This window comes from Paroedura picta, chromosome 5 (assembly GCF_049243985.1).
Source record: "Paroedura picta isolate Pp20150507F chromosome 5, Ppicta_v3.0, whole genome shotgun sequence".
Taxonomy (NCBI): domain Eukaryota; kingdom Metazoa; phylum Chordata; class Lepidosauria; order Squamata; family Gekkonidae; genus Paroedura; species Paroedura picta.
In genome coordinates this window covers 18787971-18859913 of record NC_135373.1, presented here as the reverse complement: position 1 = coordinate 18859913, position 71943 = coordinate 18787971, and the positions used below count along the sequence as shown (strand labels likewise).

The 71943-nt window shown below is 44.6% G+C and overlaps 2 protein-coding genes across 3 annotated transcripts; both read left to right on the top strand.

Moving 5' to 3' along the window:
• Positions 1–1497: 1497 nt before the first annotated feature.
• Positions 1498–18290, top strand: LOC143838843 (phospholipase A2 inhibitor and Ly6/PLAUR domain-containing protein-like). The gene is made up of 5 exons (XM_077340752.1): positions 1498–1574; positions 5361–5480; positions 7767–7916; positions 14442–14585; positions 18082–18290. Exons 1-5 carry the CDS (start codon positions 1526–1528, stop codon positions 18288–18290), a joined length of 672 nt encoding a protein of 223 aa, XP_077196867.1. The 5' UTR covers positions 1498–1525.
• Positions 18291–45416: 27126 nt separating this feature from the next.
• On the top strand, positions 45417–60491 carry LOC143838968 (uncharacterized). Of its 2 annotated transcripts, XM_077340855.1 has the most exons (6): positions 45417–45476; positions 51444–51563; positions 53880–54029; positions 56387–56517; positions 56592–56738; positions 59934–60491. In XM_077340855.1, the coding sequence occupies exons 1-6, from the start codon at positions 45428–45430 to the stop codon at positions 59958–59960; spliced, it is 624 nt and encodes a 207-aa protein (XP_077196970.1). In that variant the 5' UTR covers positions 45417–45427; the 3' UTR covers positions 59961–60491. The 2 variants fall into 2 exon arrangements, 1 of the variants encoding a protein (XP_077196970.1); XR_013231501.1 differs by lacking the exons at positions 45417–45476; positions 56387–56517 and having other exon boundaries at positions 51448–51563.
• Positions 60492–71943: the final 11452 nt, after the last annotated feature.

Genomic DNA, 71943 nt, shown 5'->3' with positions numbered 1-71943 from the left:
GCCTGGGAGCCTGACCTTGCAGACCAGAGAATGCGAAGATGGAAAGTTACAAAAGACAAGCATGAATCAAAACAGACAGGCAGAATGGCTACAGGCAAGCAATAAATTATGGCAGAACCTCCATGGCCAGGTGACAATCACACCCTAGGAGAGCAGGCACTTGGGGAAGGGGTCGCCTCCTCCCGGGAAGGGGGGGCCCAGGGAATCTGCAGGGGCACTAGGGCCAGTGAGGGCTAGGGTCGGCAGTCCCCGGGGCCCACAGGACTCTACAAACAGCCACGGGACAGCACAATGTTGAGTCGCAAAGGGAGGGGGCCCAGGGGGAATGGGCTGAGAGGCAGCGATCATCCATCGTGATGGCACCCATCTATCCCGTTACCAGTTTGCTGCAGTTCTCCAGTAATGCCTTATTAGGGCAGGTTACCCAGCAGAATGGTATGGCACGCATTCATTCAGGATCAGGATGGATACCCAAGCATTTTTGGATGGTGCATCCCTCCCAAGGGATACAGCAAATTGGGAGATGCCGTTCAAGGGCGTATAAACTGTACGTTCATCCCGGTACGCGTGCCTAACATTTTCCTCATTCCAGGTCCAGTCGTTTCACCACAGAGGGTCCTCATCATTGGGCACAGAGTGGTCTACTGAGCAGGACATTACACAGCCACATCCGGTTGGGGAACACACCTTGGCCTGGAAGAACGCCTGCAGATTCAGCGGTCGGGCCACAGAGGGACACGCTGGTCTTCCCTCCTGGAGGCCATTGCAATAGAAGTGCATGCAGGAGGTCTTCCGTCCAGATATTTCCATCTTCTTCAAAGCCATATACGTGTGGCAGATAGAGCCTGGCCCAGACATCAACAGGGTTGTCCTGTCACTGCTGGTCTCAGGGGATGGAATATAAAAACATCCTGGGCTGAGGTTTCCTTTTGAGAAACCCTGTGGAAAAACAGGATCATAGGCTGCAAACCATAGGATAAAGGCCAGAGCCAAGATGCTTTTGGCTCCTACCTCCCGACTTATGACTGCACAAATGTGTCAAGGCAACCCTTAAGGTACCTGCAAGGAAGATAGTAGCAGATGCAGTGACAGATGTGGCTCAGTTAGGTCAGATGTTCCTCATTCCCTTCCATCCTTCTATAAATTTGTGCCCTCCTGGACCTGAAAGATGCTTTGCAATTTTTTCAAAGATGTATCATCGAATTCTGAAAAAGTGCACACACCTGGCTCCAGAATGAAAAACAGATATCAGAGAACCCTGTTGCTAGGAAGAAGCAATTATGTGAGGTACTAATGGATTTATTTAAATGTTTAAAGGCTGGTTGTCTCACATATCCTATTACACTGTGACATCCTGGAAAATGCACAGCCTCAGTTCTCATAATCTTCAGCACCTCACCCATCCAGTTGTTCCCATCCGTTCCCTTCAGGCTCCTGCCCTTGGCTTATAAATACCAATGCAAAACTGCTTTACTTGATTCATCTCTGATACAAGACCTCTCTGGTTCTGCCTTTCTCAGGCACTATGAAGACACTCCTAAGCACTTGCCTGCTTTGGGCCCTCTTCTCTACAGGTGAGTAGAAACTCAAAGTCCAGAGAACTGAATAATTATATCTGAGATGCAAATATGCAGTGGCTTACAGCTTGGAGGCTATGAACCTCATGAGTTTTTCAAAAAAACGGAGGATTATATCAAATTAGGGGCAAAGCCCATTGCATCAAGGAATACAATGGGTGCTAGGTCCCCCCTCCCTCACCCTGGGCAGGCTGGCTGAGGACCCCCTCCCCCTCCCAAAGGACTTTTCGGTGGGCCTTTTCATGGTGGGGGAGAGCACTGGTAGGGAATTCGCTGCCCACTGCCACCACCAAAAGGCCTGCTAAGGACAGCAAATCAGGGATGGGACAGCTGAGACAGCCTCCCTGAATGGTGAGTAGATGATGAGTCCCAGATCCTCCCAGCATCCTCTTACCCTTTTATTAAGAGGACCAGATAAAAGGAAGAATCTCTACAAGGCACGAATCTTGGATGGGGGATAGGAGTTCTGGCAGGCTGCAGTGTGAAGCTTGAGAAATGAGGCCACAGAGAGTATCAAAAGTGGGTAGATAAAACCAGAAGCCCTTGCTCATTTGAAAGAAAGAAACGAGGATGAAAAAACTCCTGGCTCTTTATTTACCAAGAAAAATAAAGCTATGGACTTTCAAGTACATATCAGTATTAGTGCCTTCATGACCCAAGTTAATAGGTGGGTACACATTGCATGCATTATGAAAAGTAGAAAAGCCCCTTCTCACTTAAAATACTGCTCTGGCCGGGGGTTAGACACAGGCAAGTCTTTCTTCTTTGCAACTCTCTACAGATTTGAGGCCACTGCACAGTGTTATTCTGCAGACGAAACTGGTTCTTTTGTCTCCTGTTTCATCTGCACAACAACCCTGTCCAGTAGGCCTCAAGTCTTTCAATTCAACAACCTGTGTGGGAAGCCTTAAATGTTTCTTCTCTACCACAACCCTGTCCAAAGTAGCCCTTTCTGCCTGGGGAGCTGATCTTTATGCTCTGCAGGTGAGCTGTAATTCCAGGAGCTCTCCAGGCCCCACCTGGAGGTTGGCTACCCCTGGGTTGGAAATATTCCTGGAGGTTTGGAGGTGGGACTTCAAAATCATACAATGCCTCAGAGTCCAGCCTTCAAATGAGCCATTTTTGCCTGCAATTGGGAGGGAGTGGTGCAGGAGTGTCCCTCCTGGGCTATGGGTTATGGCCAGCCCTTACCAGCAACTGTTCGTATTCTGGGGCGCAGACAGGCAGACCAGCATCAGTCTGGAAAATGCAGGAAGATCTAAATAAATATTTACAGCCTGAAACTGTAAATAGTGAACAAGTAAATAGCTGGAGAGACATGGGAACTGAAATGACTTTTTCCAACCTTGGCCTGGCAAATAAAAAACCAGTATAAAAAAACCTTACTAAGGTCAAGACTGCTGTGCACAGAGAGTCTTCCTCTTAGGGTTGCCAGCTTCCCTGTGAGGCTCTCTACCCCACCTCCCTCATTGGGAGTCTGCTATGGGGAAAGGAAAGGAAGACAATTAGAAAATGCTTAGAGACACCTGAGGCCTGCTGGGTCACTGTGGCCCATTCCCAGTTCTCTTAGACCTCTCACAGCCCCACATAACTCACAGGTTGACTATTGTAGGGAGACAAATGGAAAAAGTGTTTGTAAACCGCTTTGAGACTCCTTTGGGTAGTAAACAACAGGGTACAAAAATCCATTCTTCTTCTAAGGAGCAACCATGAAAGAAGCATGTGAGCACATAACATTTTATCAACAGTGAAAAAAATGGAAAAGAAGGAACAAGGTGGACAACTGTGTACTGTGACTACCCCATATGTATTAGGGCAGAGGGGCATTTCAGTGTCTGTGGCCTAATTCACACAAGAAGGGAAATGACGCAGAACTGGGGGGAATTGGTTGCCATGTAATCTTCCCCCAAGAAGAATCTCCAGTCTGATTTTCCCTTCACATATTTGAAGATATGGCTCTGGAAAGCTCATCTGTAACCACTATGCCACAATTCCCAAAGGCCAGTCCTCTCCCATACTCAATGAACATTCCACACCACAGATTCTTGACACCCATATCTCCACACCCATGTCCTCATTTGCCACCATGCCACTACAACCTCCCACACATCACACACATTCAACCCTATGCCCTTACAGACTGGACAACTCCTCCCCCTCCTCTTCCCACTGCCAAGCTCTAGCACCCGTTGTATTCTTGGATACAATCGGCTTTGTCCCTAGTAGATTCATTAAAACTAAGGAGAACACAAAAACTATTTATGGGTGAAATGAGATGTAAATCTGGGAGAGCCCCGTACTTCACCCTTGGTAAAATCATATGCAATGGATGGGATGGGTGGTTTAATTTATTTAACCAAAAGACATGTAAAGATCAGAGGACCTGAATATTTCTCTAACACTTTTATGGCTAACCTCCTCACTATCATTCAAGGGTGGGTCTTTCTGTGAGTTCATTGTGCCTTTTTAACTGGTCACACATATACATATACAAATCTCAAAGAACCTTTTCCAGTTGACCTCAAGACTTCAGCTCAATACCTGACTGCAATACCTGATATGCCTAAAGCCAATCCCATTACTCAATAACAGGAGAGATCACAATAGGAATGGATTTGATGGGCATATCCAGGAGGTTTTCTCCATGTTGGTTAGTTTCACTAGCAGAACAAACTGAAAAACAAGATATCATGAGTCACAAGGGCACAAAATGAATATATTCACACACTTGTTTATGGTGGAAATAGAGGGGTATTATTATATCGTGGGACATACGACATCCCTCAATATAACAAAAAATAAAGGTCTTTAAGATATATTCAATCATACCATGCAGTAAGATGTATATTTCAGCAAAAAGTAAAAATTCCTTGAGATATATTCTACACGCAGCCAATTAATACCTCTTTCAAGTTCCCTTCAGGGAGTCTCTGGTCATCATCCTCATTCATGCAAATATATATACAAAGCCTATATCTTGAAAATGTATTCGGGTCTTTCATCTCTGCAGCGTCAAGTAAGAAAAGGATGTAATTTGTGAAGAATGAGCTGTTTGTTATATTTAGGGATGTCTTTTGTCCCATGGTAAATACATGATACCGTACCTAAAAATACTTACCTCTCTTTGCACCATAAAAAATTGCATGAATCTATCCACTATATGTCCTTGTTACGCAGTATGCTTTGCTTTTCAGTTTGCTGTACCTTGTATATACCATGTGCAATCCTGTTCCACATCCTGTTTTCACATTTCGAAGCCCAAATCTTTTAAGAAGTCCTGTTTATTGTCCAGTCTTTGGAAGCCAAAGAAGAAGCTCTCTATAATGCATGCTGAGCAGGATTCCGGTACAACAAAGCCTGTTTCATAACTTTCTTCGGTATCATTCATTAAATGTCAGGACATCAGCTGTCAACGGCACCTGGCTCAGAGTAGCTTGTGTCTCACCTTTCAAATGAGCAACTGCAGGAGGTATTTTGCTTGTATCTACTGATCCTCCATGTCGTAACCAAAAGGGGTGGTGAATGTCTGGTTTATTACAAATAAATTTGATGTTGTCCAAAGGATATATGAAATTAAATTTCTTTCAAAATGAAATTCCTATGCAACTTTTGCCATAGGATTTGGATTCTCTCTTGCTTTCCCAAGCTCCTTGCAATCTTCAATTAACTTCAAGATCAGGTGCATCCTAATGCTGTTGTTCTAAAAGGAAGAAACGGTGTGCTTAGTCAAAGGTCATATGAATGATGAATCTGGAATGGATTCTCTCTCTTCTCTGTTTGCAGGGGCATCCCTGCAATGTTACTCATGTTTCAGCACGACAGGGCCATGTGATGATTCTTCAATTCAACAATGTATACGTGGTGAAGATACTTGCATTACCCAAACTGCAATAACTACATTGCGTGAGTAAAAAAAGGATATCTGCATAAGAAGTAGCTTATCTTTCCAGTATTCTCTCTAACATTAGCAGAGGACTAATCAGGCCCCGCTCATAATTTGGTGTCTCTGTGCAGGGCTGCTCACGAACTAATTTCAGCACAGATACCTCGGATACACTGACAGGGGGCCCCTCAGAGCTCAGAATAAGCCCTATTAAAGAGAGCAGCAAGTGTGACTGATGCATGAGAACATAATTTGAGACCAGGGGCAACTTTATGACCAACAAAATTTAATCCTGGATATAAACATTCATGCTCAATAATCCTGTGTTCAATAATATGGATAATAAAAATTAATAGACATGTCATTTCATTAAGGAATGAGCTGTTTCCTAATTTGCTACTGTTAATCCAATCCAATCGTTGCTGGGTTGTTTTTTTTTACTCAATTACTAATACATCTGGATTCTAATTAGCCCTTCCAGGAAATGAACCCTCATGCACATACACATCCTTACCACAGTTCCTCTATATATTTTTGAAATGGCAGCACTGTCCGGGTCTCGGGGCTGCAAAGCTGGGCACATCCGGATTGGCCTGGCCCCTGGAGTGCCCACCTCCAGGAGCCGCCCGCACCACCCGGAAACCATTCAGGCCCTCCAGTTAGGAGGCCACGTACCCGGGTATGCATTATTAAGCAGCATAGGGGCATTCAGTTCCATTAAGGGGGGGGGATATACTGCTCACCCCTCTAAAGCTAGTTGGTCTTATTTGATGTATATTTTTGCTTGGCAAGGCCCGTTGTATGGGCCTCAACAATAGGCCTGGTGGAACAACTCCATCTTACAGATCCTTCAGAAATGTTTGATGTCTCACAGGGCCCCAATACCAATAGCTCCTGTGCAAGTTATGGCTGATAGTTATTTGCAATGTCTCAATGTATGCAAACCGGAAATGCGGTAAATGCTGAATAGCTAATCACTTCTTTGATTCAGGGAAAGGATGCTTATAGCCCAGGATTAGTCTACTCCCTTGGCAATTTATTAATAGACTAGGAGCAAAGGCCGTTGCATTCAGGAATCCAACAGGCACTACATTAGCGGGGTGGAGTGGAAGAACTCTGCAGATGGCTTCCTCCTTCCCCAAGGACCTGGAAAGGCTGCAGGCAGCTGTCATGAAACTCATTGGCAGGGGCAGCCTCCAAGCCTCAGAGGAAAGTTAAAGGAGGAGGAGGGGGTGGTCAGGGGTGGGGGATGGAAGGCGATTGGCTAGCCACTGGACAGACAGGCAAGCTGGTTGGAGGAGGAGCCACTCAGGGGCGGGACAGCCACCCTGATTGGGTGTTAAGTGCAGAGTGGCATTTATTATTATTATTATTATATGGATTTCTTACTCACCTCTTCTTGAAGGCTTAAGGCGAGTTACAACACATAATGTAAGTGTACAGTAAAACCCATAAAAACAAGAATATATACAATTGACAAGCACAATAAAAAAACACAATAAAACAAGATACGGCAAAAAAGAAAAGCTCAAACCTTTCTATACCACCCCTCAGTAACCCATCCGGGTGGGGGGGGGAGACAGAGGGTGCTAGTTGGTCTTTGCTACTGCTGCTGTAAGGGACAGCTGAGACACGCTGCTCCTCTAAAGCAGTGGTCCCCAACCCACGGGCCGTGGCCCAGTGCCGGGCAGCAAAGGCCATGGCGCCAGGCCGCGGCTCCCTCTCCCCGCCCCCCCCCCGCAGTAAAAAACTTCCCAGGCCGCAAGCTTGCGGCCCGGGAAGCTTCTTACTGCGGGAGGGGGGGAGAGGGAATCAGGGCCGCGGCCACGCATGCGCGATTTCGGCTACACATGGCGCATGCGCGGCGCTGCCACACATGCGTGATGCGCGGGTGCGGCCGCGCATGCATGGCATGCGCAGGCGGGCAGTTGCCCTGCCGGTTCCCAGCCTCAAAAAGGTTGGGGACCACTGCTCTAAAGCAATACTAGAAATATTAAGTGGAACAGATAATTCTGAGCAGACGTGCTTAGTATGGTACCCCTGATGAAGTAATTACCTCTAGACCCCAACCCAAGTGCCTGCCAAAGCACTGAATTTAAAATTGCCCCTTTTGTGCTCCTCCTCCTCCTTCACAGCATAAATTATGCTATAAGTATCTGCTGGGCAAAATCTATGTTTTCCGTATTTCTATGTTTCAAAATCATCACCCAACATACAATATTGAGAATGGCACAAACAGTTATATTAAGAGATAATGGGGCCAAACTTTTTTACCTCAGCACCTTGTTTCTGATTCCTTCCCGCAGTGCTTTTACCCACATTCTTTACCAAGTATTGTGTGTCATCGGCAATGTGTAAACCAGGCTCCTACAGCATAACCACACTGCAGAATACATATGGTCAGATAACAGCGACTTGTTGCAAAACGGACCTTTGCAATAAAGGCACTCTTCAGTGTAAGTATCTGCATATTTTCAGAAGCTGTGAAAACTCTGGTTCTCTTCCGTCTCAGTACCATGCATTTCAACGATGAAAATGACAGAATGATGATTGAGGGCACGGCAACATAGGGGGCAAAATCCTCCCTTCAACCCTAGTTAAACTTTCATGCTCTACAATAGTGGTTCCCAAATCACTATTGGTTTTTGGGCTGCAACCACCTTGGCTCCCAGGCTACATCCTTAGTGACCCCAGGCACACAAACATGAATACACACCTGGTTTTAGGGCTACTGTAAATTCAAAGTGCACTATATTGCCTACATGTCTTTTTGAGGGGGGGGGAAGAGGGGGGAGTAAGAGAGAGAGAGGGAGGGAGGGTAAGAAATAGAAAATCCCATGGCCAGGAGCAACCAGGGCAGAGTCTGCACTTACTTTCTTTATTCCATTGTCAATCCTGTTGAATTCAGATCGCTTTGAACTCGATTCGTCCTCTCCCCCCCCCTCCCCATTGAAACAGGAAAGTCTTCTGCAAGTGGTTAAGGTAGTTCAGAAGGTGGGGGGGAGTCAAGCGTCTTTCTTTCTTTTCTTGAGGGGGGGGGAGAGGAGCCAAGCAGGGAGCCTCTTTCTTTTCTTGGAGCGGTGGGGGAGAGGATCGAAAAAGGCAGAGGAGGAAAAATCCAGGACCGACAGAAGTTGAGAGAAATTAGAGGCTTCTCCTTTAAGGCAAGCGTGTCACATGACCAAGTGTAGCCTATCAGAGGTTCTCTACCACGGAGCTTTCTTTTCCAAATGGATATTGAGGATTTTCAGCAGTCTGAGATATCACACAATAAAGGTAGGGTCACTCCGGATCAATCCTTCTTGCTGCAGAAGGAAAATTTAAATCGCCAAAAATCCAAACGGAAATCGCATTCTGTGTAGAGGGCAGGGACTGAATCAATCTGGGGTTGGAATAAAAGCTCTGTGCAGTTTACACCCAAGAGAGGGCTTCTCCGGCCTCTCAAAGATGGAGATTTTGGGGGATGTGTTGCCAACCCTCGATTAAGAAATTTCTGGAGATCTGGAGTGGGGCCTGGGAAGGACTGAGGCTGAGGAGGGGAAGGAGCTCATCAGAAATATGATCCCCTCCAGCCCACCTTCTGAAGCTGCTGTTTTCTTTCAGACGCTAGGCAGGGCTAGCCCTGGTCAGCACTGGGATAGAAGACCACCAAGGAAGTCCAGGGGTGCTACTACCCAGGGACAAGCAAAGGCAAGTCACCTTGGAATGTCTCTCACTAGGAAAACACAGCTGCAGCAAGAAGAGTCAGATTGCTGCCAGTTTGGTGTAGTGGTTAGGAGTGCGGGCTTCTAATCTGGCGAGCTGGGTTCGATTCTGCATTCCCCCACATGCAGCCAGCTGGGTGACCTTGGGCTCGCCACAGTGCTGATAAAACTGTTCTGACTGAGCAGTGATATCAGGGCTCTCTCAGCCTCACCCACCTCACACGGTGTCTGTTGTGGGGAGAGGAAAGGGAAGGCTCCTTCGGGTAGAGAAAAGCGGCATACAAGAACCAACTCTTCTTCTTCTTCCCCAAAATTCTGCCCACCCCCTGCCCCCTGCCCCAAATTTCTCACTGCATACATGGCTCCTTCAACCACCCCCAAGAGGGCATATCGCCTACTTTGAGAGCCCCTACTCTACAAGAACAGCTGGAGATGGTGAGTGACCCATGAACTACACTAGTAATCTAATTACATACGTTCCAACCATTGCCATTATGGCCACCCTGTCAGGAACTGAAAAATCTGAACTCAGAACCTCAGCCTTCTTTTGCCGCATACGTTTCTTAGAGGTCTTCTGTTTTTGTTTTTGTTTTTTTAACTATTGGAATGGGTATAGGAGCCTAACATTTTACAAGAGAAGCATTGTTCTTGTATTCAATATAACTCATGGTTCATTCACCTATGCAACTTGTTTTGTGTAGTGCTCCCCCACAAAATAATGTGCCCTGTGAAATTACTTTAAGGAAGAAAGCAAGGGAATCATCTGGGCTTCTGAGCTACCCTGCCCCAAATGCACTATATCTTGGCAGTGTCTAAATATGCAGGGAGGGTAAAGCACCAGCCTGCCAATGAACTCAGATAAAAGTTACTTGCGGAAAAAGTTACACAGCCGTGATGTCTGCCTCATTTCCATCTTGGATCAGCTCCCACACATCACCTGCTTAAAAAATTAAATATTTTTTTCATAAAAGAAAGAGCTGGGCTTAGAAAGGAAGAGCTAAGAGGCCTACAGTTTAACAGTTGTCTTCAGTCATTCTTCTGTTGTTCAACTGTTCTGGCAGCAAGCAGGGAGGAAGTACACTCAAAAACAGGAAGTCTCAGTGGACACCTTAGAGAATAATTTGAAAAACATCAGGAAGTTCCTATTCGATCTATGCTAAATATGCATATTCTCTGTTGCCCCCTGCAGGACAAACTTTATATTCTGCTCAATTATGCACATAGCAATTTCCAACACTGAGAAGGCTGGGAAGTCAGATGAACCTGCCTTTCATCTGATCTGTGCAATCAGCTGAGCATTTCCCCTCGTAACACCACCCCAACACCAAAAGAAAAGTACTTGGCCAGGGGAATGGCAACAGTTCCCCAGCAGAAGATCAGCTTCCCAATTTAACACTTATCAGCTGGTATTCTGGTTTGGATGGCTACTAGTATTCCCAAGACCCTACAAACAGATACAAAGAGGGACTGACCAGTTAGACAACCAGTCAATTAATTCCTGCCTGGTGAATAACAGCTGAACCAGCAATCATAACAACATCCCTGGAGTTTTCCAGGACAGAGCTCAAATCCTAGTCCTCTGCAGTGTAGTGTTGTGTTCCTGACTACCTGTCGTTTGCTCTCTTTATTCTTACTTTATTTCATGTTTCCTTTTTCCTCATCCTTCACTTATAAAAAGCTCTAGGGATCGAGCAGTGAAATCTGAAATCTTTGTGTGGGCAAAGCCAAAAATAATTTTTTACCCACAGTTTAAACACAAAGCAAGCTTTTCTAAAGACCGCCCCCCCAAAAAAAATTAGGAACAAGATTAATTTTTAAAAGATTCAAGACTCATGATTCCATAAAGGGTGGCTTTCTAAAAGCACGATGCATCTATGATTAGATGCATAGGTGTTTCATTGGAGAAGGATTGGGTTTTTTTAAAAATTAGCAGACGTCGCAGGCCCTTTAAAACATTGAGAAAGGAGATAGATTGCCTGGCTTGATTGACAAGCAAAAGAGAGTCGCATGTAAGGTACACTGCTCTCTTCCGCCATTTCAAGCAGGCATGAGAAGTGCAAGAACCATGAAAAGGTGGCAGATGGAAGCAAGACAGAAAGAAAGTGAGAAATGGCTGGAGGCATGGTAATTTTTACCATTACTCCATTACCCTGGCATAACACTATTTTTTCAATGTGCGGAAGTGCCCTGAGAGTTCACTTCAGCTCTTTATTGTGATCCCAGTATGATGGCACAAGAGGCAAAAACTGAACCAAACCAGATCCCGACAACCCCTCCAAAATCCCCAATGTATATATAAAATGACACAATATATCTTCCCGCCTGTACACGCTAAGCTTCTATTCAAACTCACTGGGAGTTGGTATCAAGCCAGGCATATGACTGATTAAAGTGCAGGATAAGATCCTGCCTCGGACCTCAAGCTCAGTTCTTGGCAGATCTATAGACACAACAACCCCCTCCCCCCCCCCCCCCCAAGATAGTCACTTAACAGATGGTGTCCAAAGTCCTGGAGGGACCAGGGTTGTGCTATAAGTCCATGTGCACCTCCACAGCTTTGGAGCAGAGGCCGGTCCTGTGGTGTCTTGCGCTGCCAGTTGGGCTGCCAAGATGTTGGGTGTTGGCTCAGCAGCCAGCTGCTCTTCAGGGGCTGACACTTCTGACCATAACCAGTGAAGCCATGTTGGCTGGATCCTAAGAGCAGAAAGGCCCAGAGTCATAATGCTGTACCTGGTTCATGTGGCAGCAAAGTGGGCGGCCATCCAACAACTGGACCTGCAGGGAGGTGGATCCAATAGCCTGGTGACCATTGCTGGAATCCAGGCAGGGCTGGGGCCATAGTCTCAGATGTAAACGGGTTGTCCAGTGCAGAGAAAAGAAGGGTGGCTGTGTCCACCTGGCTGGATCCTCTGGAGGCATCATGGTCTGGGTGCAGTTGGTCCAGGAGAGTTGTCAGCCTCTGGTTTATGAGCAGCTCCTCTGAACTCTTCCCAGTGGCAGTCATTGGGTTGATATGCTGGTGGGCAGGGATGTTTGCAACCCACTGTGACATTCAAGAGAGCACTTCCTTGGTGGTGTGTTCCATCCACTCAGCCTGGCCATTTGTAGATGGATGGAAGGGAGCCAAGGTGATGTGCCAAATGAGGGCCACCAGGGAGTCCTTGACCTCAGATGAGGTAAACTGAGCCCTGTTGTCAGAGATGATAGCGGGGGTCATAGGAGGATGCTGGTTGGTGGCACTGTCTCACATGTGTGGCAAATTGGGTGCATCCAACTTCAGTGTCCTCTTCCTCACTGTTCTCATAGTCCTGCTTGTGGACAACCTTGTGGTGTGCTTCTGTATGTTGCGGAAGACTCTGGTTGCACACGGTGCAGGTGCTGCACGCAGCTGTCTCAGCTGTGATGGCTTCTTCCAGCTCAGTCTTGAGGTGAGGCCTTTCTAGCAAACAGGCAGCATTGTGTGTGTTCATCCCAGAGGCCAGACACCAGGCAGTCCTGTAGCAACTCCTCCAAATTTATGAACTGGCAGTCATGGACCGTGGTAGACAACACAAAAATGAAGGCACCTATGGTTTCATCTCCATTAAATATGCTGGTAGAATGTGTGGCGACTGTCGATTTCTCCTAGCTATGAGTTGAGTACTCCCACAGGCAGTGGAGTATCACTATGAGGTCAACAGACTTGACGTTAGTCCAGCTGAGCTGGTCCTGGGAGAGGTCAATGGTGGTAGGTTCACAGACACTTAGGAACACAGTTCGCTTTCCCTCACTATTGGCGATGCCATTGTTGATGAGATAGCAACTCAGGTGCATCTTTATTATTATTATTATTATTATTATTATTATTATTATTATTATTATTATTATTATTATTATTATTATTATTATTATTATTATTATTATTATTATTCGATTTATTCCCCGCCACTCCCTTGCGGCTCGTGGCGGGTTACAACATCTTGAAACCCCATTAAAAGTCCATTAAAGTCCATCTGATATGATGCCCATCTGACTGCACAGCTGGGGTCAAAAGACTTGATATGACCCATGGTGGCCATGACTTCTATTCATGATTGAGCTTGCTCTCCAGTCATCACATCATCCATGTTAGTTGGCACCAAACAGAAGGTGTGATTTCAGTCAGTTTATCCTCCCTCAGAAGACAATCCATAGCAGTGATTTCAGTGATTGCTTACCTGTGCACGTTACTTAGCATCGCAATCCCATTCTCATCGCCAGTGTTAGATCTATGGGTACAGAGACTAGGGTTGATTCTGCACTTTTTTCCCGTTGTCAGTCCTGCTGAATTCAAATAGGTTTGGATGTGAGTCTTTCTGCTTTGTCCCCCCGAATTGAAACAGAAAGCCTTCTGCACTTGAGCATGAGGCTGCTCATCTCTTTCCTTTCCTGAAAGGGCAGGCGGGCGGGTGGGCAAGGGGGGGGAGGTAAGCCAAGCTGAACTAAGATAGCAGCAGCCTCATAGAATGTGGCAAATCTCTGCTGAGAGAAGTGTGGGATTCTGGAGCATAGTCACTTTAAAAAAGATTCCCAAAGGAGGGGGGAAATAAATCTTGGGCGGAAAGTCTTGCAACCAGGAACTAGGAAGTCCTTGAACTGGCACCCAGCCAATCAAGGACAGACTGATTCTCTACCTCAGTGGGGAAGACGTAAATATGGCAAAGCACAGATCCACACTTTAATATTGGGAGCCCTCAGAGCGGCTTGATCGATTATACCAAGTTATATCCACTCCTGGGTATCATGGGGGGAAGGTAGTGTTACCACGGCAGAGGGAAAATTAAAAGCACCTGAAATCAAACTGGAAATCAAATTCAGTGTAGATGGCAGGGATTTATTCAGAGTGGGACTGGATAGAAAGCCCCGTGCAGACTCCACCCAGGGCACTGGGAAGTCATTTCAGCTCTTTATTGTGAACCCAGAATGATGGCACAAGAGGTAAATACTGAACCAAAATTGAAGCAAACAACCCCTGCAAAATCCCCAACTTATATATAACACAATATATCTTCCTGCCAGTGTGTGCTACTAATCAACAGCCATTTAAACTGACTGGATCCGGCAGTCCAGATTAAGCTGTGCATTGGCTGATTGAAGTCTAGGATATGATCCTGCCTCAGACCTCAAGATCCTTAGTGGATCTACAGACACAACACAAGTTACTTTCTCCTATGAAGGGACAAATGCGTAATAATTTCAGTAAATGTTAAATAATGTGTGGTGAAATGCTGAACCAACATTCAGAGTTGCTTTTTTCAGTGCCGAACATGAACTTGATTCCCAATGGGCAGAAGTGTCCAGGCTGCTATTCCCTTGGGTCGAGAAACTGCCAGCCAACGATATCAGTCCCCTGCACCGGCAAGGAGAATCAATGCCTCCGTTTTTCTGGCTCCATTAGTACAAGTGAGTAGCTTTTTATATATGTAGAATATGGATAGCTATTTCTTTGATTTCTGCAAAAATAAACCATGCATGTGCAAACCCCCAGGTCAGATCTTATAATGTATAATAATTGAATGTTTTTCCAAATGTCTGTAGTCGTACTCCTAACACATGGTTTATATCAGGGGTAGTCAACCTGTGGTCCTCCAGATGTCCATGGACTACAATTCCCATGAGCCCCTGCCAGGGGCTCCTGGGAATTGTAGTCCATGGACATCTGGAGGGCCGCAGTTTGACTGCCCCTGGTGTAGGGTCTTGAAGGTCAACCTCAAAACCTTGAACTTGATCCAGAATTCAACCAATAACCAGTGCAGCTGTTGGAGGACAGGTCAAATATGGGTCCTCCATGGTTTCATAGAATCCTGGAATAAAATCATAGAATAACAGTTGGGAGAGATCTCCTGGGCCATCTAGTCCAACCCCCGCACAATGCAGGACACCCACAATCCTAAGGACACTCACAACCCGAGGGTTTCTCAGTGCAGTTGCATTTTGTACCTGTTACAGTTTCTGGGTCAAAGTCATTCACCTTTGGGAATGTCTGGTATTGCTGAATATGAAAGAGCACCCAGACAGCAAAAGCTCTACTAATTGCTGAATCATGCACAATTCTAGCACTGCCAACATGCCCTCCCCTCCACAACTCTCCCCTGGAACTGTTTGGTGTAGTGGTTAGGAGTGCAGACTTCTAATCTGGCGAGCCGGGTTCAATTCTGCGCTCCCCCACATGCAAATAGCTGGGTGGCCTTGGGCTTGCCACGGCACTGATAAAACCGATTGGTGATTTCAGGGTTCTCTCAGCCTCACCCACCTCACAGGGTGCCTGTTGTGGGGAGAGGAAAGGGAAGGCAACTGTTAGCAGCTTTGAGTCTCCTTCAGGTAGAGAAAAGCAGCATATAAGAACCAACTCTTCTTCTTCTTCTTCTTCCTCTTCTTCTTCTCTTAACAAATTCAGTCACAGCAAAAACTTGTTGTTAAATGGTTTTAAATTCTAGATTAACTGTTTAAACGTAAAGGTAAAGGTATCCCCTGTGCAAGCACCAGGTCATGTCTGACCCTTGGGGTGACGCCCTCCAGCGTTTTCATGGCAGACTCAATACGGGGTGGTTTGCCAGTGCCTTCCCCAGTCATTACCGTTTACCCCCCAGCAGCAATCTGTTTACAGTAATATTTTTGTAACAATGTATTTAATGTTGTACACTGCCCCAAGATGGCCAGTTCAAGAGGAGCAGTATATAAATAAAATTAATTAATGTATCCGGGCTACTCGGGGATAAACGGGGTACGTTGATCCTTCAATCCTTCCCAGGCACCTTTGAAAAGAGAGAAAAATGTCAGCAGATTCTAAATAGGCAAAGCACGTAGCGGCATATAAAAGAATAAAATATTTTTATTGTATCCGAGGAAGTCTGTGTGCACACAAAGGCTCATAGTTTGAATAAAACTTGGTCTTAAAGGGGCCGCTGGACTCTAAATTTGTTGTGCTGCTTCAGACCAACACAGCTATAATTGCATTTCCTCCAATGCCCCGCAGGACATTCCCCATATTCTGTTCAATCATGCACACTACCAATTTTGCATATTTCAACAAAAACAAGCTGTTCAAGCACTAACAAACTATGAGTGATCAGGTGACAGCCATTCCACTTTACAGATTACTACTCTACCTCTCCCAGATGCAGGAGAGAGCACGTGACAGATCAGCTGCCAAAACCGCTTGGATCTCAGTGGCCAGATTCCAGGGATGCATGTACATCTGCTCTCATATCATAGAATCATATGATTCTCTTGGCCTATCTACACCCCTAGTATCCGAGAGATGTAGAAACAGGTTCCTGTTCATATGTGGTGGGGCGTTCTCCTGTTGAGCGTCTGGAAGTCTTTTTGGCTTGTTGTTCAAATTGATTGTTCCTAAATATTCTCTTCTACCTAGCATTGCACCATGATTTATTTGGGAGGTGGGAACTGTTAGTTGGGTGAGGAGACAGCTGAAATTGGGAAATCTCAAAACAAGCATATGTGACAATTAGGATGCTTTAGGATGCTTTGGGCTGATCCTGCGCTGAGTAGGGGGTTGGACTAGATGGCCTGTATGGCCCTTTCCAACTCTATGATTCTGTGATTCTATGATTCTCTAATTAGGGTTGTGCCTTCTGGAACACTTTGTCTATTTCGGTGAGTACCGAAGCCCAAGGTAGCCAGTGCCGTGGTGCGGAGGGGAGGGGTGGTGCCAGCGCACCAGCCGGCTAGCATAACATCACTGGCACCACCCCTCCCCTCCATGCCACAGCGCTGGCCGACTTGGGCTTCAATACTTGCCGAAGCTCACTGGAACGCGCAACCTAGTGACAATCTCTCTCCATCACTCTTGGCTTTAAAAAAAAAGTCATCAGGATACAAGGAGCTCAAAATACCCTTTTTCAGTTCAAGAAGATGACACAGACCCCTTAAAACAGTGGTTTCCAACCTTTTTGAGGCTGGGGACCGGCAGGGCAACTGCCCGCCTGCGCATGCTGTGCATGTGCGGGCGCGGCCCTGATTCCCTCTCCCCCCCTCCCGCAGTAAGAAGCTTCCCGGGCCGCAAGCTTGCGCCCTGGGAAGTTTTTTACTGCGGGGGGGTGGGGAGAGGGAGCCGCAGCCCGGTGCCATGGCCTTCGCTGCCCGACACCGGGCCGCAGCCCGTGGGTTGGGGACCACTGAATTAAAAGGCATGCTCAGTGCCAAAAGAATCCATTTGGTCCTGGCCCCTACCTGGTGGAATGAGCTCCCAGGAGAGCAACGGGCCCTGCGGGAGACTCTTTCTTTGTTTTCTTGAAGGGGGGGGAGAGGATCCAAGAAGTCAGAGTAGGGAGGGAAAAAAACCTTTCTTTTCTTGAAGGGGGGGGGGGGGGACGAAGAAGGCACAAAAAAAAATCCAAGGCCGACAGAAGTTGAGAGAACTTAGGGGCTTCTTCTTTAAGGCAGGCTTGTCACATGACCACCTGTAGCCAATCACGGGTCCTCTACCACGGAGGAGGGCCCAGATTCAAAACAATGCCATTTTCTGAATATATTCAGGATTAAAAGCACTCCAAGATAAAGCACAATAAAGGTAGGGTCACTCCAGATCAATCCTTCTTGCTGCAGAAGGAAAATTTAAATTGCCCCAAATCCAAACGGAAATCACACTCTGTGTAGAGGACAGGGGCTGAATCGATCTGGGGTTGGAATAAAAGCTCCGTGCAGTTTACACCATAGTCTCAATTGCTTGAGAGAATGCTTGTGAGTTTTAAAACCAGAATGATTCTTATAGCTGGAATGTTTTATCTTTTATAATATTTAAGTCATTGATGATTCTTTTATCTTGTTAATGCCAGATGTTTTTATGTACCTTGTAATTTGACTACTGGTCTAGTACCGTAATAATAAAGACTTGACTTGACTTATGTGGATGTTCTTCCTTTTTTTCCTCTTACAGGTCTTTCACCTCTCCCCTTTTCGCAAGATATTGCTTTCCAGGGATGCACTACGCCAAACACATGTAACTACCAACCCGTGAAAGTAGGAAGTGCTAACAATGCAATCATGATCACTGTCACTAGCCTGGAATGTAAGAATGCCACCATGTTGGGAGGCCCACTGACCAATAGCACACCGGGCAACACCACCCTTCCCTTGCCAGGGTAGCAATGCTGCATAGCTGCATATTACACAATTTATGGGAATGGGGAAGAAAGCCAGAAACTAAGTGATTTGAACATCCTGGCCCTCTTCTTAACAAGGGTGGAGGTGAATGGGTTGCCAAAGGGCAAAGAAAGCGGGCAGAAATTTTGGATTGGGGGCCTCTAGCTAAATAAAAACTGGAGAATGGGTCAATTTTCACTGAATTATAATACAAATAAATGATCTTTTCAAGCAATATCTATGATTTTTGCGTGTTTACAAAATGAGCAAATGGTTGAAGGAGACAATTTTTTTTCAAAAATTGTATTAGTAGTAATTAAGGTGTTACAGAAAAGAAAAGAAAGTTAGCATCTCTACATTTTTTGATCAACTCTTCCAAGAAAGGGTCCCAGAATTCATGCAATTCTTCTGGTCAGGTTTCTGCAGATTGCCCAGTACCTGAATCCTTGACTTGGTGCTATAGATTGAGTTTATTGAAGTAAGCAAAACTGGGTTCTGGGATATAGGCCTTTGCATATCATACTACTAGCACTCACCCCCCTCCCTTGGGAAGGCCCTACAAATGGTGGGCTTTTTACAGCCACAACAATCTGATTAGGACCCAGGGTCAAGACTCCAGGGAGACATGGAGGATGGTAAAAGAGGGAAAGGGGGAGTTGATATGCAAGCGGGAAATGCAATAAATCAAACATCAGAGGCAAGCTGGTCTGATTGGTCCAAGGACAGACTCGGGCACCTAACTACAAACAGCCTCATAAATCATGGCAGAACCAGGGGGATTCTGACATTCTGGCCCTCCTTAGATCGACCTCTCAAAGTGGGAAATGAGGGGACCAGCTTCAACAGTTAAGATGAGTGGAAATCCTGGACTAGTTTGGATGCCCTGACATCATTAGCCTACCTACCTACTCCTTATCCCCCATGGGAAATTCTTTCCACTCCACAAGATGCTACAGTTTGCCACAATGCAGCCTGGAGTCCAGGATCTGTTTAACTTCATAATGAGTGTTGCCATCAACCAACATGGGGATTGGAACACGGGATGCCACTAGTCTAGTTCAGGGGTGCGATGCAACATGCTGGAATGAAACACCGAGCGTACATTCTTATATGTTTGGGGCAAGGTGAGCTCCAAAGCCACATCATTCATCACCCAGGAAATCTTAAATGGTCCCACGTATCGGGGGCTAAGCTTGTCGGATGGCTGTTGGCAGCGGAGATTATTAGTTGAGAGGTAAAATTGACCCCCCACTTTCCAAGGAATGCCTGGATTATAATGTTTATTGGCTTGCTGCTTCTACTTAGCTGTGTTTAAGGATGTTACTATGTCTGGCCACGCTGCTTGTATGTGCACTGCCCACATCTTTAAATCTGGCAAGCTGCCAGGGTTGGGGACCCATGTGGGCGCAAATAACAAGCTAATCCCATAAACCACTTCCAATGGCAACATCCCAGCACTAGCATGGACTCCATTATTATAGGCAAATTCAGCTAGGGGGAGCAGTTGAATAAAGACCTTAGATCTTTTGGTCAGAGAATTTAATCCATTTATATTAACATTTATATTAACTTTAAGCTTTTACATCTTATTGGCCTGAGGGGCCCTTTTGATCCTTGTCATTCTTTTTTTGTCTAAGTTGATCCAATAGTTGTTGCACTTGTTCTATTATCTTCATTATTTGTCTCCTTCTGGTAGGACCATGTCCAGTAATATCTTATGTCTTGTTCAATAAGTTTCTGCCTTAGAAAATGAAAATCAGCACTTTTCCACAGTAAAACTGCTGGTAGATCCTTGGAAGACTTTAGCGTCTCAGCCTTGAATTTTAAGAGGCTCTTCATGGTTCATATATATATATGTATGTGTGTGTGTGTGTGTATAATTTTCATAAAGATAGAAATATGGAAATAAGACAGATAGTATAAGTTGTTAATACAAAGAACAATAAAATCTAGTCTTCATTTGTTACACTTAAACCCCCTCCACTAAGTGTCCCCTTTTAGTCAAGCTTTGAGTTTGGGCTGGGAAGCACTGCGGAGATATCTGTATACAGCCCGTGGCGCCACGGGCGCCATGGACTGAATAAAAGAGTAAGGGGTAATGTGGAGGAGTTAGGGTGGGACCGGTCCGGGATAAAAACTCGGAGGGGCCAATCAGGAGCCGCGAAGCGGCTCCTGATTGGCCCCTCCGAGTGTCAATCCCGCCCCAAGCAGCCAATGGGGAGCCGTGCAAAGCGCGGCTCACCATTGCCTGCTTCACCCGCTCGGCTGGGGGGTGGGCCGGGAAGCCTTCTCTCGGCCAGCGGAGCGGCCTCACAGCGTCGTAGACGCTGCGAGGCCACTCCGCCGGCCGAGAGAAGGCTCCAGAGAGCCTCGTGTAGGGGGTGGGCCGGGAAGCCTTCTCTCAGCCGGCGGAGCGGCCTCGCAGCATCGTAGACGCTGCGAGGCCGCTCTGCCGGCCGAGAGATGGCTCCAGAGAGCCTCGGGTGCGGGGTGGGCCCGACGCGTGCTCACAGCACGGCTGCTGGGCCCTCCCGGCCCTCATCGCCGCGAAAAAACCTTTCCTCCGAGGAGCCAGTTTCTTCCCACGAGGAATCCCCTGCTGGGGCCAGGAGCGAGCCTCACCATGATTACTCCGCCCGCTGTGGGAAACGGCTCGGGGAGAGCATCGCCGCCGCCCACACAATAAGCCGCGACGAGCCGGCCCCTGGAGGCCGCAGACACACACAGACGGAGACAAACAGACATGGAGAGCTACAAACTTTGAGAGAAACAGGGGCAGACACCACACAGAGAAGGACAGGGAACAAGGAAGGACAATACGAGGGGAGGAATGACACAGAGGGACATACTGGCCTTGGAGAAACCCATGGAGAAGGACACACAGATCCCCAGATTGCCATGGATGGGAGACACACAGGAGATACAGCCAGGACTCGGTGGCTCTGTGGGAGGATAGGGGCCAGCCACACCGAAACACAGGGTGCTGGGAGACTTTGACAGATCCATGCAGAGACAGAGAGACACAGCCAGATAACAGATTAAGGAAAACAAGAAGCCAGACACACTACAAGCTCACACCCTTGCCACCCCACTCTTCCTAGCACTTCTGCTCTTCACATGTCACTGTCTCTGCTCCTAGGGCTGGGTGAAGCCGCGCCCACTCTCTCCCCCCCCTCACCTGTCGGGGCAACCGAGCACAGGACCCTTTCTTCTAGCGCCCGCTGTCTGCCAGCCACAGCGGCTGAGAGAAGGCTCCAGAGAGCCTCAGGTGGGGGGTGGGCCGGGAAGCCTTCTCTCGGCCCACACAGACCCCTTTCGCCACCGCCGTGCCCTTGCCTGAGTCCTCCTAGCGCCCATTTTATTACTCTTTAAAATGGGCTTATAATCTAGTAATAATACAGATTCAGCTTACATAGGAAATCTAAGACCCCACATTAACTACACAATGTTATGAACTTTTGCCCCAAACTTATAAGCTTTTTCACATTTCCACCACATTTAAAAAAGAAACCTACTTCATCACCACATTTCCAACATTTGTTAACGTAGTTTTTAGCAATTTTAGCAGTCACTTTTGGTGTCACATACCACCTATAAAACATTTTATACTTGACACAGTCGAAGAGCCTTCCTGACAGATATTCAACAACATATTTTCAGGTTTGAATTAAATGCTTAACATTGAACATTTCTTGTAGAACAGTATGAACTTTGGCCCTATAACAATACACTAATAAAGAAAAAAGAAAGAGAAAAAAACCCACTTTATCATGACATTTCCAGCACCTACAATTATATTGCCTTAAAAATATACAGAAGTAGAATAAAGAAAAGATTTCAAACATCTTGTTCCCCCTTTCCTTTGCTTCTCCTTTCCCTTCCCCAATCTTTGTAAGGGGGGGTCTCATATCGAGGCTTACTGCATCTTGTTGTTCCCGTAGACTTATATTCTGTCCAGTTAGACTTTGGCATAGAAAGTGCAGTTGTACTCTTTTCCGCAGAATATTCACCAATGAATCTTGAACTCCAATATCAGTACAATTTTTTTCCTGAGAAGCTCTTTTAAATCGATTACTTTCAAAACAGATCCATGTATCTTTTGGTTGATTCTCGTGTACTGTTGCTTTGAAATGGCTGTATGCCTTTTTAAAAAGGGTGTCCTTATCTGGGCTGCAAGGCTCTGACATCCCCTTTTCCATCTCCAAAATTTCAGATTTCTCTTCTGCTGATGATTTCCAACCTTGTTTAGTGCTGTCATCAACTACTGTTATTGGTCCATCAATCCTGTTAAAAACTTCTTCCTTGCCGTCTTGGATCTCCTTGAAAATATTCTTAAGCAACCCTTCTGTAAATGCTTGCAAATCTTGGGTTTGTTTCTCTATTAGAAGGGCCATTCTTTTTAACATAGACATGTTTTAGGCTTATAAGTCAGCAGCCAATCTCAGACAATATTGCAAATAGCCAGGAGAGGTCCTATACAGTCCTAGGCAAAAGCGAAAGTCTGTTTAGTCCTCCGAGGTTCTTCAGTGTTGAATGAAAAAAACAAACAAAGAAAAAACAACAGAAGACTAAAAAAACAGCACAGAGATTAAAAACAGGGCAATTCAGAACTAAAGCACTTTCAGCGTTGAATTTAGTATAGCCAAAAAAGGTGTCCTTTAAGAGCTGGTCGCATATCAGAATTTCCTGGCACTAGTAAATGACGCTTTGAAATCAGTGAAGCCAATAGTCTCATCCTGGAGCAGAGTTCTCATGAGATCTTCCCAATCACAGCTCTTATCTCCGGAAACCAAAACAATTGCTGTAAAAGCTATTGCTAGTTAATCTAAGTCCTCTTCTTCTACTTAAGAAAATTACCCTGCCCCAAATAGAGGTGGCTACTCAGGCAGACAGAGGGGGAGGGAAAGAAAGAGGCAAAAAGCAGCCTGGACGGAGAGCCCAGCTCAGATTACTTGCTGTTGTTTATAGAAGCGTTGATTAATGGCTTTTGTTGAGGCTGCCAGATGCTGTCCTCCACCCAGTCCTCCGCATTCACTTGCAGTAAATAAATCGTAGAAGAGGGTTAAAGCAGTTTCTTTTAAGAGAGAAAGAAAGAAATATAGTCCAAGATAGAATATGGCAGCCGTCCTCGTGTCCTGAAATGCTGACAGCCTGTAATCCGGGGAGATAAACTCCCTAAAGGATTAGAGATGGCCCCAAGAGTTCGCTAGGACTTCCTGGGTAGAAAAAATGAGGTGGGGTTTGCGTACCCCTCCTCTTTTCTGCCAATTGCTTCCACAATTGACCCCTGTCAGGCTCCAGTGACTGCACTGCAATCCCCTCAGGACAACATCTTTAGCCACACCCCCAAGGTTCTTCAAGGTTCTTAGTCAAGATTGAATCTCTTACTTTTTTATTATCAAAGCAGACTAAGATATCTCGAGGTTGTTTTCTGGGCACTGCTGCTCTGGAATAGAGTCTAAACATTTTCTCTGTGCTGATCTCATCTTCTTGCAGATATTCTTGACTCAGGTTTTTAAAGTCTTTTGTCTAAATCTCTTTTGCCAAATTCTTCTGGCACATAGTGCAAATGTAGATTTTGGTTTCTCCCCTGGACTTCAAAGAATTCCAGCCTGTCTTCTATAGAGTCCTGTCATTCTTTTGTTTCTTTCATCACTTCTTCTGTTTCTTTTACTTCAGTTTGTACTTCCTTAATCTGTTGAGCATTGGCGTTCACACATTTCTTCAGGTCAGCTATATCAGAGGCAAGTACTTTTTTGATATCAACTACTTCTTTCTTGACACCGGCCACTTCTTTCTTTACTTCACTTACTTCTTTAGTCAGATCTGCTTTGGTTGTACATAGATCTTTTGTAAGCATTTCCAGGCCCTATAGGATCTGTGAATACTCATCTTTCTCTTCCTCATCTTTGTTTCCTTTCTTTGATTTTGGCATCTCTCTATGTTTGTTCCATCACCAAAGGTATATCAGCTCAGCCAGGCTTTTTCTTCTTTTGGGGAGAGATTTCTTAAAATACTATGTTTTAAAATAAGACATAAACTCTATTACAACATTCAATATCAGAATTAGTAAACTCTTATTGCAAACAGATCATGTTTAAGTGGAAATTTAACTCAAATCAATGTCTACAAATTAATAACCAATCAAAATATGCCAAATTGACACCCAATATGTTGAATGCAATATTTATTCAGTGATTCTCTATAGTAGAAATCTGTACCCCCCATAATATGACAAATCAAAATTTATTAATGGCATAATTAACATAAAATGAGCGCAATGGATTACTTGATTCAGCTAATTATACTACTGATTACTTCAGAGGGATAGTTGGTTATGATTTTACCAAGGTCTTATTGGGAAAAAAGACTTAATAATAATTTTCAAAAAATTCCAGACCAACACAATGTCAAAACAGTATGTTAAATCAAACCTGGCCCCCAAGCAAAAAGACGCTTGAAAAGGTAGCAAGGCTTCCAATAGAAAAAGAAAGAAAAAAGAAACAAAACACGGGGCTTACAAATAATATATTTTTATGGCTCCAGCAATATGTGGAAATTCTCCAAGCTAGGCTCCTGCTAGACTCTATCTCCATTTCTTCCCCATCTATTTGCCAGGAATTGAGAGGGCCAGATGCCATGATCTTCATTTTCTTGATGTTGAGTTTCAAGCCAACTTTTGCACTCTCCTCCTTCACCCGCATCAACAGGCTCTTTAGTTCCTCTTCACTTTCTGCAATTAGAGTGTTATCATCTGCATATCTGAGGTTGTTGATATTTCTCCCTGCAATCTTGATCCCAATTTGTGACTCATCTAACCCCGCCTTTCTCATGATGTGCTCTACATACAAGTTAAATAGGCAAGGTGACAGTATACAGACTTGCCGAACTCCTTTTTCAATTTTGAACCAATCAGTGATTCCATGCCTGGTTCTCACTGTTGCTTCTTGACTTGCATATAGGTTTCTCAGATAGTTAGGTGGATAGGGAATTGGTTAGAGAACCGTACTCAAAGAGTTGTTGTCAATGGTGTTTCATCAGACTGCAGGGAGGTGAGTAGTGGGGTACCTCAGGGCTCGGTGCTCGGTCTGGTACTTTTTAACATTTATTAATGATCTAGATGAGGGGGTGGAAGAACTACTCATCAAGTTTACAGACGACACCAAATTGGGAGGACTGGCAAATACTCCAGAAGATAGAGACAGAGTTCAACGAGATCTGAACACAATGGGAAAATGGGCAAATGAGAACAAGATGCAATTTAATAAAGAAAAGTGTAAAGTTCTGCATCTGAGTCAGAAAAATGAAAAGCATGCCTACTGGATGGGGGATACGCTTCTAGGTAACACTGCGTGTGAACGAGACCTTGGGGTACTTGTGGATTGTAAACTAAACATGAGCAGGCAGTGTGATGCAGTGGTAAAAAAGGCGAATGCCATTTTGGGCTGTATGAACAGGGGCATCACATCAAAATCACAAGATGTCATAGTCCCATTGTATACGGCACTGGTCAGACCACACTTGGAGTACTGTGTGCAGTTCTGGAGGCCTTACTTTAAGAAGGATGTAGATAAGGAGAGCGACGAGGATGATCTAGGGCCAAGGGACCAAGCCCTATGAAGATAGGTTGAGGGACTTGGGAATGTTCAGCCTGGAAAAAAGGAGGTTGAGAGGGGACATGATAGCCCTCTTTAAGTATTTGAAAGGTTGTCATTTGGAGGAGGGCAGGATGCTGTTCCCATTGGCTGCAGAGGAAAGGACATGCAGTAATGGGTTTAAAGTACAACGATATAAGCTAGATATCAGGAAAACATTTTTCACAGTCAGAGTAGTTCAGCAGTGGAATGGGCTGCCTAAGGAGGTGGTGAGCTCCCCCTCACTGGCAGTCTTCAAGAAAAGGTTGGATACACACTTTTCTTGGATGCTTTAGGATGCTTTGGGCTGATCCTGCGTTGAGCAGGGGGTTGGACTAGATGGCCTGTATGGCCCCTTCCAACTCTATGATTCAATGATTCTCAAGAGACAGATAAGATGCTCTGGTATTCCCATCTCTTTAAGAACTTGCCACAATTTGTTGTGCTCCACACAATCAAAGGTTTTAGCATAGTCAGTGAAGCAGAAGTAGATGTTCTTCTGGAACTCCCTAGCTTTCTCCATGGTCCAGTGTATGTTGGCAGTTTGATCTCTGCCTCTTCGAAATCCTGCCTGTACTTCTGGAAGTTCTCAGTCCACATATTGCTGGAGCCTAGCTTGTAGGATTTTCAGCATAAATTTGCTAGCATGAGAAATGAGTGCAATGGTGCAGTAGTTTGAACATTCTTTGGCATTGTCCTTCTTTGGGATTGGAATGTAAATTGACCTTTTCCAATCCTGTGGCCATTGTTGAGTTTTCCAAATCTGCTGGCATATTGAGTATACCATTTTTACTTCATCATCTAATTTTGCCACCTTTTTAAATCTCTTCTGCTTCTGTGAACTCCCTACCATTTTGGTCCTTTATCATACCCATCTTTGCATGAAATATTCTCTTCATATCTCCAATTTTCTTGAAAAGATCTCTGGTCCTCTCCATTCTATTGTTTTCTTCTATTTGTTTGCACTGTTCATTTACGAAGGCATTCTTATCTATTCTAGCTTTTCTCTGGAATTTTGCATTCAATTGGGTGTATCTTTCTCTTTCTCCCTTGCCTTTCACTTCTCTCCTTAGCTATTTGTAAAGCTTCCTCAGACAGCCATTTTTATTTCTTGCATTTCTTTTTCTTTGGGATGGTTTTAGTTCCTACCTCTTGTACAATGTCTCGAACCACTGTCCATAGTTCTTCAGGCACCCTGTCTGTCAGATCTAATCCCTTAAATCTATTTGTCACCTCTACTGTGTATTCGTCAGGGATATGATTTAGTTCATACCTGAGTGGCCTAGTGCTTTCCCCTACTTTCTTCAATTTGAGCCTGAATTTTGCAACAAGACGCTGATGATCTGAACCACAATCAGCTCCTGGTCTTGTTTTTACTGACTGTATAGAACTTCTCCATCTTTGGCTGCAGAGCACATAATCTGATTTCTGTGTTCACCGTCTGGTGGTGTCCATGTGTAGAGTCGTCTCTTGGGTTGTTGAAAAACAGTGTTTGCTATGACCATTGTATTCTCTTGACAAAATTCTACCAGCCTGTGCCCTGCTTCATTTTGTTCTCCAAGGCCAAACTTGCCTGTTATCCTAGTTCTCTTTTGGCTTCCTACTTTAGCATTCCGATCCCCCATGATGATAAGCACATCATTTTTTTGACATTGCTTCTAGAAGGTATTGTAGGGCTTCATAGAACTGGGCAACTTCATCCTCTTCAGCAGCAGTGGTTGGGGCATAGACCTGGATTACTGTGATGTTGAATGGTTTGCCTTGGATTTGAACTGAGATCATTCTCCCATTTGGGGGATTGTATCCCAAGACTGCTTTTCCTACTCTCTTATTGATGATGAAGGCCACTCCATTTCTTCTGCGGGTTTCTTGTACACAGTAGTATACCTGATGGTCATCTGAATTAAATTCATCAATTCCTGTCCATTTTAGTTCACTGATTCCTAAAATGTTGATGTTCAGTCTTATCATCTCTTGTTTGACCACGTACAGCTTACCCTGATTCATGGATCTGACATTCCAGGTTCCTATGGAATAAAACTTTTTACAGCATCGGACTGTCTTTTCGCCACCAGTTCCCTCCACAACTGAGCGTCCTTTCGGCTTTGGCCCAGTCGCTTCATTCATTCTGGCGCTACTCGTACTAGCTGTCTGCTCATCCCCAGTAGCATATTGGACACCTTCCGACCTGAGGGGCTCATCTTCCGGCGTCATATCATTATGCCTATTGGAACTGTCCATAGAGTTTTCATGGCAAAGATACTGGAGTGGTTTGCCATTTCCTTCTCCAGTGAATCACCTTTTTTCAGAGCTCTCTGCTATGATCTGTCCATCTTGGGTGGCCCTGCACGGCATAGCTCATAGCTTCACTGAACTACGCAAACCCCCTTGCCACAACAAGGCAGTGATCCTTGAAGGGGGAATTTTGACATACATACATTAATAAAATATAAAATACATAAAGCAGCCAGTAAAATGAATTCATTATGCGTTTCTGCAAAAAATAAGAGAATGGAATAATTGCTATACTTTCAATCAACTCAATTCAATAACAACAGATACATTATCATTAGGATTAATGTGCCTAACATTTTCCTCATTCCAGGTCCAGTCGTTTCACCACAGAGGGTCCTCATCATTGGGCACAGAGTGGTCTACTGAGCAGGACATTACACAGCCACATCCGGTTGGGGAACACACCTTGGCCTGGAAGAACCCCTGCAGATTCAGTGGTCGGGCCACAGAGGGACACGCTGGTCTTCCCTCCTGGAGGCCATTGCAATAGAAGTGCATGCAGGAGGTCTTCCGTCCAGATATTTCCATCTTCTTCAAAGCCATATACGTGTGGCAGATAGAGCCTGGCCCAGACATCAACAGGGTTATCCTGTCATTGCTGGTCTCAGGGGATGGAATATAAAAACATCCTGGGCTGAGGTTACCTTTTGATAAATCCTGTGGAAAAACAGGATCATAGGCTGCAAACCATAGGATAAAGGCCAGAGCCAAGATGCTTTTGGCTCCTACCTCCCGACTTATGACTGCACAAATGAGTCAAGGCAACCCTTAAGGTACCTGCAAGGAAGATAGTAGCAGATGCAGTGACAGATGTGGCTCAGTTAGGTCTGATGTTCCTCATTCCCTTCCTTCCTTCTATAAATGTGTGCCCTCCTGGACCTGAAAGATGCTTTACGATTTTTTCAAAGATGTATCATCGAAGTCTGAAAAAGTGTACACACCTGGCTCCAGAACGAAAAACAGATATCAGTGAGCCCTGCTGCTGGGAAGAAGCAATTATGTGAGGCACAAATGAATCCCTTTAAATGTTTGAAGGCTGGTTGTCCTATTACACTGTGACACGATGGGACATCCTGGAAAACGCACAGTCCCAATTCTCATCATTTTCAGAACCTCAACATTCCAGTTGTTTCCATTTGTTGCCTTCAGGCACATGCTCTTGGCTTATAAATACCCATGCATCAGTTGCTTTCTTCGATTCATCTCTGATACAAGTCCTCTCCAGCTCTTCCTTTCTCGGTCTCTATGAAGGCACTCCTAAGGGCATGCCTGCTCTGGATCTTCTTCTCTACCGGTGAGTAGAAACTCAAAGTCCAGGGAATTGAATGATCATATCTGGGATGTGTGGGTGCTATGAGCCTCATGAGTGTTTCAAATAGAAAGAGGATTATATCAAACTAGGAGCAAAGCCTGTTGCATCCAGGAATACAGTGGGTGCTAGGCCCTCTTCCCTCACCCTGGGCAGGCCACACGAGACCCCCACCCGTGGCCCCAAAAGGCCCACCGAGGCCTCCAGAAGCCTTGCTGGGCCTTTTCGAGATGGGGGGAACACTGACGGAGACGCCGTTCCTCCCCATACCATCCTGGGCAGCCCTGCCAAGGTCTGGCATGGCTGTGGCTGGAGCTGTTTGGAGTGGCTGGAGTACTGGCAGGGGCTCCTGCCCATAGATTTAATAAAACTAAGGGGAACGTGAAGACTATTTATGGCTGAAATGAGATGTAAATCTGGGTGAGCCCCGTACTTCACCCTTGGTAAAATCATATACAATGGATGGCATGGGTGGTTTAATTTAAATATCCAAAAGACACGTAAAGATCAGAGAACCTCACCGTCAATCAAGGGTGGGGAAATAAGGTATGGTGGGTGGAAAGAGTTCAGGTCTTTCTATGAGTTCATTTTGCCTTTTTAACTGATCACACACATACATATACAAATCTCAAAGAACTTTTTCCAGCTGACCCCAAGACTTCAGCTCAATACCTTACTCCGCAATACCTGTCGTGCCTAAAGCCAATCCTGTTACTCAGTAACAAGAGAAGTGGATTTGATGGGCATATCCAGGAAGTTTCCTCCATGTTGGTTAGTTTTACTAGCAGAACAAACTGAAAAAAACAAGATATCATGAGTCACAAGGGCACAAAATGAATATATTCACACACTTATTTATGGTGGAAACAGAGGTGTATTATTGTATCATGACTTCACCATGGGACGTAAGACGTCCCTCCATATAACAAAAAATAAAGGTCTAAGACACATTCAATCTTATCATGCAGTAAGATGTATTTTTCAGCAAAAAGTAAAAATTCCTTGAAATATATTCAACATGCAGCCAATTAACACCTCTTTCAAGCTCCCTTCTTCAGGGAGTCTCTGGTCATCACCTTCATTCATGCAAATATATAAACAGAGCCTGTATCTTGAAAGTGTATTTGGGACTCTCGTCTCCGCAGCATCAAGTCAGAAAAGGCTCTAATGTGTGCAGAATGAGCTGTTTGTTATATTTAGGGATGTCTTTTGTCCCATGGTAAAGACATGATGCTGTACCTAAAAATACTTACCTCTACTTGCACTATAAAAAATTGCATGAATCTATCCATTGTATGTCCTTGTTAAACAGGATGTATTGTTTTTCAGTTTGCTGAACCTTGTATATACCTTGTGCAAAGCCTGTTATCAAATTTTGAAGCCAAAATCTTTAAGGGTTTAAGAAGGAGGAAGGGCAGCACAGAGTTCCCAATATCAAGGCTGGGTCCTGAAATAATCTGATTTCCAGTCCACAGTCTCCCCGGAGAAGAGAGCATCTTGGAATTATAGTTTTGATGGGGTCCTGACTGCTCCAGAAGCCACCCTGCCCAAGCACAGTCCCCAAATCTCAAGGGATTTCTCATTCTGAAACTGATAACATTAACAGCAAAAAATAAATAAATAAAAAACGTGTGTTCATAGTTGTATACAATAATACAATAATATATATAAAACAACAAAAAAATCTAAGTCCTGTTTATTGTCCAGTCCTTGGAAGCCAAAGAAGAAGCTCTCTATAATGCATGCTGAACGGGATTCCGGTACAACAAAGCCTGTTTCATAACTTTCTTCAGCACCATTAACTAAATGTCAGGACATCAGCTGTCAACGGCACCTGGCTCAGAGTAGCTTGTGTCTCACCTTTCAACTTAGCAACTGCAGGAGGTATTTTTCTTGTATCTACTGATCCACCATGTCGTAACCAAAAGGGGTGGTGAATGTCTGGTTTATTATAAATAAATATGATGTTGTCCAAAACATATATGAAATGAAATTTCTTTCAAAATGCAACTTTTGCCTTAGGATTTGGATTCTCTCTTGCTTTCCCAATAGAGCCTTCAATTAACTCCAATATCAGATGCATCCTAATGCTGTCATTCTAAAAGGAAGCAATGGTGTGCTTTGTCAAAGGTCATATGAAGGACAAGACTGGCATGGACTCTCTCTTTCTCCTTTTTGCAGTGGCATCCCTGCAATGTTACTCGTGTCAGAGCCTAGCTGGGCCATGTGTTTCTTCTACAATTCAACACTGTTTAAGTGATCAAGATACTTGCCTCTCCCAAACTGGAGTATCTACATTGCGTGAGTAATAAAAGGATATCTGCATAAGAAGTAGCTAATTTCTCCATTGCTCTCACTAAAGTTAGCTGATGACTGATTGGGCCCCACCCATAATTTGGTGTCTCTGCGCAGGAAATAATTTCAGCATAGAGACCTTGGATACCCTGACAGGGGACCCCTAAGAATACGTTGCTCAGAATAAGGCCCATTAAAGAGAGCAGCGGGTGTGACTGATATATGAGAAGATAGTTTAAGACCAGGGGCACCTACAAGACCGACAAAATTTAATCCTGGATATAAGCATCCACGCCCAATAATTCTGTGATCAATAATACGAATAATAAAAGTTAACAAACACATCATTTCATTAACTCTCTTCACATATGTTGACTTATACTTTAAATGCATGTTAGAAGTATATTCCCCTCTTGCGCACAAGAAAATCTCGCTGCAAAAGCACATCTAGCATGCGAGGAATGAGCTGTTTCCTAATTTGCTGCCATTAATCCAATCTTCACTATATTTTTTTATCAGTTACTTATACATCTGGATTCTAATTAGGCCTTCCTGGAAACTAACCGCCCCCCCCACACACACACACACCTACCTGTATATAATGGCTGTGAAAATCTGTTTCAATATATCTGAAGAAGTGGGGTTGCACATGAAAGCTTCTAAGTGGAATTAAACTTTGTTGGTCTTAAAGGTTCCTCCAGACTTTTTTCCCCCTGTTGCTTCAAACCAACACGGATACCCTCATATCAGAATATATGATTACTAGAAATTAAGCTCACTGTAGAAAAAATACAACGGCCGCTATCGGGCAGTGGGTGGGTGTGGGAGCCCCCCCCTGCAGGCCCCTCCCCCTTCGTGCCTCCCAACTGGTCAGTCCGGGGGGAAGGGGCCAATCGGCAGCTGCGCTTCACGCCTCTTGATTGGGCCCTCCGCTTGTCACTCGGGGCCAATCATTCCCCCCCATCCCAGTCAGCACCCACCCACCCCCAGCCCTTACTGTTTTATTTATACCGCTCCCACGGAACAGTTACAGATATGATTGCCTGGATGGTATTTTCTTATGTTACATTGGGTGACTCCCAGAAAGGGACCAACAACCACTTATATTATAGATTCAGCCTCCTGTAGTCACAACTGGGCTATCAGCCAATGGGGTCACTATTTATTGGTTTGTTTACAAAGTTTCTATTCCACCCTTTGTGGGGGCTGTAGGTGGTTTACATCAAAAATACATTAAAAATTATCATCCAATGTACATTATTGAGAATGGCACAAACAAGCCATGCTTGGCTGCTGCCAGGCATTGTGTCATGGCAGCATGCTCCAGCACTTTCCATGTATGCACGGGGGAGGGAATCCCCAGGCGTATGTAGACTGCCCCGGCGTAGCATGCACACACAAAGCACCAGGGCTGGAAAGCCTGCTATGCTGCCCAGTGATGGCGGTAGTAGGGGGCGTGGGGGGCACAGGCTCCCATCACACTATTGCAATGAGTGGCATGCCACTCTCCTACCAAGGTGAGGGTGGGTGGACTCCCCAGCCAGCTCCACGCCTCCGCAGAGCTGACAGGGGCATGCAGTATCTCTGCAGGGACACCAAAGGTTGAGGGAAGAGCTGGGCCCTAAGGACCAAAGGCCCAGCTCTGCTGATTGTGCATGGTGCCGACATAACCTAACCCCCACTGGCACCTGCGGCATCCCAGGTAACGTGGAAGATTCCAAGTTCCCTTACCATGGGCCTTCCGGGGCGCTGTGCTGGGCTAGGGCTGGGATGGCGGCAGTGTTGTGCACAATAGGGGCTGCCCTGCTGTCACTACCCCAGATTACCTGCCCATTTTTACCTTTTATAAGGTGCTGGTAAAATCAGCTTTTATTGTTTGCATAGAACAGGAAAAGGAGAGAATAAGAAAAAGTACATAAAACATAGAATATAATCCATTATGTGTTGCCATCCTCTAATACAGTGGTCCCCAACCCGCGGGCCGAAGGCCATGGCGCCGGGCCGCAGCTCCCTCTCCCCGCCCCCCCCCCGCAGTAAGAAACTTCCCAGGCCGCAAGCTTGGAGCCCGGGAAGCTTCTTACTGCGGGAGAGGGGGGAGAGGGAGTCAGGGTGATGCGCCCGCGCATCACGCATGCGCGATTTCGGCCGCAGGCAGGCAGTTGCCCTGCCGGTCCCCAGCCTTGAAAAGGTTGGGGACCACTGCTCTAATACACTCCTTAATTAACTACCTAGATAGTCAATATAATAGCTCCAGAGTTCCTGGAATTCATCTGCAGAGCAATTGTTCATTAGACTTGGAAGCTTCGCCATTCTGGCCAACTCAATTTCTCTAGCCAATCCACAACTTTGGGTGTGTCCTGTTGTTTCTACATCATAGCCACCTGCCGTTGTTGCATGAAATAAAAAATCATTAGTTTTTCTAGGAACACTAACCAGTAACACACTCAGTAACATAAATTCAGAACAAAATGGGAATCTAACTTTCAACATTCCTTCTAAAATATCATGAATTTGTTCCTGAATTTTTTTATTTTTTACATGTCCACCACATATGATAAAAGGACTCAATATTTTCCCTACATTTCCAACATTTTATATCAAAGTTTCCAGAATTTTTACCTAACAGCTTAGGAGTCACATAACATCTATAAAACATCTTATAATTTGGACCAAACTTTTGTACCTTTACACCTTTTTTCGGATTCCATTCACAGCTGGTATATTTGCATTCTCTTTCAAATACTGTATGCCATCAAAACTGTGTAAACCAGGCCATTTCAGCGTAACTACATTGCGGAAAACACATGGTGAACTAATATCGACTTGTTGCAAAACAGACCTGTGCAATGAAGGCATTCTTCAGAGTAAGTATCTGCATCTTTTCAGAAACTGTGAAAACTCTGGTTCTCTTCCATCTTTCTGTGTAAGTACCATGCATTTCTATGATGAAAATTACAGAATTATGCGTGAGGGCACTGCAACACTGGGGGCAAAATTGTCCAACCATAGCTAACTTTCATGCTCTACAATAAAGGTAAAGGTATCCCCTGTGCAAGCACCGAAAAGGTTCTGACCGGGCAGTGATATCAGGGCTCTCTCAGCCTCACCACCCCACAGGGTGTCTGTTGTGGGGAGAGGAAAGACTGTAAGCTGCTTTGAGCCTCCTTCGGGTAGGGAAAAGCGGCATATAGGAACCAACTCTTCTTCTTCTTCTTCATGTCTGACCCTTGTGGTGACACCCTCTAGCGTTTTCATGGCAGACTCAATACAGGGTGGTTTGCCATTCCCTTCCCCAGTCATTACTGTTTTACCCCCCAGCAAGCTGGGTACTCATTTTACCAACCTCGGAAGGATGGAAGGCTGAGTCAACCTTGAGCCGGCTGATGGGATCGAACTCCCAGCCTCATGGGCAGAGCTTCAGACAGCATGTCTGCTGCCTTACCACCCTGAGCCACAAGAGGCTCTATAATAGTGGTTCCCAAACTTTTTCTGCTGCCACACCCTTGGCTCCCAGGCTACATCCTTAGTGACCCCAGACACATTAACATGAACACACACCTCTTTCCTGGTGCTAGGGCTACTGTAAATTCAAAGCACACTATATTGCCTACATGTCACTTTGGTTGTTTTGCATTGGCCATATTTTAGTCTAGAAATATATATATTTCTAGCGGCTTCCCTCGCTCCCATGTTCAGTTTTTGTTTCCAGTTATTGTATTTCTTCTGTTGCAGTCGGATTAGGCACGGTAAGAGCCTGTGGGCGGGGAGTCCAGTCTGCATACTGGGCTTCCTGATGTTGGGGGGTCTCCTTAAGGAGACCGGCTAAGATCGGGTGCAGCCTACCCGGCTGGGTGGCCAAGGGCTCATAGCTGAGCAACCCATGATGCACCAAAGTGAGGTGGACAGCTGGTGGGCATCGATAGGGTCGCTTCCTGGTGAGGGATACCGGACGTGGAGGACCTGCTCTCCCAGCTGGGATGGAGTGGTTCTCATGTCATCCAAGTACCCTCGGGTTAAGCAGCCTGATGGCTGTGGGGTCAGGCTACTTACTGTTCCAGGCCAACCCTTTGGAGGGTGGCATAATAAAAACGGCTATGGTTTTTTGACTCCAAAAACGAGTTGCGTCTTCCTTGGCAGAGATGCCCACCTGCTAACCTTTCTTTATGTGTTTATAACTTCAAACAACATGCTAGATGCATGGATTCAGAGACCAGGGCCTAGTCTGCACACATGAGATAATGCACTTTCAAAGCACTTTAGAAGTAGATTTTCCTGTTCTGCACAGGAAAATCCAGCCGCGAAAGCACATTGAAAGTGCATTATCTATTGTATGCAGACTAGGCCCAGGTTGCTGGGAGTTCAATTCAGTTCTTTATAGTCCCAGCATCATGGCATAAGAGGCAAAAACTGAACCAAACCTGATCCAGACAAACCCCTCCAAAATCCCCACCTTATATATAAAATGACACAACATATCTTCCCACCAGTAATGCTATTGGTAAGATTCTGTTTAAACTGACTGTGAGTTGGGATCAAGCCAGGCATACGGCTGATTACAGTGTTGGATAAGATCCTGCCTCGGACCTCAAGCTCAGTTCTTGGCAAAACTACAGACACAGCAACCCTCCCTCCTAAGAAACTCACTTAATAAATGGTATCTAAAGCCCTGAAAGTACCAGGGTGCAGTATGTGTCCATGTGGACTTCTGCAGCTCTGGAGCAGGGGCAGGTCCTAGGGCATCTTGTGTCACTGGTTGGGCTGCCGAGATGCTGGGTGCTGGCTCAGCAGCCGGCTGCTCTTCAGGGGCTGACATTGAGACAGGAGGGCCATGTGGCGATGAAGTGCGTGGCCATCAAACAACTGGATCTGGTGGGAGACCGGTCCAATAGCCTGGATCTGGTGGGAGACCGGTCCAATCTCTTTTGGGCTCTTCCCAGTGGCAGATGTTGGGGTGATGTGCTGGTGGGCAAGGATGGCGGGCAACCCATGGTGACATTCAAGAGAGCATGTCCTTGGTGGCATGTACCATCCACTCAGCCTGGCCATTTGTAGATGGGTGGAAGGGAGCCAATTTGACTAAATGCTAAATGTGGATGGGATTGCAATGCTAAATGTGGGCCACCTAGAAGTCCTTGAACTCAGATGATGTAAATTGAGCTCCATTGTCAGAGACGATAGCAGGGGTCAGTGGAGGATGCTGGCTGGTGGCAAATTGGGTGCAGCTGTGGCAAAATGGGTGCATTCAGCTTTGGTGTCTTCTTCCTCACCGTCCTCATGGACAACCTTGTGGTGTGCTTGTGTATGTCACAGCAGACTCTTGCCACATATAGTGCAGGTGCTGCAAGCAGCTGTCTCAGCTGCAACGGCTTCTTCAAGTTGAGTCTTAAGGTGAGGCCTTTTTGGCAAACAGGCAGCATTGCATGGGTTCATCCTAGAGGCCACACACCAAGCAGTCTTGCAGCAACTACTCCAAGCTGATGGCAGTCCCAAGCCATGTTACACAACACAGCAATGAAGGCAGCTGTGGATCCACCTTCTACTGGATGCACTGGCGATGTCTCCTGGCTGTGAGCTGAAGTGCTCCCACAGGCGGTGGAGTATCATCATGAGGTCAACTGCCTTGACATCAGTTAGGCTGAGCTGGTCCTTGGAGATGTCAAGGGTGGCTGGTTCACAGACACTTAGGAACAAAGCTCTCTTCCCCTCACTATCAGATATACCCTTGGTGATGAGATAGTGCCTCAGGTGCTTCTGATATGAAGAAGAAGAAGAAGAGTTGGTTCTTATATGCTGCTTTTCCCTACCCGAAGGAGGCTCAAAGCGGCTTACAGTCGCTTTCCCATTCCTCTCCCCACAACAGACACCCTGTGGGGCGGGTGAGGCTGAGAGAGCCCTGATATCACTGCTCGGTCAGAACAGTTTTATCAGTGTTGTGGCGAGCCCAAGGTCACCCAGCTGGTTGCATGTGGGGGAGCGCAGATTCGAACCTGGAATGCCAGATTAGAAGTCCACACTCCTAACCACTACACCAAACTGGCTCTCTGGCTGCACAGCTAGGTCAAAAGACGATATGTCCCATGGAGGCCATGACTTCCATTTTTGATTGAGCCTGCTCTCCAGTCATCAAGTCATCCCTGTTAGTTGGTCCCTACCCCGGACATCAGGCAACAAACAGAAGGAGTGATTTCAGGCAACTGTTCCCGCCTCAGAAGGCAGCAGAACCCCACTAGTGATTTCAGTCAGTTTATCCTGCCTCAGAAGACAATCCACAGCAGTGATTTCAATGATCATTTTCCTGTGCTGCTAACTTAGCATTGCAATCCCATCCTCATCACCAGTGTGAGATCCAAGGGCTCAGAGAACAGGGCACTGGGAAGTCATTTCAGCTCTTTATTGTGAACCTAGAATGGTGGTACAAGAGGGAAAAACTCAACCAAAATAGAAGCAGACAACCCCTCCAAAATCCCCAACTTATATATAACACAATAGATCTTTCTGCCAGTGTGGGGTATTGGTCAATGTCCATTTAAATTGACTAGATCTGGCAGTCCAGATCAAGCTGTGCATTGACTGATTAAAATGCAGAGTACAATTAGACCTCGAGCTTGCTCCTCAGCGAATCTACAGGCACAACAGAAGGTACTGGATGATAATTTCATTAAATGTTGAGTAATGTGTGGTAAAATGCTGAACCAACAGAGTTGTTTTTTGCAGAGCCTCGGGACATAAACTTGATTCCCAATGGGTATCAGTGTCCAGCCTGCTTTTCCTTCGGGTCGGATGAATGCCAGCCAAAGATATCAGTCCCCTGCATTGGCGAGGAGAAAAAATGCCTCAATTTTTCTGGCACCATCGGTTCAAGTGAGTAGTGTTGCTTTTTATATATGTAGAGGATGGATAGATATTTCTTTGACTTCTGTAAAAATAAACAATGCGTCTGCAAACCCCCAACACAGATCATTTAGCATAGTCAATGAAGCAGAAGTAGTTCTTCTGGAACTCCATGATCCAGTGTATGTTGGCAATTTGTAGGATTTTGAACATAACTTATCTAGCATGAGAAATGAGTACAATGGTGTGGTAGTTTGAACATTCTTTGGCATTGCCCTTCTTTGGGATTGGAATGTAAACTGACCTTTTCCAATCCTGTGGCCACTGTTGAGTTTGCCAAATTTGCTGGCATATTGAGTGTAGCACTTTTACTGCATCGTCTATTAAGATTCTGAATAGTTCAACTGGAATGCTTTCACCTCCACTAGCTTAATTGTTGCTCAGACTTCCTAAGACCCAATTGACTTCACATTCAATTGTGACCACTGCAGATTTTGCATATTCCAATAAAAACAAGGTATTCAAGCACTAATAAACAAGGAATGATCAGGTGACAGCCATTCCTCTTTACAGATTACTACTCTACACCCCACCCCAGATGCAGGAGAGACCATGTTACAGATCAGCTGCCAAAACAGCTTGGAGCTCAGTGGCCAGATTCCAGGGGTGCATGTACATCTACTGTCATATCAGTTAATCATATGGTTCTCTTGACCTATTTACACCCCTAATATCCAAGAGATATAGAAACAGGTTCCTGTTCATCTATAGTGGGTTGGTCTCCTGTTCAGGCTCTGGAAGTCTTTTTGGCTTGTTGACCAAGTGGATTGCTCCTAAATATTCTCTTCTACCTAGCATTGCTCCTTGGTTTATTTGGAAGGTGGGAACCATTATTCGGGTGAGGAGACAGCTGAAATTGGTAAATCTCAAAACGCATATGTGATAATCTCTGTCCATCACTCTTGGCTTTAAATAAAGTCATCAGGATGCAAGGGGCTCAAAATGCCATTTTTCAGTTCAAGAAGATGGCACGGTTCCCTTAAAAGGCATGCTCAGTGCTAAAGAATCCATCTTCCAAAGGATCCATTTTCTCCAGGAGAACTGAACTTGGTGTCTAGAGATCAATTGTGATAGCAAAAGGTGTCAGCTGGCATTCAGTAACTAATACAACCCCAGTCCTCTCTGAAGCTTCCACTCCCTACAAAAGACTGACTTGAGGGGAAAAACTCACTACAGCAGTGTAACTGAGGGACTGAATCCGACATTTAAAGCAAAACTATTGGGTTTAGAGGTGTGATAACATCATACTGCTCACTAAGGTCCCATTCAATAACTTATATGAATGTTCTTCCTTTTTCTTCCCCTTGCAGGTATTGTACTTGTCCCTTATTTACTAGATGTTGCTTTCCAGGGATGCACTACAGCAAACACATGTGCCTTCCATCCCATCACACAAAGAACTGCTAACGATGCAATCCTGATCAATATCCGTCAGCTGAAATGCAGGAATGCGGACATGTTGGACACCACACTGACCAATAGCACACCAGGCACACTGGACAACACCACACTACCCTTCCCAGGGTAACAGGGTAGCAAAGCAAAGCCACCCCCCTGCATATTACACAAATTATGGGAATGGGGAAGAAAGCCAGGAACTAAGTGAGTCAAACAATCTGGGTCCCTTAACAAGGATGGAGGTGAATGGGGTGCCAAAGGACAAATAAAACTGGGGCAGAAATTTTGGACTGGGGGCCTCTAGCTAAATAAAATCTGGAGTCAATGGGTCAATTTTCTCTGAATTATAATAACAATAAATTGATCTTTGCAAGCAATATCTGTGATTTTTGTGTGTGTACAAAAGGAGCAAATTGTTGAAGGACACAACAGTAATAATTAAGGAGTTACAAAAAAGAAAAGAAAGTTTACATCTCTACATTATTTGATCAACTTTTCCAAGAAAGGGATCCCAGCATTCAAGCAATTCTTCCAGTGATCAATCAATCAAACTTTATTACAGTTGTTTAGACCAAGTTATATGAAGTCATTATTAGAGCCTCTTGTGGCACAGAGTGGTAAGGCAGCCGTCTGAAAGCTTTGCCCATGAGGCTGGGAGTTCAATCCCAGCAGCCGGCTCAAGGTTGACTCAGCCTTCCATCCTTCCAAGGTCGGTAAAATGAGTAACCAGCTTGCTGGGGGGTAAACGGTAATGACTGGGGAAGGCACTGGCAAACCACCACATATTGAGTCTGCCATGAAAACGCTAGAGGGCGTCACCCCAAGGGTCAGACATGACTCGGTGCTTGCACACGGGATACCTTTACCTTTACCTATATGAAGTCATTACATAAGAGACCAAGAGAATATTGTCATTTAATGTAATACAATTTAAAACAGATCATAAAATAGAACTGAAAACAATGCTACTTTAGAGCATCGGATTTTTATGGCGGCGGCACAAAACCTAGCCAGCTGAATTGTCACCTGGGGGGACTCATCACTTAGCAGCCTCTTTGCTCGATCTACATCATGATGTTCTGGCAACTTTTAAAGGAGTGGTTCAATCAAGTTGCTACGAATGTCTATATAAGCAGGGCAGTGGAACAATATATGCTCTCTTGTATCAATTTCACGACTCCCACAAAAACATTGTCTCAGTGTAAGGGGAATGTTCTTATAGCGACCCTCTACAAGAGCTGAAGGCAAGACAGAGCATCTTGCAAGGGTAAATGCCCTTAATTGTTTACTTAGCTGAGACAGATAAGTGGCAGAGGCCAGAATATATCTTGTTTTAACTGGGGTCAAAAAAGTTGGAGCTTTACTCAGGTCCAGTTGACGTCAATTGTCCCATATCCACTGCTTAACTAGTGATGCAGCTTGATCATGAGCTAATTTGGATAATGAGTGTATGGAGAAGCCCAGACTTTGGATTCCTCTGTGCACAGCCTTAGTCCAAGATGATTGGAAGTTGTCATTCAGGGTTAAAGAAGCTGCACCCTGTGGATTATGTATTAATTTCAGCCACATTCCTATTGCTGACAGGCAGATTTTGTCTTGGACCATTAACATTCCTGTTTCCAGGTGCACCATGGAGTTGGTTACACAGCATGAAAGTTGGAGGAGTGCCCGAAGGAATTTAGACTGGATCCTTTCAAGCTTCATAGTATCTGATATCGGAGCTTTTAGACTTGTGACTGCACAAATCTGTCAAGGCAAGGTTTAAGTTAAAGAAGAGAGGAGCAGATGCAGTGACACGGTGTTAAGTAAGGCAGCACCCCTGCCTCACATGTTGGCACACTGTACTCCATAACCAGTAATACATCACAACCGTCTAGGCTTGGGAGTAAGCCAGACAAAGGAACACCCTGAAACACCCTGACAAGACACACTGCTTGAGCAGAATCAATCTTGGAAACCAGGACAGGCCTCAGCTTGTCCTCTACAACAGGTTGGAGTTTCAGGTGCCTCTAAACTCTGATTCTCCCCCCCCCCCAGTTTTGTTGATAGTGTGATCTGGCCCATCATCCAGTCAATAGGTAGCACCATCTCTAGGATGGTTCCTTTGGTCTAGGGCCATCAAGAGGCACCTCAGGCTCCAGCTAGCGTTGCCTAACACCAGACACAGTGGATTTCCAACTAGCTTCCCACCTTGCTTACAACACGTAGCCCCCCCCCTCCCCAAAACCCTATATAAACAGTGGCTTTTGCAAGCCCCATCATGTATTTTGGATATAAACTCATCTGAAACACACGGCACACTCCCCGAGCAGCCTGCTTTCTCTTGCCTACCTACTCTACAGGAAAGGTAATTATACTGTACCCTCTTTTCCCACCCTATTCTTCTCTATAAGACTGCTTGTTAGTGTGTTGGATATGTATGCTTTTTATTATTTTCTTCTCAATAACAACAGATGTGGCTCAGATTTCCTGATTCCCTTCCATACTCCTATGCATTTGTGAGCTCTTCAACCTGAAAAATGTTTTCAAAGTTTTGTCAAAAATGTATTATCTGAAAAAGTGAGCACATCCTCCAGGATCACAGATATTGGAATCAGAGGAAGTAGAATAAGAAGATTTGGTTCTAATTTGCTGCTTTTCACTACCCGAAAAAGTCTCAAAGCGTCTTGCATTTGCCTCCCCTTTCCTCTTCCCACTATAGATACCCTGTGAGGTGGGTGAGGCTGAGAGAGCCCTGATATAATTGAAGAAGAAGAGTTGGTTCTTATATGCTACTTTTCTCTACACGGAGGAGTCTCAAAGTGGCTTACATTTGCCTCCCCTTTCCTCTCCCCACAACGGACACCCTGTGAGGGAGGTGAGGCTGAGAGAGCCCTGATATTACGGCTTGGTTAGAACAGCTTTATCTGTGCTGTAGTGAGCCCAAGGTACAATATCATGTCTTTACCCTGGGACATAAGACATTCCTCAATATAGCAAAAAGTAATAGTCCTTAAGATCTATTCAGTCATACCATGCAATAGGATGACCATTTCCACATTGAGGGGTAAAATGTGAGTAGCTTCCTGCTTGTAAAAACCGGATGGTAAGACATTTGCCAAAAGGTCCAAGAAATACACCTGGCATATCGATAGAACTAAGAACAGATTTCCTGCTTCAAATACTTAGGAGTAGTTCTGCAATCATCTGGCCACAAGATAGCCCATGGGGTTTTTGTTGCTGGAAATTCACAAAAAAAGTGCAAATGCCATCCTCAGATTCCTTAGACTAGCGATCCCCAACCTGTGGGCTGCGGACCACATGTGGTCCTTCGACTAATTGGAGGCGGGCCCCGAAGGATGCCTTCTCCCCCACCCCGGCCCTTTACTTCATCCCCCCCAGCCCTTTACAACACACTTCATTGTTGTGGCGTGTCTGTATCTTATTTTGAAGGGATGTTTAAACATTACCATAGCGATCAGAGAGCGTTAGGGCAGTGGTTGAGAGTAGAGGAGTAAACTACCCCACACACACACACACACACACTGGGCCTCAGTAAAAGGTGTTGAGTGGTCCCTGGTGAGTGGTCCCCGGTGTTGAGTGGTCCACGGTGATAAAAAGGTTGGGGACCACTGCCTTAGACTGAAAGGAGGACATTATATCCCTGTAGCTTTAAAACAGTTAGAAGCTAAGTCAATGGCGCACAGCTAGGTCCTTATTCCAACTTCGTATCATTGGAATCTGTACAATCCAAATTCCTAAGATCAGCCATCCGAGCCCCAAGATGTGTCTCTAATGCCACCTTGCGACTTGAGACCAGCCTTATGAAGGTGGAGGTATGGTTAAACATTCTCAATTATTGGCTTAAAATCTCTTTTTTTTCCTTGCGGATTAGCTTCTTTGATAATGGAGGATGATTTCCAGTCTTCACAGAAACAAACTGTGAGGGGAAAAATTGCAGCCTTGGGATTTTCTCCAACATTTCTGGTTAGGATGGGCTATGACCAGGCTGAAGAGGTTATCAAACAGCGAGTAGTGGATATAGAATGCCAACATGATTTAGAAAATAGCTCTGAATCATAGAATAACAGAGTTGGAAGGGACCTCATGGGTCATCAAGTCCAACCCTCTGCACTATGCAGGACACTCATATCCCAATCGCTCATCTACTGTATGTAATAGAAATTGTACACTATAAAAGAATGTATTCAAATGGGTATCCATGTTGGTCTGAAGTAGCACAATAAAATCAGAGTCCAGTAGCACCTTTAAGACCAACAAAGATTTATTCAAGGCATGAGCTTTCGAGGGCAAGCACTCTTCCTCAGACTATGAACTCCCATCATGACAGTGGGAATATATAGCAAAAATTAATTCTGTTAAATTAGTAAATTGTGTCACATATCCAAGTACAATCTTTGCCAAAACAGCCTATCAGTCCCCTGGAATTCAGTTGTAGTTCACAAAAACATAGGAGAAATTAAACTGTCTATGTTAGTGATCAAAGCCTCCCACCCCACCATTTACCACTGGCCCCATCTGTCTCCATACAAGTATGAAATATTCCTGCAAGGGAATTGCTACCCCGGCAACTATCTCATCCCAAGACCAGAGAGTTAAACTCAGAATTCCATTACATTACCATCACCTACTTCAGACTCAAATACTTTGGCCGCCTCATGAGAAGGAGGGACTCCCTGGAGAAGAGCCAAATGCTGGGAGCGATCGAGGGCAAAAGAAGAAGGGGGCGACAGAGAATGAGGTGGCTGGATGGAGTCACTGAAGCTGTAGGTGCAAACTTAAATGGACTCCGGGGAATGGTGGAGGGCAGGAAGGCCTGGAGGATCATTGTCCATGGGGTCGCGATGGGTCGGACACGACTTCGCGACTAACAACAACAATCACCTTACAGTCACATTATCACAAATAAAATAAATTGTGAGGAATGTGGCTACACAAGTTAAACAAGGTTAGCATTTAGTTTAGTGGGTACCAGGATACCCAGGCCACTCTTTAGTTTCCCAGGGACTTGTCCCAAACAGATAATAGTATCAAAATACTCTGTTGTTGGGAAGAAGCAATTATATGAGGTACACTTTAAACTCACTAAACGTTTGTAGACTGATTGGCCCACATGTCCTAGTATACTTCGATACCATGGGACGTCTGGGAAAATGCACAGTCTCGGTTCTCATCATTTTCAGCACCTCACCAATCCAGCTATTCCCATCTGTTGCTTGGAGGCTTCTGTTCTTGGCTAATAAATACATGAGCCTCAGATGCCTTTTTTGCTTCATCTCTGATGCAAGTCCTGTCTGGCTCTAACTTTCTTGGGCAGTATGAAGACACCCCTAAGCACATGCCTGTTTTGGGCCCTCTTCTCTACAGGTGAGTAGAAACTCAAACTCCGGGAAAGGAAATAATCATACTTAGGAAGTGAATATGCAGTGGCCTGCAGCTTGCAAGCAAAGAACTTCCTGAGTGTCTCAAAGACAAAGGGGATTGTATCAGATAAAGGAAGAATCTCTACAATGCAGGGATTTTGCATGGGTTATAGGAGTTCTGGTAGGCTGCAATGTGAAACTTGAGAGGCAAGGCCACAGAGAATATTTATGCGGCCTTGAATAAGACTCACATCTTATATATTTGCTTCACTTATATCATCTATGAAAAATAAACAATTTTTTTTTAAGTGGGAGAATAAAAGCAGAAGTCCTGGCTCCTTTGAAGGGAGGAAACAATGTTGAAAAGATTCCTGGGTTTTCCTAAAAAAAATAAAGCAATGGACTTTCAAGTCCGTATCAGTATTAGTGCCTTAGTGACCCAAGATTTTAGGTGGATACATGCACGTAGTGAAGCAGTCTATTTGTTATAGAACTTAAATGTGCAGAAGTATCTAGAGGTTTATAGTGAAAAACGGTGTGTTTCATTACTTGAGTTTACACGAAACAAGAATGGCCTCGACAGATGTTTTACCGTTATGCCCGTTCCTGTCCCTCCTAAAGAGAAAATTGTCCATAGATTCGATGACACAGGGGTCCCAGCTTAGGGGTACACCAAGACCATTTATGGCTGAAATAAGATGTAAATGTGGGAGAGACTTGTGCTTCACCCTTGGTAAAATCATCTACAATGGATAGGATGGGTGGTTTAACGTAAATTGCCAAAATACAAGTAAAGTTGGGAGGATCTGAATCCTTCCTTTACACATTTGTGGCTAACCTCCACGCTGTCAATTAAGGGTATGCTCAGTAAAGAGAGCTTAGGTCTTTCTGAGAGCACATTTGGCTTTTTTAACTGATCTTCCAACAACAAACATATAGATTGTCTACAACAGGGGTAGTCAAACTGCGGCCCTCCAGATGTCCATGGACTACAATTCCCAGGAGCCCCCTGCCAGCATTCGCTGGCAGGGGGCTCCTGGGAATTGTAGCCCATGGACATCTGGAGGGCCGCAGTTTGACTACCCCTGGTCTACAAACTTGTCCCAGCTGGCCTCAAGATTTTAGCACTATAAAGCAACCACTGGTTTGCCCAAAGCCAATCCTGCTGCTCTTGGAGAAGCTATAGGTACTGGCCCTCTTTCTGTCATTCACAAGAGAGCTCACAATAAGAATGGTTTTGATGGGCATATCCAGAAGATTTTCTTCCTTCGTTTCACTAGCATAAGCAAACTGAAAAACAAGGTATCATGTGTCAGAAGGCCATAAAATAAATATATTCACATGATTATTTATGCTTTTATTATAATAGGTACAATATCATGTCTTCACCCTTGGATATAAGACATCCCTCAATATAACACAAAAAAGTCCTTAAGATCTATTCAATCATGCCATGCAATAATACAATACAATGCAATCTTTATTTTACAGTCATTCAGACCAAAATTCAAATATACTGAAGCACTTCAAAAAGAGGGACACCAATATTAATAGTATAAAATATTATAAAGTCTGACATCACAAGAACGTTAGGGTGTTAAAGTCAATATTTAAAATATACTTTAAAATACCAATGACAATTGGATCTTTATATTATTTTTTTCATCTTAAACAGAAATTTTCTGATCTATATACTTATTACGCAATTTCATGGTGGCAGTGCAAAATTTAGCTGTGCAAAATTTAGTTGTTTGCCTGTTTTCATCTTGAAATAAATAAACTCACCACAATGGAATGTCAAATATCAAATTAATTATACAAATAGAAGTGGTATACAGCTGATCTTACAATTAGAAAAGGTATACAAAAGGTACACAATTAACAATCATCTATTTTCTTTATACAAACGTAATGATAACGTGTAATACAAATGAACAATAACTCCCACTTTGTGGATACTCCCAACAGGACCAAGGAGATCAGCCTGTTTCGCCACAACTTCTGCCAGGGAGTAAATAGCTGACTAAAATTTTTCTTTTAATAGTAAGTGGATTATAATTTGTGTAGACGAAGGAACACAAGTCCTTTGTTGGTTGTCAGCGCCAAAAACAGGTCATGAGAAGGCTTTACTCTCCAGCCAAAAAAAGGTTTATACATGGCCTACAAGTGTCTCTTAAGGGCGATAGTTTGCTGGATCACTTTGCCAGACTTGTAAAAAGGTACAACAAGCGCTGTCTGAGAATATGACCTGAGGAGTTCATGTAAAAAGGGTTGCTAATATAGGGATTCACTGTTCTACATAGCCTCTATTTTGCTCCCATCTGTAGTATATGAGTTCTTATTCTAGCTAGGAGCTTCTTATCTTACTTATTCCTTATTTCCTTATTTTCTTGTGTTATGCTTCTTGTTCGGATAAAGAGCATACATTGAAAACTTCCCTAAACACAAAACGGAGAGCAGTAGAGATAGAAGATTTAAAAAAAACAAAAACAAATAAGGGTGTTGTTATCACACCACCACTGCCATGCAGTAAGATGATCATTTCCGCATGGAGGGGTAAACACAACTGGCTTCCTGCTTGCAAACGCGGGGTGGTAAACCTCATGGGAGACCCATCTTGTGTTTTCCCTCTGCCCCATTGCAGCTTTTTGACTCCTGACAAGGCTGCAAGGGAAAGCAAAACCAACTTCTCCCTCCGCTCCTTGGCTTGTCAATCACAGCAAGCTACCAATCACAGCACAGGAGTTCTCTAGTGCAGTGGTCCCCAACTCCCGGTCTGGAGGCCAGTACCAGTCCGTTGATCAGTCGGTACCGGGCTGCAGCTCCTCCTCATCCTCCTCCCCAGGGTCACCTTTGGTGCTCTCCAGCCGCTGCCATGGTGGGGGCTCTCCCTCGGCATGGCACTGCGCAGCTGTTGCTGGAAGCGCCCCCCAGTGGGCAGCAGGAAGTCAGGGGCACCAGTGGGAAAGCAAGTGGAGCAGGGGCTTAGGCGGGGATGACGTCCCTCGGCAAAAAACTACACCCCCCCCCCCCGGGCCTCAGTAAAATTGTCAAATGTTGATCGGTCCCTGGTGATAAAAAGGTTGGGGACCATTGCTCTAATGTGTGCAGAATGAGCTGTTTGTCATATTTAGAGATATCTCCTGTCCCATGGCAAAGAGATCATACTGAACCGAAAAATACTTACCTCTATTTGCACCATCAATAATTGTGTGAATCTACTCATTGTATAGCCTTGTTACACAGGGTGCCTTGTTTTTCCGTTTTTTATACTTCATATTTACCACCTGCTCCACCTATTTTGTTTTATAGTTTCACTCGCATGCATCACATCAAAAGTGAGTGGTTTTTACCTTCGGCATCTCCCCTCTGGAGACCAGGTGCCCAACCCAGTATGAAGGGCCGGGTGCAGACCTCGAACTGGTATAAGGAAGTCTGTTCCGGGACCTGATTTCTAACCTTTCATTACATCAAGGAGTTCATACAAACAGAAAATGGTTTTTCTATCAAAATCAATCAATATATTCTGTTTGAGCAAAAATGTAGTGTATGCTATAAAATGCCCATGTTTGAGATTATATATTGGATTAGGCACTCGACTTTTGAGATTTTGAATCCAGGAGCACCTGAGCAGATTAAGAAACCGCCTCATGGATGCACCAATGCTGAGACACTTTGCAGAAATGGGACCTGCACCAGAAAGCCTCCAATTTTTTGGACTCGAACAATTGCATCATCAGGGACACCATAAAATGGAAATGAACAGACTTCTGAGGCAACATGAATGTTTCTTTATATACCTCTTTGGGAATGTGTTGCTCTCTGTAGGTTTTGACTTAGGAGAACCTCTTTATAATAGTGATGTACTTTTAAGAATGTTTCTGTGTGGAAGTGGACTCTGGTAGGATATTGATTTATATGCAGGTTGTTGTTGTTATTGTTAGGTGCGAAGTCATGTCCGACCCATCGCAACCCCATGGACAATGATCCTCCAGGCCTTCCTGTCCTCTACCATTCCCCAGAGTCCATTTAAGTTTGCACCGACTGCTTCAGTGACTCCATCCAGCCACCTCATTCTCTACTTTTCCCTACTTTCTTCAATTTGAGCCTAAATTTTGCAATAAGAAGCTGATGATCTGAACCACAATTGGCTCCTGGTCTTGTTTTTAGTGATTGTATAGAACTTCTCCATCTTTGGCTGCAGATCACATAGTCAATCTGATTTCTGTGTTGACCGTCTGGTGTTGTCCATGTGTAGACAACCCAATCCCTTGGGTTGTTGGAAAAGAGTGTTTGCTATGACCATTGTATTCTCTTGACAAAATTCTACCAGCCTGGGTCCTGCTTCATTTTGTAATCAAAGGCCAAACTTGCCTGTTATCCCGATAATATTTTGGCTTCCTAATTTAGCATTCCAATCCCCCATGATGATAAGCACATCATTTTTTGGCATTGCTTCTTGAAGGTGTTGTAGGGCTTCATAGAACTGGTCAACTTCATCCTTTTCAGCAGCAGTAGTTGGGGCATAGACCTGGATTACTGTGGTGTTGAATGGTTTGCCTTGGATTCGAACTGAGATCGTTCTGTCATTTTGGGGATTGTATCCCAAAACTGCTTTTTCTACTCTTTTATTGATTATGAAGGCTACTCCATTTCTTCTGAGAGATTCTTGCCCACAGTAGTATACCTGATGGTCATCTAAATTAAATTCACCCATTCCTGTCCACTTTAGTTCACTAATTCCTAAAATGTTGATGTTCAGTCTTGTCATCTCTTGTTTGACCACATCCAGTTTGACCACGTCCAGATTCATGAATCTGACGTTCCAGATTCCTATGAAATAAAAGCCTTCACAGCATGGGACTGTCTTTTCGCCACCAGCTCCCTCCACAACTGGGCGTCCTTTTGGCTTTGGTCCAGTCACTACATTCATTCTGGCGCTACTCGTACTAGCCGTCTGCTCATCCCCAGTAGCATATTGGACACCTTCTGATATGAGGGGCTCATCTTCCGGCGTCATATCGTTTTGACTTTTGAACCTGTCCATAGAGTTTTCATGGCAAAGATACTGGAGTGGTTTACCATTTCCTTCTCCAGTGAATCACCTTTTGTCAGAGCTCTCAGCTATGACTTGACTGTCTTGAGTGGCCCTGCATGGCATAACTCATAGCTTCACTGAGCTACGCAAGGCCCTTCACCATGACAAGGCAGCAATCCTTGAAGGGTTTTATGCAGGTAGTACCTGGTAAATTTTGGGAATGGTCTTTGACTAACATTCCCCGGTACCTTTGAATCAATGGCCTATTGATATGATAAGGTAAGACTTACATGTGAATTTAAATTTTGATATATGTAAGATGAGTGACATAATGATGATGTTAATTTTGTAGGAAAGGCTGTAGGATTTCACCACTATTGTTATAACAAACTTACATTGGAGGTATGTGTATTTGCTGTAATTCTTTGTTTCATTGTTTAATTTGACTTATTATGATTAATATGTTATGGACATTAATTTGTACATTTTGAATTTAGGACTCAACCACTGAAGAAGTAATTTAAAATGGAAACTATCTAGAAACCGTTATGGTTGATTCTTCGTGTATATAAAAGAAATGTATCAGAATTGAATAGACATATTTTCACAAGAATATTGCCTTGGAAAGGTTCTTTGTTTTTTCTGTTGATATTCTATTGTGAACCCTCCTTTTTTTTCCTGTTGTCATCTTTTCACTGAGCAACTGAGGGAGGTATTTAACTGGTATCTACTGATCCTCCATGCCGTAACTGAAATTAGCTCCTGTGAATGTCTGTTTTATTGCAAGTCAATTTGATGCTGTCCAAAAGAGATGTTGAATTAAATTTCTTTCAAAGTGAAATACCTCTGCAAATTTATGCTTAAGATTTAGATGTTGAATGTGAAAGTCATAAGACATATCTGGCATGGATTCTCTGCCTTCTCTGTTTGCAGGGGCATCCCTGCTATGTTACTCATGTTTCAGCGAAACAGGGTCATGTGGAGATTCTACAATTCAACAATGTTCACCTGGTGAAGATGCTTGCCTCTCCCAAAGTGGAGTATCTACACTGCGTGAGTAAAAAAAGGATATCTGCATAAGAAGTAGCTTATCTTTCCATTGCTCCCTCTAACATTGGCAGATGACAGATCAGGTCCCACTTATAATTTGGTGTCTCTATATGGGGCTGCACAGGAGCTAATTTCAGCACAGTGACCCCAGATACATTGACAGGGGACCCTTAAGAATATTTAACCCAGAATCAGGCCCATTAAAGAAAGCAGAAAGTGTGACTGCTATATGAGAACATAGTTTGAGACCAGGAGCACCTTTATGACCAACAAACGTTAATCCTGGATATAAACATTCACGTTCAATCATTCTGTGTTCAACAATATGGATAATAACAGTTAATAAACAAGAGCCTCTTGTGGCGCAGAGTGGTAAGGCAGCTGTCTGAAAGCTTTGCCCATGAGGCTGGGAGTTCGATCCCAGCAGCCGGCTCAAGGTTGACTCAGCCTTCCATCCTTCCGAGGTTGGTAAAATGAGTACCCAGCTTGCTGGGGGGTAAACGGTAATGACTGGGGAAGGCACTGGCAAACCACCCTGTATGGAGTCTGCCATGAAAACGCTAGAGGGCGTCACCCCAAGGGTCAGACATGACTCGGTGCTTGCACAGGGGATGCCTTTACCTTTACCTTAGTTAATAAACTCGTCTGTTCATTAACCCTCTTATTTCACATATGTTGGCTAATACACTTTAAATGCACTTCAGAAGTAGATTTCCCCATTCCTCACAGGAACATCCAGCGCGAAAGCACATTGAAGGTGCATTATCCAACCTGTGAGGAATGAGCTGTGCGCTAATTTGCTGCTGTTCGTAGGTCTTACCAACTACTTTAATCCAATCTTCAGTATAATTTTTGCTCAGTTACTTATACATGTAGATTCTAATTAGCCCTTCCTGGGAACTAACCCTCCCCCTCCCCCCACACACCTATAAGTAATGGCTGTGAACGTCTGTTTCAACATATCTGAAGATGTGGACATGCACGTGAAAGCTTCTACCTGGAATTAAACTTTGTTGGTCTTAAAGGTGCCTCTGGACTCAGTCGTTGTCCTGTGGCTTCAAACCAACACAGCTACCTACATAACAGAATATATAAACACTAGATATTAAGCCCCCTGTGGCCAAAATACAGCGGGCCCTAGCATGATGGGTGGGTGGAGGGATGGGGTAAAGGAAGGAGGAAAAGGAGAAAGAGAGACAGAAAGACAGAAAGAAAGGGAGGAAGATAGAGACAGAAGAAGAGGGAGAGAAACAGGTAGCCAGAAAGAGGCAGATGGAAGAGAGGGAGGAAGGGAGAAAGGGAAAAACAAAGGGAATGCTGGGAGGAAGGGAAGGATAAAGGGAATGCTGGGAGGAAGGGAGGAACAGACTAAGGTAGGTGGCCTTGGGACCTTCTGCCGGGCCCAGGGGCAGGCTCGGCTGCCCCAGGGCCCGGCAGAAGGATCCAGACGGGGGCGGCGGGCTCTGCGGCCTACTGCCAGGCCCATGGGCAGGCGAGCCTGCCCCAGGGCCCGGCAGAAGGCTCCGTGGGCGAGGGGAAGCAGGCCGGAGGACTTACCACTGGGGAAGGCTTCTTCCTCTGAGCGGCGACTCCGGCCGGGCCAGGCGAGGCTGGGCCAACCAGCCAATGGGGAGCCGCGCTTTGCACGGCTCCCCATTGGCTGCTTGGCCCCCGAGTGACACTGGGAGGGCCCAATCGGGAACCACTTCGCGGCTCCCGATTGGGCCCTCCGAGTTTTTATCACGGACAGGGCCCGCCCTAACTCCTCCCCACTTGCCCTTACTCCTTTATTCCTCCCACTCCTCCGGTTTAAAGATACGAGAGCCTCTTATGTTACTCTGGGAATATACTCTCTTATTTGCACTGGGATCTCTCCCAGAAAGGAGAGAAGGGTGGGAGGCTGAGTCAACCGTGAGCCGGCTGCTGGGATTGAACTCCCAGCCTCATTGGCAGAGCTTTCAGACTGCATGTCTGCTGCCTTACCACTCTGCGCCACAAGAGGCTCTTGGATTTAGGGAAAGGATTTATACCCCAGGATGAGACTAGTCCCTTGGCAATTTGTTAATAGATAATTCTGAGCAAACTTGCTTCGTATGGTCACCCTGATGAAGTACTTACCTCTGGAAACCAGCCCAAGGTCCTGTCAGAGCTCCCGACTTAAATTAGCCTATGTCGTGATTCACATACACACTCACCCAGTATTCATTAATCCTTTAAGTGTTTGGTGTGCAAAATCCATGTTTTCCATATTTCAATTAAGAGATAATGGGACCAAACTTTTGCACCTCTACACACCTTATTTCTGACTCCTTTTCACAGCTTTTTTATCGACAGCCTATTTCAAGTACTGCTTGCCATTGGAAACATGTACGCCAGGCTTTTATTCTGGAACTACATCGCAGAACATAAGAGGCCAAGTAATAGAGACTTGTTGCAACACAGACCTTTGCAACTCTGACACACCTCAGAGTAAGTATGTGCATCTTTTCAGACGCTGCGAAAAGTCTGGCTCTCTTTCATCTCTGTGTTTCATTAACATGCGTTTCTAGGAGGAAAATTACAAAATTACGCTGGAGGTCACTGCAGCACTGGGGGCAAATTTTGGGGCTGTCACCCTCTTGGCTCCCTGGATACATCCCTATTGCCCCTATACGCAAACATACAAAAAAACAACTTTCCTGGAGTTCAGTCTACACACATTCAAAGCACACTATAATGCCTACATTTCTTTGTTGGTAGTTGCACAGTATTTTAGTGTGTTTGTGTGTGTGTGCCCTGAATGCTCACTATCAGGTGACAATTTAGTTTAGTGACAAGCCAGGTCATGTTTACCTCCAACATTACATTTGGTTAGACAAGGTCAATAGTGGCAGGGCTACACTGTGGAGCTTGAGTTTTGGGGGATTAGATGGTGCAGAGGAAAGACAGATATAGGAGGGGTTAGGAGGCAGAGGAACTAGAGATCAAATTGCCAATATACGTTGGATCATGGAGAAAGCTAGGGAGTTCCAGAAAAACATCTACTTCTGCTTCATCGACTATGCTAAAGCCTTTGATTGTGTGGAGCACAACAAATTGTGGCAAGTTCTTAAAGAGATGGGAATACCAGAGGATATTATTTGTCTCTTGAGGAACCTATATGCAGGTTAAGAAGCAACAGTGAGAACCGGGCATGGAATCACTGATTGGTTCAAAATTGAGAAAGGAGTTCGGCAAGGCTGTATACTGTCGCCTTGCCTATTTAACTTGTATGCGGAGCACATCATGAGAAAGGCGGGATTAGAGGAGTCACAAATTGGGATCAAGGGAGGGAGGGGAGAAATGCAGGGAGAAATATCAACAACCTCAAATATGCAGATGATACCACTCTAATGGCAGAAAGCGAAGACGAACTAAAGAGCCTGTTTATGCGGGTGAAGGTGGAGAGTGCAAAAGTTGGCTTGAAACTCAACATCAAGAAAACAAAGATCATGGCATCTGGCCTTCTCAATTCCTGGCAAATAGATGGGGAAGAAATGGAGATAGTGACAGATTTTATTTTCCTGGGCTCCAAGATCACTGCAGATGGGGACTGCAGCAAATAAATTAAAAGACGCTTGCTCCTGGGGAGGAAAGCTATGGCAAATCTAGACAGCATCCTAAAAGGCAGAGACATCACTCTGCCAATGGAAGTGCGTCTAGTCAAGGCTATGATATTCCCAGTTGCAATGTATGGCTGTGAAAGTTGGACCATAAGGAAGGCTGAGCGTCAAAGAATTGAGGCTTTTGAACTCTGGTGCTGGAGAAGACTCTTGTGAGTCCCTTGGACTGCAAGGTGAACAAACCGGTCAGTCCTAGAGGAGATCAGCCCTACCTGCTCCTTAGAAGGCCAGATCCTGAAAATGAAACTCAAATACTTTGGCCACCTCATGAGAAGGAAGAACTCCCTAGAGAAGAGCCTAATGCTGGGAGCGATGGAGGGCAAAAGAAGAAGGGGACGACAGAGAATGAGGTGGCTGGATAGAGTCACTGAAGCAGTCAGTGCAAACTTAAATGGACTCCGGGGAATGGTAGAGGACAGGTAAGCCTGGAGGATCATTGTCCATGGGGTTGCGATGGGTCGGACACGACTTCGCACCTAACAACAACAAGAAGGCGTGTCTTCCAAAGCTTGAGTCCAGTCATGAATGGTGACTTGCTTACAGCAGCAGACATTGGCAAAATGACCCCACTTGCCACAGGTCCTGCATAGTGCATCATGGAACCGGCATGTCCAGCATGAATGCTGGATTTCGCATCTGGTGCAGGGGTCAGTGGAGGATGCTGGCTGGTGTCACTGTCTCACAATTGTAGCAAACCAGGCACACTCAACATTGAGGTCCTCTTCCTCTCTATCCCCATAGTCCTGTTGTTGGACAACCCCATGGTCTGCTTGCATACATTGCAGCAAACTCTGGCTGCATACAATGCAGGAGATGCAGGCAGCTGTCTCAGCTGCACCAGCTTCTTCAAGATAAGTCTTAATGTGAGGAAGCCTGTTCCTCTGAGGAACCGCTCTGTCAGGAACTTCTTGCAGATGTTTAGCCAAAAATTCTTTTGAATTAATTTCAACCCATTGGTTTTGGTCCAGCACTTCGGGGCAACAGAAAACAACTCTGCTCCATCTACTATAAGACAGCCCCTCTAATATTTCAAGATGGTTATTATATCACCTCTTAGTCACCTTCTCTCCAGGCTAAACACACCAAGCACCCTCAGCCTTTCCTCATACAATTTGGACTTAAACCCCTCACCGTCTTTGTTGCCTTCCTTTGGACATGCTCCAGTTTGTCTATATCTTTCTCCAGTTGTGGTGCCCAGAACTGAACACAGCAGTCCAGATCAAGCCATAAACTGGCTGATTACAGTGCAGGATACAATCCTTAATCTTGGACCTCAGCAGATGTGCTGGCTATCTTTCTTCCAGGGAGGGACAAGGGTAAGATAATCTCAATAAATCTTGAATAATGTGTGTTGAAATGGTGAACCAACTTTCAGAGTTGCTTTTTGCAGTGCCTCAGAACAAAAGCATGGCTCCCAATGGTAATGAGTGTCCAGCCTGCTTTTCCTTGGGGACGGATACCTGCCAGCCAGAGACATCAGTCCCCTGCATCGGTGAGGAGACTCAGTGTGTCAATTTCTCTGGCTCCGTTGGTTCACGTGAGTAGAGTTGCTTTTTATATATGTAGACGATATATAGATATTTCTTTGACTTCTGTAAAAATAAACAATGCATCTGCAAACCCCCAACACAGATCATTGTTGTTAGGTGCAAAGTCGTGTCCAACCCATGGCGACCCCATGGACAATGATCCTCCAGGCCTTCCTGTCCTCTACCATTCCCCGGAGTCCATTTAAGTTTGCACCAACTGCTGTAAAAACAAACCATGCATGTGCAAACCCCCAGCTCAGATCACATAACGTATAACTCTTGAATTTTATTCCAAATTTCTGTACTCTTACTCTTATCACATTGTTTATATGGTCTCCTATTGATTGCATTGACTTAACACTGTGTAATCTCCTGACTCTCAGTGAGAAAGGTAGATTATAAGTAACTGAAAACAGTTTGCCAGCAATTTGGAGGCAAAACCGCAATGCAACAAGAGACAGAGAAGTTTGGGTGAGCTGAAAATCTTCTGGGAAGGGAACCCAAGAAGCCAGACCATTTCAATGAACAGCCACGGGGAGGGTTGACTACCAGAGCCCAGAGCTGGAGTCGATTTCACATTTGTGACAAAGCCAATGTGACTCTCCTACGATCGGGTAACCCAGTCACTAAGTTCTAACCTCCCAGCTACTCAGCTCCAGCTTCTTTTATCTGGCCCCCATTTCCTGCCTCCCCTCCCCCACCCCATCTTACAATTCTGCCTCAGCACTACCAGAGCCCAGCAGCTAGACACAGGGGGAGCCATGGGAGATTGTGGCTGCAGAAGCCATTTGGGGATGGGGAGCATCGAGGAGTGGAATTGCAACCAGGTGGCCTTTGACCATGACTGGCAGGGAAATCAGCAGTGGGGTGAGGTGAGGCAAAGTCCACTGATGACTGCTGGAGGGCTGGGGAGATCCATGGATGGAGCAGAGAGTGTCAGGACCAAACTGAGGACTCGGGAATCTGGTGGGGTGGGGCAAGGGGACGGTTGCCACCCAGCCAGCCTTCCCTTGTCCCTGATCCAGAAATTGCAGCTGTCTAAATTTTCAGAGACACCTTGGAAAGCCCATACAAGCAAAGTCCTTCAGCAGCTGTATTGGTTGCCAGTTGAATTCTATATCCAGTTTGAGGTTTTGGTATTGACCTTCAAGGGTATTTGTGCATATCTGTCTGAGTATGGAGAGTCCTACTGGAAGAAGAAGAAGATTGGGCTGATCCTGCATTGATGGCCTGTATGGCCCCTTCCAACTCTATGATTCTATGATTCTGTAAGGAGCTGGTTCTTATATGCCACTTTTCTCTACCCTAAGGAGTCTCAAAGCGGCTTACAGTCACCTTCCCTTTCCTCTCCCCACAACAGACACCCTATGAGGTGGGTGAGGCTGAGAGAGCCCCGATATCACTGCTCTGTCAGAACAGCTTTGTCAGTGCTGTGGCGAGCCCAAGCTGGTTGTCTGAATGTTCCTGGCACCAAGGAAGTATGCTTGGCCTCAACCAGGGCGAAGGCCTTTCCAGCTCTGGTTCCTGCTTGGTGGAATGAGCTCCTGGGCAAGATGCGGGTCCTGACAGAACTCACTGAATTCCACAGGCCCTTCAAGACAGAGATCCTTATCCAAGCTTATGGTTGAGTCCAGCAGCACCCCAAGTAGTACTACCAGACTGGGCCTCCCTCACCTTGTTCTCCCCTCTCCTCCCCTTTCCTCCTCCAATCCCCACTGGAGATACTGTTAACAAATGCACTTGCGGTAAATACTTATGGTTTTAAATAGTTTTACGTGCTATTTTATTGGTTAATTGCTTACAGTAATATTATTGTATTAAAGTATTTTAAGGGCCACACAGGGATACGTGGTCAACTTTGGTCAATCCGTCCCAGGCTTATTGGAAAAGAGACCGCAGTGTCAGCAGAGTTTAAACATGCATAAAGGGCAAACACAAAGCTGCATAAAAGAATAAAATAATTGTATTTAGAAGAGAAACAACCTTTGCAAAGAACAAGAGATTCCTAACTGTTCTCTGTTCATTCTTTCTGTCCTGGAGGCAAGCAGGGAGGAAGTGTAATCAGAAGAGCAGGAAATCTCCTGTTGAGATAATGAGGACACTATTTGAAAACTATCAGGCAGTTCCTGACCTAAATATGCTAATTACATTTCCTCCAATACCCCTGCAGGACATTCCCCGTACTCCATTCAATCTTGCACACTACAGATTTTGCGTATTCCAACAAAAACAAGATTATCACAAACTGTGATCAGGAAAAAGCTGTTCCTTTTTGCAGATTTCTACTGTACCCATCCCAAGTGCAATAGAGACCATGTGACAGCTAGGAGCTCAGTGGCCAGATTCCAAGGGTACATGTACATCTGTACATATCATAGAATCATATGATTCTTTTGGCCTATCTACAGCCATAGCATCTGAGAGATGTAGAAACAGGTTACTCTTCGTATGTGGTGTGCTCCTGTTGAGGCTCTGGAAGTCTTTTTGGCTTGTTGATCAAGTTGATTGCTCCTAAATATTCCCTTCAACCTAGCATTGCTCCATGGTTTATTTGGGAGGTAGGGACCATGAGAGGACACAGGGTTGAGGACACAGCTGAAGTGGGAAATCTCAAAGCAAGCCTGTGTCACAATCTCTCTCCATCGCTCTTGGTTTCAAGTAAAGTCATCAGGATGCAAGGAGCTCAAAATAGCATTTTTTTTTCAGCTCAAGAAGATGACACAGACCCTTTAAAACAGGGGGAGTCAACCTGTGGTCCTCCAGATGTCCATGGACTACAATTCCCATGAGCCCCTGCCAGAAGGGGCTCATGGGAAATGTAGTCCATGGACATCTGGAGGACCACAGGTCGGCTACCCCTGCTTTAAAAGGCATGCTCTGCACCAAAGAATCCATATTCCAAAGGATCCATTTTCTCCACGAGAACTGAACTCGGTGTCTAGAGAACAATTGTGATAGCAAATGGTCTCCAGGTGTAAACTGGAGGTCAGTAACTAGTAGCAACCCCAGTCCACCCAGAAGAATTGACTCCCTGCAAAAGACTGACTTGAGAAAAAACTCATTAAGCAGTGAGACTGAATGACTGAACTTTAGAAATCCACCTATTTAAGTTCAGAGGCCAGATCATATCATTCCCGCTCGCTTCCTCCCTAAGGTCCCATTCTGAAAATTATGTGGATGTTCTTCCTCTTTTTCCCTTGCAGGTATTACAACTGTCCCTTATTCAATAAAGGTTGCATTCCAGGGATGCATTACGCCAAATGCATGTAACATAACATCCCTGGAAACAGAAGATGTGATGTTCAATATCACACTCCTGGAATGCAGGAATGGCACCACACCGGAAACCCCACCGAACAAAACGACACTACCCTTGCCAGGCGGTCTTCTTTGGTTTGCACTGTCTATCTCTGTGGCTTATGTCTGTTTCCATTAAGATCCCTCCATTTATCAGAACAGGATAGAAATCCGGGGACTAAGTAATTCAGACATGGAGGGTTCGTAGCTTTCTTCTTAACAAAGGCAGAGGAGAATGTCTTGCCATATGGCAAAGAAAACTAGGGCAGAAATTTGGGATTGGGAGCCTCTAGCTAAATAGAATATGGGTCCATTTTCACTGAATGATAATCAAAATAAATTGATCTTTGCAAGAAATATCTATGGGTTTTGAGTGTTTATGAAATGAGCTATTGGTTGAATGAGACAATGGTATTTCATGATCAAAGCAATCACCTTTATACAATATTTTCAAAGCATTCCCTAACTGGGGGGCCTCAGTCTTAGCCAGGGTCTTTACTCAGATAAATGAATCGGGCATTTTCCCCAATGGCTGGAAGATGAGCATAGTGGTTCCTATCTAGAAAATGGATTAATTTTCACTGCATGATAATCAAAATAAATTGATTGTTGCAAGAAATATCTATGGGTTTTTCGTGTTTATGAAATGAGAGTTGAATGTGACAATGGTATTTCATGATCAAAGCAATCACCTTTATACAATATTCGAGTGAGGGATCAAAGAGAGAAAGCCGGGTAGTCCTTTGGGGTGTAGCCACGGGAATCCTGAAGTAGAAAACAAAACTTTCAGACAGAATTATACTCAGATATGGTTTCCTATCTGATATGCACAGCCTGAAAGAGCGGAGGCCTTCAGTCCATGTGGCTTGAGTGACAGAATCCTAGCGATGTGATGAAATAGGGGGGAAGGGGTTCAGGTGCTCAGTGCTGCAGGGCACAAATGGGGAACCTCATCACCTGAGACTGGGGCCCTGTGAAGTTCTCCCAGGCACCATCCACAGCCTTCTTCAGCAATGGCAGGGTTAGGAAATATTAGTCTGATTCGGTTCTAGGGTAGGAGGCTTTGGACTTCAGCCCTCAAACTGAGGCCTGAGGGAATTCCTGCTCTCCAGGCAAAATCTGACAATTGCCAGAAGGGTTGAAGCTTTTTAGCAGTGTTGCCAGATAAGGGTTGCCAGATAGAGAGTGGGCAGAATGACCTCGATGCATGGGGTGGGGGGGGGGGGGAGTCAAGTAAATCTGTATGCTTTTGAATTAGGTTCAGCGCAGAAGTGAAATACCGTGGGAATGAGTACAAACCCACTCCCCAAGCAAGCTGTGCTAGGACTGGCAGCATACAAATAAAATAAATTTTAAAAAAAACAGAGGAAGCTGCAACCAGAAAACAAACTGAGATCTGAATGTGGGATTATCAGTGTAGAATGAAAAGGAAAGCTCAGCACAAATGCATGGCAAAAGTGATGGGAACTATCATAATAGGACAGAGAATAGTAACCAAAACAGATGTGTCTCCTGAAAATTTGATGGGGAAATTAGTGATTCCTGGACTTTTTCCGCACCAGGGGTTTGCCTTGACAGATTGAAGAAGTACAAGCTAAAATGAAAGAAGCAGGAAAAGAGGTGAAAGGAATAAAAGAATGACATGACTCTATAGAAGATAGGCTAGAATTCTTTGAAGTCCAGAGGACTATGTATCGGAAGATTTTGGCAAAAGAGATTTAAAAACAAACTTTAAAGAACTGACTCAAGAGTATCTGCAAGAAGGTGAGATCAGTTTTGCTGTTGAAACTGATGGGTATTCTAAATGAAGAGTCATCAGAAGAGTTTCGTCAATGCTAGGAATGTCTACTAAAGTGCCAAGATACATAAAGGACAATGTATTGTAATTTAAGGATGAGACTGTAAAGGGGAAAATCATGAACCTCCCCCTACCTTCCCCCTTCTGTACCTTTCATTCTACCTCTGGGTTTTTCTCTACTTTCCTTTTGTATTAAAAAAAAAAAAAAGTTATTTTTTAAAAAGATGAGATCAGCACAGAGAAAACTTTTAGAATCTATTCCAGAGCAGCAGTGCACAGAAAACAACTGAAAAAACTGGAGCAGACATAATTTGCCTGTAAGCAACAATTATTAAAAACAATTACTAGCATCTACTTTAAACAAATATGAGCCTCTTGTGGCGCAGAGTGGTAAGGCAGCAGACATACAGTCTGCAAGCTCTGCCCATGAGGCTGGGAGTTCGATCCCAGCAGCCAGTTCAAGGTTGACTCATCCTTCCATCCTTCCGAGGTCGGTAAAATGAGTACCCAGCTTGCTGGGGGGGTAAACGGTAATGACTGGGGAAGGCACTGGCAAACCACCCCGTATTGAGTCTGCCATGAAAACGCTGGAGGGCGTCACCCCAAGGGTCAGACATGACCCAGTGCTTGCACAGGGGATACCTTTACCTTTACCTTACTTCAAACAAAAACACCCTACCCACCACCCCCCGCAGCACTCGCTCGCTGTGCCAGGAGTGATCGGCCACCGGGGGGAGGTGCAGGTACTGGCCGGCCGGCAGGCTTTGCTGGTGGCAGTGGGCCTACACCCACACTTTCCCCCCACAGCATACTCCCAGCACAGCAAACGCCGTGCCGCGGGCAGGGAGAGAGGCGCCTCCCTCTTCCCCGGGCCTCCCTCTTCTACCCACCCTGGTCCCCAGCCTGAAAAAGCTTGGGGACCACTGCCTTAGAGCTAAGTTTCTTCATCCAAAAAATAAAACAGAAATAAATGAGCCCCTGGCCTCCCAGTTGAATAAGCAATGCTCATATATGCACCACCTATTAGGGAGACCCCAAACCCCAGGGAATTTGAACACACACTGGACTCCCTGCCAGCAGGCTTAGCCCCATGCAAATGCACAGCTGTGACAAAAAGCCTAACTGGAATTAATTAGGATCTGTAAGGTTGGATGGCTGTAAAAATTGGACAACAGATTACAAAAATATATAAACTTTTATTGTGTGAAACTTTTCAAAATTCTTTAAGGTTAAAAATACATACAAAGTCCATCGGCCATTAATGAAAAATTATCATATGCATCTGAATCTGAATATGCAATGTAGATTTTTAGATTATTTTATTTACGGTCATTGACCAGCATCAGAGTATGAATAAAACCACACCACATCGTTACATTTTAACATCCACGACATGCAGCGTCAGAATATAAACAAAGCCACAAACGTTATTACAGCATTTAGACAGTCAGATCACTCAGCATCAACAGTAACCAAGGATTTCCGCACTCTGCTGGCAATGTAGCAAAACTTCACCACCGTGTAAGAAATAAAATTATCTTTATCTGCAAGCAAGATATTAATTAGATGATCATCTGTAAGTCCAGAGAGCTGTACAAACCTAGGTCTTAGACCCTCTAAGGCCTGACATGTTTGGATCTTCACTCAGACTTCCTCAGTGGTCTAATTTTGACATAAGTACATGCCTTTGACTTCATAGGACCTTCCTACAGATTTTTATTTACTAAGCTTGAGAAAAGTCATTTCAATCCCTATACTCTCCTGCCATTTACGTGTTCACCATTTACAGATCCAAGCTGTAAATATTCTTCATTTAGGTTGTCCTGCATTTTCCAGACTCACAGGACCCATGCGGGTCTGTCTGCCTGTCTGTCTGCACCTCAAAATGCAAACACTTACTGGTAAGAGCTGGCCAAAGCCCAGGAGGGACAAACCCGCACCACTCCACCCTAACCTCAGTCTGCAAACCTCTCCCATTGTCTCAAATATTGCTGCTCATCTCTAGATTATAATGACCAGCTCTGCAGGAAAGAATGGCTACTTTGGAGGGTGGACTCTGAGGCATTGTACCATTTTAAGACCTTCCTCCAAACCTCCCGGAATATTTCCAACCCAGGGGTAGCGAACCTCCAGGTGGGGCCTGGAATGCTTCTAGAATTACAGCTATTTCCAAATTATAATCATCAGCTTCCCAGGTGAAAATAACTGCTTTGGAGGATGGATTCCGGGGCATTGTACCATTCTGAAGTCCCACCTCCAAACCACCAGGAATATTTCCAACCCAGGGGTAGCCAACTTTTCCCCCACAGCGCACTCCAGGTGGGGCCTGGAGAGCTCCTGGAATTAAAGCTCATCTCCAGAGCCTCTTGTGGCACAGAGTGGTAAGGCAGCAGACATGCAGTCTGAAAGCTCTGCCCATGAGGCTGGGAGTTCGATCCCAGCAGCCAGCTCAAGATTGACTCATCCTTCCATCCTTCCGAGGTCAGAAGGAAAATGAGTACCCAGCTTGCTGGGAGGTAAACGGTAATGACTGGGGAAGGCACTGGCAAACCACCCCATATTGAGTCTGCCATGAAAACGCTAGAAGGCATCACCCCAAGGGTCAGACATGACCCAGTGCTTGCACAGGGGATACCTTTACCTTTACCTTTTACCAGATTATCCAGATCAGCTCTGCAAGCAGAAAGGGCTGCTTTGGAGGTTGGACAGGGTTGTTGTGCAAAGGAAACATTTAAGGCCTCCCAACCAGGTTATTGTGGATTTGAAACATTTGAGGGCCACTGCAAAAGGTTGTTGTGCAGATGAAATAGGCGGCAAAAGAACCTCCTCAGCAGCATCCAGTTTCATCTGCACGACAATCCTGTGTGGTACGCTTCAATTCTACAGAGAGTCGCAGAGAAGAAATACACATGGCTTGGCTGCATCTTCCCTTCAGCAGTGAGGCCAGCACCAGCAGTATTTTTTTCTGTGGCCTCCCTCTCAGCAAGCAGTTAGGCAGAAGGGGGAAGCTTTCCTCCCCTCAAAAGCAATGCCCACAAATGGCCAGAGACTCTCCTGTGTTGTGCTCAGAAACACCTCCCTCACCTCAGTCAGGGGCTGTTAGAGGCCTCCTTCACATCAAAGCAAAACGGTGGGGGGAATTAGTTGCTAACTCACTGAGTAATGGACTCTGATGAACTGAAAGAACTGTGAGGTGAAAGAACTGCGAGGAGACTGTCAGGGGCAGGACATACATGCTGAATGGCAGGCACTGGGTGGATGGCCAATCAGGCTGGAGGAGGACACCCAGGAGCCATACAGGCAACTTGATTGGCCAGCAAACAGTGAGGCCCAACTCTTCCTCGGACCCGTTACTATCTTTATTATAATGCTAATGGTTACAAATAAAGCAGCCTGTAAAATAAATTAATTATGAGATCCTGCAAAAAATAAGAGAATGGAATAATTGTTAAAAATTCAAACAATTCAATTACAAAAGATATATCACCGTTAGGCTTACTTATTTTTAGTAGAAAAAATCAATGTCAGAGGTAAGAAAGCAAGAGGATGTTCAGAAGTAATCTAAACAATGTTGGCAGATAGGTAGACCTGCCAGTCCTCCACCAAATCTGCCAATGATCCACCGGGAAGCATTGGGTCCCACAGAGCATCCAGGAATCCATCCAGATCCATAAGTCTCAATGGGCGGATCAAAATATGCCCACTGCCCAAACAGGGTGGGAGTAGAACCCATATTGAGGTCTTCAGGACATCATGGTCTGACCATGGGCCATTATTAGCCACCAACAGATCCACCTCCACCCCAGCATTGAAGATGAAACCGAGGGTATGGCCAACCTGATGAGTAGGACCAGAACAAATTGCAGGAACCTCAGTGTCACCATGGTCAACACAAAGTCCAATAATGTCGGTGTGTAGACATTAAAGTAATGTTCAGGCAGTCATTGCCTCCAAAGGCCTGACTGGGTAGCTGATGGTACATTGGGTGGATGGTACACCAACCAGATGGCCAAGTTTGTGACTGATTTCTCCCAGAGGTCTACCACCCCTGGAATCAATGGTGCTGGAAGAGCCCTAAAGGTAAAATCCTCAAGGAAAACTATTGCCACCCCACACACACACACCTGAGTCCCATCAGTGATAAAGCACTGAGAACCTTGGCAGAGCAAGAAAAAGAACATGAAAAACTAAAGGTAGTCTGTCTAATGAAACGTTCATGTCTATAGAATTACAGGTTTTGAAAAAAGGTCTATCTTTTGTTATCTGTTACTGTAGATGTGGCATCCTTATATACCAACATACCTCAGGATGAGGCATTAGAAATCATATATGACACCCTAGGGAAGAGGGTGCAACCCCCTACAATTTTCTTTCCCAGGTAGCAGGACTGCCAGAAAAAAATTATTTTAATTTGCAGATTAATATTTTTGGCAAATATCTGGAATTTCATGACCCCAACGTCACAGTCCAAGAATCCCTTGAGAACAAACCATTGGAATCTCAAGCATTGAGGTCAAACCGAAATTAGTTTGTACTGAAGGAAAACAGGAAGCAGTCCAAAGGAAATCATAGGCAGACAATCATTGCCGAAGAAAATAATACATAGGGAGACCAGGATAGCTTACTTTTGAACCCAATACCCATATTTTGGATGTGAATCTTTTTTCCCCACATTGTTTTCATTTGATCAGTTACATGGTGAAAACAGGAGATAGTTTGAGCAGCACGCAGATGTCATAGAACTAGCAGGATTCTTATGAATATAATTTGAGGACACTGACTAGGAAGTTGCAATACAAAGAGTCATTTGAAATGCAGAGGGCTGGAAAGCAGCGGATGCATCAGGAAGGGAACGGTCACGGCTAAGAGTACAACCCAAGCCTGGGAGAAAACAACCACATTGGCATAAGCCAGGCATGGCACATGGCATGGCACAGCCATGGGTTGTAGATTCCCAAAAGCACCATGCATATGAAGAATTCCAAACACTCACTTTGACCCCATGTATATATCAACTTTCAGAGCCTCTTGTGGCGCAGAGTGGTAAGGCAGCAGACATGCAGTCTGAAGCTCTGCCCATGAGGCTGGGAGTTCAATCCCAGCAGCTGGCTCAAGGTTGACTCAGCCTTCCATCCTTCCGAGGTCGGTAAAATGAGTACCCAGCTTGCTAGGGGGTAAACGGTAATGACTGGGGAAGGCACTGGCAAACCATCCTGTATTGAGTCTGCCATGAAAACGCTGGAGGGCGTCACCCCAAGGGTCAGACATGTCTCGGTGCTTGCACAGGGGATACCTTTACCTTTATATGTCAACTTGTTTCCCAGCAGCAACCTTCAGTGCTCTAGGTGTGGCATACAGTTAAGCTATTTGGGTAAAAGTTCTTTATATGCTTTTAAAACATCCCAGCTTCCTTCCCAGTATCTCAAACCAAGAAGAAACGAATTATAGCATCAAACAATTAAACAATAATAAAGAATGTTTTTAAACAATGTCCTTTCTTGAGTTTACTTTTGTTTGTTTCATTCCAACAATGCCAGCCAGACTGGTTTTCCAGATAAAATCCGTTTTCTATTATCTTTTGCATAGTGGCAAGTCCTCAAGAGTAGTAATACAAATAGGCCAACGGCTCATAATATTACATGGAACAGAATAGTATGGAGATCCTAGTCCAAAAAGACCATTCTGGCTGACGTCCTTGGAATGAAATAAACTAAAAGTAAACTCAAGAAAGGACATTGTTTAAAAACATGCTTTATTATCGTGTAATGCTATGATATGTCTTTTCTCCATGGTTTGAGTTATCTGAGACCGTCCTGTGTTTTTCTTATTCTTCCCAGTATCCACAAGCTGCTATAATTTGCGAACAGCTTAAAATCAGGAGTTTGTCTCTCAGATCAGGTCTGGTAGAAGGCACTGCACTATTGTGTAAGATCTGTCCAACCCAAAATTCATAGTGGGTTTGAACACTGATGATACTCCTTGAATCAAAAGCAAAGAATGCTTTCTCTTGACAGAGGGGTACAAAAGCTTTCAAGAATAGAATAGCAGAAAAATTAGGTTTTATACTCCACTCTTGTCTCCCCAAAGTCACAAAGCAGTTTACAAAAGCCTCCTCTCCCCACTAGAGACAGTGTGTGTAACACATGAGTCTGAGTGAGTTCTGGGAGAAACTACTCAGTGAGAACAGCTTCTAACAGGGCTGTGTCTTTCCCAAGGACTGGCTTCATGTGGGGGAGCAGGGAATCTAACCCAGCTCATGAGATTAGAACCTGTCACTCTCAACTATTACACCAAGGTCTACTAAAATTCCTACTTGCATCTTAACTAGGGGATCCTTTTAACAGGTATAGATTTCTGACCCCTTTAATTCTATACATTTACTTATTACCGTTATTTAAAAGGCCCTTTGGGAATTACACGTAGTAATCTCAGGACTTTTCAGGAATCAGTGAAACAGTGAAAGTGTCGTGGCTCTGTAAAACAATAGGGCGGATGGCACAAAGTGTTTTCCCTTGGTACAATAAAATTTAACAATGTTGTTCTCCGATTTTTGAGCTTGCTCAGTAGCATATTGAAAGTGAGTGTTCCTAGCACATGAAGATTGTAGTACTACTCGCAAGTACTACAACCTACTGACTACTTCTATTTTATAGTTGTCTAGTTTCCAAAATTTTGTTTTGGCCGCTTAACAAAAAACATAATTTCTCTAATTTCTTCCGGAGGCAGGATCTAGAAATAGAATCGAAGGCTGCTTTAAAGTCAACAAATACAGCATAGAGGGCAGAAGATTTTGCAGAGGTGTATTTTTCCGCTAGGTGTTGAATGGTCAAGCAATGGTCAATGGTAGGGGCACATTCTATGAAACCAGCTTGTTCAGTCTATATTAGCCCTTCCTGCTCCAGCCAAATCAAGATCATCTCTACTAGGTGTTTAGCATATAATTTGCTGGCAATATTCAGTAGGCTAATAGGACGATAGTTTGCTGGGTCATTTCAATTGCCAGACTTGTAAAAAGGTATAACAAATGCTGTCTGGCAACCACTGAGGATGCGACCTGAGGAGTTAATAAATGTAAAAAGAGTTGCTAATACAGGGACCCACCATTCTACATGGTTCTTTAGAACTTCATGGGGGATCCCATCCAGCCCTGAGGCTTAACCTCCCTTTAGCTGATTAATAAGTGATTATACTTCATTTTTAGTGACTGGAGGCCACTCTGGAAACCCTCCAGTGTGCTTCATTGATTCACTTCCAAGGAATCATTATAGAGGTTTTGAAACTGAGTGACTCACTTTTGTCGGGAATGCGGAATTCAGTGGGCATTCTGCCACTTGACTTCACTCCCAAGGTTGGCTTCCAAAAGAGAGTGTCAGTCAGTCAAACTTTATTACAGTCGTTCAGACCAAGTTATGTGAAGTTAATACTTCCAAAAGATAGTGGTATTCTTATTCCTCACAGACTGAATTAAGGACCGCCAGAGCTCAAGACCATTTTTTTTACTAATAGATTTTTATACTTTTTCTTAAGATTTAAAAGTTGTGAAGGCTCATTCAGAAACCCAGCTCTATTTTCAATATGCCGTTTGTATGCGACTGTCAGGTCTTTCTTCAGTTTGATACAATCCGTATCAAACCTTACCAAAATACCCCGTTGTCTGACTATGTGGTGTGTTTTCTTGGGTTAGAACAGTCATTAACCTATCTTGGGCTTTCCAGGCAGCTTTGGTGTCCATCTGCCTCTGTTGAGGTAGGAGATAGACGTTTTAGGTCAAAATTTTGCTGGATCCTCATGTTACCAGAATACCAAAAGCCAGATCGTTTAAAGGATTTAGAAGAATACATGTTGCCTTCAGGTTAGTGGATACCAGGATACCCAGCCCACTCTTCAGTTTCCCAGGGCCTCGTCCCAAACTGATAATAGTATCAGAACACCCTATTGTTGGGAAGAAGCAATTATTTGAGGTACACGTTAAACTCTCTAAACGTTTGTAGACTCATTGGCTCAGATGTCCTATTACACTGTGACACCATGGGACATCTGGGAAAATGCACAGCCTCAGTTCTCATCATTTTCAGCACCTTACCAATCCAGGTATTCCCATCTGTTGCTGTGGCTCCTGCTCTTAGCTAATAAATACCTGTGCATCAGATGCCTTTTTGCTTCATCTCTGATACAAGTCCTCTCTGGCTCTTCCTTTTCTGGGCACTATGAAGGCACTCTTAAGCTCATGCCTGTTTTGGGCCCTCTTCTCTACAGGTGAGTAGAAACTCAAACTCCAGGGACTGAAACAATCATACTTAGGAAGTGAATATACAGTGGGCTGCAGCTTGGAGGCTAAGAACCTCTTGAGTGTTTCAAAGAGAAAGGGGATTGTATCAGATAAAGGAAGAACCTCTACAAGGCAGGGATTTTGTATGGGGATAGGAGATCTGGTAGGCTGCAGTATGAAACTTGAGAGATAAGGCCACAGAAAATATCAAGAGTGGGTGACCAAAAGCAGAAGTCCTTGCTCCTTCAGAAGGAGGAAATGATGTTGAATCTCCATTGCATCCTAAGGAGTGGCTAGGGGCACCCTCTTTGGGAGCCCATAGGATTGGACCCCTCAACGATGTTGAAAAGATTCCTGAGTTGACCTAGAAAAATAAAGCTTCGGACTTTCAAGTCCATATCAGTATTAGTGCCTTAGTGACCCAAGATTTTAGGTGGATATATACGGCATGCATGTACTGAAGCAGTCAATTTGTTATAGAATTTAAATATGCAGAAGTGTCTAGAGGCTTATAGTGAAAAACAGGGAGTGTTTCATTACTTGAGTTTACACGAAACAAGAATGGCCTCAGCAGACATTTTACTGTTATGCCCGTTCCTGTCCCTCCAAACGAGAAAATTGTCCATAGATTCGATGACACAGGGGTCCCAGCTTAGGGGTACACCACGACCATTTATGGCTGAAATAAGATGTAAATGTGGGAGAGCCTTGTACTTCACCCTTGGAAAAATCATCTACAAAGGATAGGATGGGTGCTTTAACAAATAACCAAAATACAAGTAAAGTTTGGAGGATTGAAGTCTTTCTTTACACATTTGTGCCTAACCTCCACACTGAGGTTAATCAAGGGTGGGGGACTAAGATACGCTCAGTAAAGAGAGATTCAAATGAGTAGCCGTGTTGGTCTGAAGTAGCACAATAAAATCAGAGTCCAGTAGCACCTTTAAGACCAACAAAGATTTATTCAAGGCGTGAGCTTTCGAGTGCAAGCACTCTTCGGGTTATGATGGTCAGTTCTTAGTCTGATGAAGAGTGCTTGCACTCGAAAGCTCACGCCTTGAATAATTCAGTAAAGAGTGTTTAGGGCTTTATGAAAGCCCATTTGGCATTTTTAAGTGAACTTCCAACAAACATATAGATTTCCAAAGCTCTACGAACATGTCCCAGCTGGCCTCAAGATTTAAGCACTATAAAGCAACAACTGATTTGCCTAAAGCCAATCCTGCTGCTCTTGGGGATTGTATAGGTACTGGCCCTCTTTCTGTCATTCACAAGAGAGATTATAATAAGAATGAATTTGATGGGCATATTTGCTTGAGGCCGATGACCTGTAACATCTACAGGTTCCCCCCACCCAGACTGAGAGGTCGAACCTACTAAGGGTGTGTCAAAGTTATTACTGTCGAAATACTGTTCTAGTTGGTATGTTATTGTTGTTATATTGATACTGATACTGTTCCATGTAAATGTTCTGAAATATTTTCTGTAAACTGCCCAGAGCCATAGGGAAGGGCAGTATAAAAACCTAAATAGATAGATAGATAGATAGATAGATAGATAGATAGATAGATAGATAGATAGATAGATAGATAGATAGATAGATAGATAGATAGATAGATAGATAGATAGATAGATAGATAGATAATATCCAGGAGATTTTCTTCCTTAGTTTCACTAGCATAAGCAAACTGAAAAACAAGATATCAGGTATCAGAAGGCCATAAAATAAATACATTAACGTGATTATTTATGGTGCCAAAAGAAATGTGTTATTATAACAGGTACAATATCATGTCGTTACTCTGGGACATAAGACATTCCTCAATATATAAAAAAAGTAAAAGTCCTT

What these genes read in the sequence shown, in the direction of transcription:
- LOC143838843 (XM_077340752.1), top strand. Translation starts at nt 1,526, where the DNA reads ATGAAGACACTCCTAAGCACTTGCCTGCTTTGGGCCCTCTTCTCTACA. An exon ending in TTGGGCCCTCTTCTCTACAG is followed by an intron (nt 1,575 to 5,360) that starts GTGAGTAGAAAC and finishes CTCTGTTTGCAG; the next exon opens with GGGCATCCCTGCAATGTTAC. An exon ending in AACTGCAATAACTACATTGC is followed by an intron (nt 5,481 to 7,766) that starts GTGAGTAAAAAA and finishes TCCTTCCCGCAG; the next exon opens with TGCTTTTACCCACATTCTTT.
- LOC143838968 (XM_077340855.1), top strand. Translation starts at nt 45,428, where the DNA reads ATGAAGACACCCCTAAGCACATGCCTGTTTTGGGCCCTCTTCTCTACA. An exon ending in TTGGGCCCTCTTCTCTACAG is followed by an intron (nt 45,477 to 51,443) that starts GTGAGTAGAAAC and finishes CTCTGTTTGCAG; the next exon opens with GGGCATCCCTGCTATGTTAC. An exon ending in CTCTGGCTCCGTTGGTTCAC is followed by an intron (nt 56,739 to 59,933) that starts GTGAGTAGAGTT and finishes TTTCCCTTGCAG; the next exon opens with GTATTACAACTGTCCCTTAT.